Source organism: Triticum urartu, chromosome 5, assembly GCF_003073215.2.
Source record: "Triticum urartu cultivar G1812 chromosome 5, Tu2.1, whole genome shotgun sequence".
Taxonomy (NCBI): Eukaryota; Viridiplantae; Streptophyta; class Magnoliopsida; order Poales; family Poaceae; genus Triticum; species Triticum urartu.
This window is the reverse complement of record NC_053026.1, coordinates 533,360,813-533,420,642: the sequence shown is the minus strand read 5'-3', so window position 1 is coordinate 533,420,642 and position 59,830 is coordinate 533,360,813. Positions and strand designations below refer to the sequence as shown.

General features: G+C 49.9%; 2 pseudogenes; one reads left to right on the top strand and one right to left on the bottom strand.

Annotated features, from left to right (window-relative positions):
- Positions 1-7,755: 7,755 nt before the first annotated feature.
- Positions 7,756-16,175, top strand: LOC125507320 (annotated as a pseudogene).
- A 553-nt stretch (positions 16,176-16,728) lies between these two features.
- Positions 16,729-19,973, bottom strand: LOC125556619 (annotated as a pseudogene).
- Positions 19,974-59,830: the final 39,857 nt, after the last annotated feature.

Sequence of the window (59,830 nt, the reverse complement as noted above, 5' to 3'; positions counted from 1 at the left end):
CCAAGCCGTCCATCAAGCCATCTCCGAAATCCGATTCCATCTTCGTGCCGCCTGACCCCGATGCGGCCAGGTCCGGCTCGAAGAATCAAGTAGCCGACCCCAAGACCCCCGTAGCCAGCCCGGCGACTGCGGTAGCCGGCTCGGGGACTGCGGTAGCCGGCTCGGGGACTGCGGTAGCCGGCCCGGGGACCGCAGTAGCCGGCCCGGGGACTGCACCAGCACTACAGCCGGCGGCTGACTCCAGCACCTCACCGCCCAGCCCGCCCACCCTGGTGGCAGTAGCCACTTTGGTAGTAGAAGAAGTCGCGGCCCCGTCATGGGCTCAGTCCATCCTCAACTTCCTAGTAAACCAAGACCTGCCGGCTGACGAAACAGAAGCAAGACAAGTCCAGCGCCGAGCCGGAGCATACACAATCGTCAACATAGAACTACTCAAGCGCAGCGTCACCGGAGTCCTCCAGCGATGCGTCGAGCAAGAGAAGGGCATTGCAATCCTCGCAGACATTCACCAAGGAGAGTGCGGCCACCATGCGGCCTCAAGATCACTTGTCGCCAAAGCCTTCCGCCATGGTTTCTTCTAGCCGACTGCGTTGGACGACCCCAAAGAATTAGTCAAGCATTGCAAGGGATGCCAGCTCTTCAGCTCCAAGCAACACATGCCGGCTTCGGCACTCAAGACCATTCCCCTCACTTGGCCCTTTGCTGTTTGGGGACTGGACATGGTGGGCCCATTCAAGACGGCGTGCGGTGGCATGACGCATTTGCTCGTCGCCGTGGACAAATTCACCAAGTGAGTTGAGGCGAAGCTGATCAAGAAGCTGAATGGGCAGACTGCCGTGACGTTCATCGTGGACATAACAACTCGGTACGGCGTGGCGCACAGCATCATCACCGACAATGGCACGAATTTCGCCAAAGGAGCCTTGGCACGTTTCTGCGCAGCCCAAGGTATCCGGCTGGACTTAGCATCCGTCGCCCACCCGCAGTCAAACGGCCAGGTCGAGCGAGCCAACGGCCTCATCCTCTCCGGCATCAAGCCCCGACTGGTTGTACCTCTGGAGCGCTCAGCCGGCTGTTGGCTCGATGAGCTGCCGGCTGTCCTCTGGAGTCTGCGCACTACACCAAACAAGTCAACCGGCTTCACCTCCTTCTTCCTTGTGTATGGTGCCGAGGCGGTCATCCCAACTGACATCGAGTTCGACTCGCCTCGAGTAACCATGTACACTGAAGCGGAGGCCAAGGAAGCACGAGAAGACGGCGTCGACCTGCTGGAAGAAAGCCGGCTGTTAGCTCTCAGCCGGTCTGTAATTTACCAGCAGGGTTTGCGCCGCTACCACAGCCGGAAGGTCAGGCCAAGATCTTTCCAAGAGGGCGACCTTGTGCTCCGGCTGATTCAGCGAACAGCCGGCCAGCACAAGCTCTCAGCCCCTTGGGAAGGCCCTTTCGTCATCAGCAGAGCTCTAGGCAACGACTCCTACTACCTGATCGACGCACATAAGCCGAAGGCACGCAAGAGAGACGACTCCGGCAAGGAGTCGGAACGGCCATGGAACGCCAACCTCCTTCGGAGATTTTATAGTTGAAAGGCAGTATGTATCACGCTAACCTTTGTATTAAGTACAAGACAATAGGCTCCCCGAGGAGGGCTCGGGGACTGCCATCCCTTATTTATGAATGAAAATATCATGCTTGTCGTATCATTTACTTATTCCGTCCGGCACCGAGCCCGACTAGTCGGCTCGGGGACTGGCCGACTGAAGTTATATTAGAAGCCCTACCCGCAGTCAGACAAGTAGTGTGCGGCTCTCAAGCCTTCCCTTGCCAAAAGTCGCAGTTCGAAGAATCGGCTGTCCGGCTGGCAAGGGTTAAAGGTAGGAACGACCGCCCACACGAAAAACGGCTAGGGACTAACGGACTAATATAACAAAGCCGGTTTTTCCCACACCGCCGACCGGCTACCAGAGTAGCCGGCCGGCCGGTTTCCATTCACTTTACTTTAAATCCAAGAAAGCTTAAGTACTTGCCTCCCCAAAGAGGGAAGGCGGCAAAGGAAAAAGCCTAAGGATAAACAAGCATACGCGAATGGAAACCAAACATGCACATGATAATATTTACACAAAAAGACCTCCTAGAGGCCAGCATTCAACATAGTTTGGATACACCCCCAGTGGGTGGAACTGCGAAACTTAACAAAAGATTGTTCAAAGACAACAAAGCAGGAAAGATAAAGACGGCAGGTCAAGCTGGCGGAGCGGCCGACTGGTTGGCGGAGACGGTCGCGCCGGCTGAAGGAGCGGCCGGCTGACGAACTTCGGCCTGGTCGCCGCCTCCCACAGAGGGCGCGCTTCCACGCGCCTCGTTGCTGGAGGCACGGTCGGCCTGAGGTCGGCTGGTTGTTCCACCAGCCGGCTCGACGTCTCCGCCGTCGTCGTCTTCGTCTTCTTCGCCCTCGTCGCTAGAGGCGATCTCCTCCGCCGAGTCCTCGCCCACCGCCGGGTTCAGCCCGAACCACTCCTCCGGCTGCGCGACACCGTCATCGTCGATTTCGGGTGCGAAAACGCTGATGTCGGTGCACTCGGCGATCGTTGAAGCCCGCTGGGCGATAGCCGGCCTCACCGCCTCCAGCTCCGCGTCGGCCTCCATCCGCCAAGTGCGCAGCTGGTCCAGGCTCAGCCCTGGGTACCAAGCCCGGACGAACTCCAACGCCCGCCCGGCTCCGAGGCGGGCCGCTGACGCTTTTCAAGCTTCGAAGCGACCAACTGCGACTTCCAGCCAGTCGGTAGTTCGGCTCGGAAGTGCGAGGATGTCTCACCCGGGCAGAGGGCGGCCAGCACTTGCGCCCCGGCACGTTGGAGCCGGCGAAGCATCCGATGAGCCGGCTGCAACCTTGCCTGGACAGCCAGAGCTGCTCCTCAAGGGTCCGGTTTGCATCCGGCGCGATGTCGGCCCCCGCTTGCCGGCGCGCCTCGCGATGGGCCTCAATGCTATTGGGCGGCGAAAGGCGGAGTAGCCTGGGAAGTAATCTGCAAGAAACAACAAGCAAAGAGCTCAGATAAGTCAAAAAACCCAAGCGGCAAGTGGCAGGAGAGGGCCGAGGAAGGCAGCTTACCGTCGATCAGTCTTCGATCCGGCCGAAGCCTTCGTCCAGGCCTCGCCGGGTCTCAGACCAAGGTCGCCCGCCGCCATCTCATACTCCGCCATCAAAGCGTCTTCGCTTCCCGCGCCGCCTGCAGGGCCGCTTTGTGGCTTTCCTCTTGATCGGCCAGCTTCTTGGCCAGGCGATCCCGTTCCTGGGCCAAGGCAGTGCACTCCGGCCTCTTTGGCGTAAGGGCGGCCTCGCTTCGCCAAGCTCCTTCCTCAAGTCGGCGTTGGCCCTGAAGGACAAAGAAAGAAAAAGAAGAATAAGAAAGAGTCGTCAAGAAAGATTCGACCCGACTGCGCAGCAGTCGGCCCGAATCTCGGGGACTACACCCAGTGGGTGCGCTGACGCGCCCCCCACAGGAGATAAACCAAACCAAGTACTTACTTCGGCTGTCGGCCAGGTCGTCGGTCCGCCGGCTCAACTCTCGAGCCTGGGAGTCGAGGCGGTAGCACGAAGGTTGTGGTATTCCTGAAAGTTTAGAAAGAAAGCAAAGTAAGGTGGCCGTCGAGAAAGATCCGACCTGACTGTGCAGCAGTCGGCCCGGATCTCGGGGACTACACCCAGTGGGTGCGCTGACGCGCCCCCACGGAAGAAATCAAGAAAACAAAGCAGCTAAGAGCGAAGGACTCACCCGGATAGTGGTTCGCGTCGACAAGAACTCTTGGTTGAGCTGTTGCAGCAAAGCGGCTTGAGCTGTAGCCGGCTCCGGACCCCTTGAGCCACCGCATCCAGCTCGCTGGTCCCCCCGCTGGGAGTCCACTCGGACACGGCGGTGCTGGCCGCCTCCAGATCTCCAGCCGGCTGGCCTGCGCCCGCGGCTCGGCGCAACTCCGGCGGAGCAGCGCCTCCTCCAGCACGCCGGCCCGTCGCCAGCTGCACCTTGAGGCCGGCCCTGCTCTCTGGCTCACCTCCGGCCGACTCCTCCGACGCCGCTGACGATTGACCGCCTTGGCCCGCTCCGGTTGGCGCCGCAGGCGGCGCTCTCCCGGCCAAGGCCACAGGCTCCTCCTCCCTCTCCAACAGCAGCGGGTCCTGGATGATCTCCTCCGCCAAGGGCAACGGGGTGTCGGGGGCCACGGCTCGAAGAGGAACGGCGAGCAGCGGAGGCTGGCTGCGCGAGCTTTCCGCCTCCGTCTCTGCGGGAGCCGCCTCCCTCTGGGCCTTGGCTACCGCTTCAGCCTGCCCCTTTGCCGCCTGGGCGGCCGCCTTCTCCGCCGCCTCGCGCTCTCCCGCGCTTCGCGGGCGTTCCGCTCTGTGGCCTCCCTAAGATCGGCGCGGGGGTCCACGCGGCGGGAGCTCGAAGACCCTCCAGCCGGCCCCACGACGGAGCCGCCCGGGCCCCGCTCAAGAGAAAGCGGCGCCCTGTCCAGCAAGCGAAGGAAAGTTAAGAAGACATTCGAAGAAAAGAGAACAACGACGAGACTGCGGCAAGCAATTAAAGACTTACGCCGAGACCGCCTGGGGCTGTTTCACGCCTTGCGGAAGCGGGCCGCCTTCGCGGCCGCCTCTTCTCGCTTCGTCGCCGGCGGAGGTTTGGACTTCTTCGGCCGACTGCCGAAGAGGCCTAGAGCGGCCCGACGCTTCTGCGCGCCGCCGGCAGCCGGCGCGACGGACGAGCCCGCGCCCTGTTGGTCGGCCGCCGGCTGGCGACGCGGAGCGACTTCGGCTTCAATCGTCCGGCCAGTCCTCGAAGCTCGCGGTGAACCTTGAGCCTCCGGGCTCGGCACTGTCCCCCACGACGGCGTCTTCCATGGCAGCCGCCCCCAAGTCCGGGTCGTCAACATCATCCACCGTGCGGTCGGGGGCGTACTGGCGTTCGATCCCTGCCGCCCCGGCCGGCGGCGGAAGAAGAGGGTTCTGCACAGAGAACCGGCTGGTCAGAAGCCGGCCGTCACGAAGCCGGCTGACGACGAAAAAGAAGATAAAGAGAGAAACTTACCACGGGTGGAGGATTTGCGCGAGAATACGGCGCCTTGCCGTACTGCCAGTCCCCGCTGAGCTTGCAATTGGCGATGTAGTTGACCATAAGCGCCACCTCCGCGTGGGGCATCTCCCATGTGCTCAGCCGGCTTGGGTCGAACGCGGCCGCTCATCTGACACATCATGTGGGGCCGGCTCTGGAGAGGAAGGATCCGGCGCTCCACGAAGGCGGCCACCAAGTCGGCCCCGCGCAGGCCTTCCGACTGAATGAGCACCCGAAGCTGGGAGATGGCGGCGTTCCCGGTCGGAGACAACGACCGGGATCGGAAGCTCCACGAGGGCTGCCTCCCAGCCGGCGGGCCGGCTACGTAAGCCGGCAAGTTGATGTAGTCTTCTTGCTCGGCGACGTTCTTCACATAGAAGTAAGATCTCTGCCAGACCTTCACCGACTGGATCAGGGGGATGGGCGGGAATGGATTGCTCTCGCTCGCCCTCCTCATGGCGATGAAGGCTCCGCAGGGGGCGGGCACGCCGCGATGACCGTGCCGAGCTTGCTCTGGAAGAATTCTCCCCAGAGCTCCAGCGTGGGGAGCAGCCCCAAGAAGCCTTCGCAGAAGGAGACGAAGGCCGACAGCAGCATCACCGCATTGGGCGTGAGGTGATGCGGCTGGAGGTTGTAGGAGTCGAGGAAGGAACGAAGAAACCCGCTCGCCGGGAGGCCGAAGCCGCGCAGGCAGTGCGAGCGGAAGACGACCTGCTCGCCCTCCTCCGGCGCTGGCGAGATCTCCCTCTCGGGCGCCAGACGGACCTGAACGCAGTCGGCGCCGGGCAGGCGCCGGGTCTAGCGAAGGAACTCCACGTGATCCTCGTGGACGTTGGAGCCGTCCCAGGAGCTTGACAGTGTCATGGCGACGAGGTGGCGTGGAGACGCGACGGCGTTGAGAAGGAGGCTGCGGCGGCAGCGAGAGAAAGGAGACGAGGGCTAGGAGGGACGGAGTGGGAGGGAGCGCGCGAACCTCTGTCGCTCCCTCTCCTCCCCCTACTTATAGGCTCACGTGACGGAGTCGAGGAGGCGTGGCGTGGGGAAAAGTGGGGGTCGATCGTGCCCACTTCCCACGCCCCACGATTACCGATCCTTAATGACGAGGTGAAACTGCCTTGAGAAGGCGAGCGGCCCTGTGGGCCACGGGAGATCCGCGCCCGGAACGAGGCTCGCGAGTGGCGGGCCCGGGCCTGCGGCGGCGTCCCATCGCGCGCGTGCGCTCGCAGGATCCTGCTGCCACGTGGCCGCGAGAGGGCCCGGGGTCGGCACGCAGGCCCCCTCTCCTCCCGCCTACGCGGGGTCATCTGAAGTTGGCGTACGCCCGCAAAGCCAGCTCTTCAGGATAGGAAGCTGACCAAGCTTCTCGCCCCCTTGTTCGCCTCGGAGCTCGATCAGCTCGGGGACTACTGTCGGAGTAAATGGCCATGGGTAGCCTAGCGGCTTCCCCTGGCACTTCTGCAAAAACTATGAGCCAGCCCAGCTCTCAAGAATCCAAGACATAGGGCCACCTTCCCCCCGCCGGCTGCGATCCAGGCCGGCTTTGGGAAGGCGGTCCGACTTTAACCCTCATGGAGGGCCGACTCCAAGACGCCGGCTACGGAGAAGGCCGACTCCTTCGAGCCGGCTCCCCGCAAAGTAGTCAACACCGTACCCACAAAGTTTGCACCCACCTAACGGTGGTACGACGGGGCATGGCTATAGAAGAGCCTGCCACCCTCGAATCCCGGGCACGCCTGGCACAGTGCGCCGTACGGGGTAGGCATGACCCGTCCGGCGCAGCACTGTTGCCATGTTGACCCTGGCTCACCCACGACGGGCCGCCAGTGGCCCACAGGCGGTGGGCCCCTTTAGAGCAGAGAGACGGCCGAAGGCGGCCACGCATCCAACCAGCCGGCCCAAGACGGAGCCGGCTCCCCGCAGCCGGCCGCCGCTTCCCTCGAAAGGAGGACGCCCCATTAAGGAGACAAGACGCGGTAAGGCTACAGCGATCGTCCGACAGGCGGCGGTACTGTAACCGCGCTTACCACGATGAAGCTCACGTCAACAAGATGAAGCCACAGTGACCAGCCGCTGACCAGGATTGGGGCCCGCTTGCTGACCAAGGAGCTGGCAGCCGGCGGGACCCACCAGTCGGCGGGCCCCAGCAGCCGGTGCAGGAGCCGGCGAGCAGTCACAGACGGCTGGGCCCCGCGCCAGCCGGATTACCATTGTACCCCCGGGGTGTAGGCCTATATAAACCCCCCGGAGCACCCATGCAAAGGGTTGGACCCCCTGCTAGTTCTAGATACCATACAAGGAGAAGAAGCAGGCTAGCCGTGCCCTTTCTTCCTCCCCCCCCCAAAAGCAGCTCAAGGAGCGTTGTGTAGCTACGTGATTCATCTAGTGAGCATGCGGAGACCCCGCAGAGCAGCAGTAGGGGTGTTATCTCCTTGGAGAGCCCCGAAGCTGGGTAGATCCTCCGGCGTGCACTGTCTCGCCTCATCCCGCTTCCAGGCACCGGCGACGTCTTACTGGTCCCACAAAGATAGCCACCTGTTGGCATATGTCGCACCTACCACCTGACAGACGGCCAGAGGGTGCGGGAGCCACCGGGGAGGTGCGGGGAGGCGTGGAACGGGTGGATCCGGTCGTGAGGGCCCCAGATCCGGTCATGGCGCGGGCGGAGGAGGTCGGCGGGGGCCATGGCAGGTGCGGCGGCGCGCTCGCCGGCCGGAGCGGCCTGCCGGCGTCGAGGGGCGGCGAGCCCGAGCCGGTAGCAGGGCTTCGCGCGGGGAGGCGCGGTGGTGGCGGCGATTGGCGGTGGAGCGCGGCGCGCAGGGCGGCGCGAGCGGGCGGCTTGCCGGCGGAAGACACAGTCGCCGGCGAGGAACGGCGGAGGCGGCGGCCGGCGACGGAGGCATGTGGCGGCGGGGCGACGGAGCAGGTGCGGGCCGGGCGGCACGCAGATCTGGGCCCGCGCGGGCCCCGGATGGGCTCCCCGGGCCGGCGCGGTGGGGAGGAGTGAGAGAAGGCGGCGCGGGGTGACGTGTCGCGCCCGGATTGGTTGGCCACGGCGGCGGGGCTAATGTGGCATGATGTGATTCGCCGGAGTGAGGTGGAACGGTGGATATGTCCAGCCGGTGAGGATGCGTCCGGTGGCGCGCGGAGGAGGAGGTTAGGGTTTCATCTGCGCGAATTTTGGAGGGGATCACATATATATAGGTAGAGGGAGCTAGGAGAGTCCAAATGAGGTGTGGTTTGCGTCCACGCGATCGTGATCGAACGGCCTAGGTGATGGAAGGGGTTTAGGTGGATTTTGGGCCACTTCAGAGGGGTGTTAGGCTGCAACACACACAAGGCCTTTTCGTCCCTCGGTTAACCGTTGGAGTATCAAACGAAGTCCAAATGGCACGAAACTTGACAGGCGGTCTACCGGTAGTAAACCAAGGCCGCATGACAAGTCTCGGTTCAATCCGAAAACGTTTAACACCCGCACACGAAAAGAGGTAGAGAGGGACACTGGAGGACATAGGAGCGCCGGAATGCAAAACGGACAACGGGGAAAATGCTCGGATGCATGAGACAAACATGTATGCAAATGAAATGCACATGATGACATGATATGTGATGCATGACACGCAAGCAAAGATAAGGAAACAACAGCGAATAACTGGAAGACACCTGGCACATCGGTCTCGTGGCGTTACACGCCACCCCAGGGACATCACCGCACGGACATCACCGGCCTCGCCCTGTTTCAAGAAATGTTCAGAACAAATTTGTTAGACTCGATCAATTCTGAAGAAACCACTTCGTCGTCAGACACATACATACATACATACAGGATGCAAAAGAAGAAGAAACAGAGCAGGGACCTGGTCGATCATAAGATAGTGTTCATATCGTTAGGAAGAAATAGGCCATTGTATAGCTCACATAAACAGATCTGCTACTATGCACAACACGAGCACCCACTTGCACTTGGTATATTTCTGTATCTAGGACACCCAGCACTTAGAACACTTGGGCTAGCCTAATGTATAGACGTGTTTGCAATAGGAGGCAATGGAACTGAAACACAAGTAGCACATGAACAAATAGCGAAAGAAATAGAAGGACGACCTTGTGTGGTGGCCGGGGTGGACGAGGGTGTCCTCCTGGTCAGCTCAGGCATCCTCTTGCACCAAATCAAACAGAAAAATGTTGAAGCATGTCGAATAACTAAGCGCACATGTATATATATAATATAGAAGCACCAGAAGCACATATATATCCTATTTCTTCCACAAAGTGTGTATATAGATAGGTCAGATTTTTGAATGCATTGTTGTTGTAAAAAACAAATATGTTGTTGAGGAATTTGACTAGATTTTAGATATGTTAAGCAGAGGCAAGAGTATTCCCTCAATCAATCAACCTGCTACAATAGTACTAACTATACTAGACAGGGACGAATTTGACAAGAGAAAGCATTGTGGTATCAAACTGAAACACGATTCAGTCGCAAAACAACCACCAACCTTACTTAGTACGTGAGCATCAAGGACACACACATCATACAGGTGCAAATATGATATGAGCTTTTAAGGGCCACAACAGAAACTAGGCTACAACATAGCAGTGATAGAAAAAACCTCACAGTAAAGTCGAGAGGGATCAACCTTGTGTGGGGAGACAATTTCCTCCTCCTCATGCATGTCGACCAAAGAGGGTTCCTGCTCCATCCAAATAGAACAAAGAAATAAAGATGGGTCACAGAAAGAGCTAGCAACTATTCTTACAGAACAAACTGCAGCTGTAATGCAGCTGTAATATTCAGATATAAGCAGCTTCACATGTAAACCTATATTTCAATTCATAGCCTTTTCGGATAATTGTTGGTGGGTTTTGGTCAAGGAAACTTTGGACTTGGAGATGAAGTACCTGAACATAGTTTTTTCTTCTCAACCGTCAAGCTGCGAAGCAGTCTAATTTTGTGAGCGCTGAAGGAGAGATCATCCAAAACAGTCGCATCGTCGTTGGCTCGTATGAGCCTGAACTTTTCCTGGAAGCATGACACATGAAAAAATCATCTTCTGTGAATGACAAATGTGACTGGCGTCAGCTGATATCACAGGAGACCTACACTTTATGATGTTCTAGATGGACAATTGCACTAAAAAACTGCCTATACCAGACTCTAGATTGACCCTCAAGGCCTTAAGTAGTCAACAATTACATGTCTGAAGAAATAATGCTCGTGCTTGGGGTCATTGTTTAGAGGAGATCCCTTCAGACTCCAGGGCGTCTGACAAAGACCAATATGGTTTTTCTGCAGACTCCAGGAAGAAATAAGGCACTGTACTAGCGCGACATCAAAACAGTAGTGATTTTGCTTCTCTGCTACAAACTGGATTTTCAATTAGCAGGCGCATCTGAATTCGTGGACCTCCTGACGGGCTAGCATCGACACCTGTATGAAAGTTACAGCTTCACAAATCACCCCGAGCAGAGCATGCTTGCCAGTGCAGTACGTGTAGCATTATACTGTACTAGCAGCACCTACCGAGCTAGGACGTTGCAAAGTCGTAAGGAAGGAGGAACATGGAGCTCAGCAAGGCGAGCAAGGGAAGCAGTAAGTAGGACATGAACCAACCTGCGAGGGGTGGGGCGTGAGGGCGGTGCGGAGGAGGGTCTGCTCCAGCGCGATGTGGACGAAGCTCCACTGGCTGCTCCTTGAGGACGTCCCAGTCCACGGCCCGGCCTCGGCGCAAGGCGGCGACCCAGAGCACGATGTACCACCAGCGGCCGTCGGTGCTCATGTCACCCTTGTGGACGTTGAGGGCCGAAGAGGACGACGAGGTGGCAGAGGTCGCAGCCCAGGAGCGCCTGGTGGGAGAGCGGTGGGAGATCCATCGTCGGGCGGGCGGCCAACCGGAGAGCCGGCGCGGAGCTGACCAAACGGAACCCTAGCGCGTCGGCCGACCTGCTCGACTCGATCTGGGGCATAGGGTAGGGAGAGATGGTGAGGGAAGGGAGGGACGAGGTCGGCGGCGGTGGTGAGGAGGGCTGCGAGGTCGGCGGTGGCTGGGAGCGGCAGGGCGAGGACTGGATCGGGGAAAGGAGGCCGGGGAGAGGACTGGATCGAGGGAGGAGGTGGCGGCGGCTGCGAGGAGAGGAGGGGTGCGATGGGGGGAGTGGATGGGATCTGACCTAGGGTTTGGGCTGCGGGTGGGGGTATCTCTTTTTCATTTTTTTTTTCTTTTTTTCTGTAGATAGATGGATGGATGGATGTGGGATGGAGAGATGGATGGATGGATGGATGGGCGCCATGTCATCGATCCGTGGGAAGAGTCCTGATTGGTTCGAAAAACCAGTGATTTAAAAAAGTGTCTTAGTACTAAAAATAGAGGAATTTTGTGAAGTAGCTATCAAAAATATTTTGCAAAATGGCACCACACAAATTTTCACTAGAGTTAGACCACATTTTATGGATAAGGACAATTTCTATGCATTTCTGATCTTTCTAGCTATTTTTAATCATTTTCCGAGTGCCCAAATTGACTTTTTTTTCTAAAGGACCTACCATATATTTGTTGCAAAATTGTACCAAATCAATTTTCTAAAATACTAGGACATATTTAATGCACAATTGACCATATGATTGAGTATCAAAAATTTGATCCACCTCTCATAAAAAAGACAAATTTCCGCTCATTCAGCAGGAAGCGGGTCAAATTTGAATTGTAGCTGCCTTGTAGTTTGCTCAAGCGGGTCAAATTTGAATTGTAGCTGCCTTGTAGTTTGCTCTTTATTTTTTCCAAAAATCTTTTCTAGGTACATAAGTATCTATTTTATCAGAGAAACACCAAAAAAATTCCAAGATTCGACCACTAGCTAGGAACGGTCATTCCCGCCGTTTTGACCGCATTTTGAACGGGTATAAAAAATTCAAAAAAATCAAAAAATTGGAAAACCTTCGCATTGTGTCATTATATGTGACCATGTTACCAGGAAAAATAGTAAACTTGTAATACGGCAATTCTTTTAAAAAACTGTTCTCAGAAACGAGCTATCATGTGTGGAGATCAATGACTTTCAAGCCAAATGATCAATCTTATGGCCACATTCATGGCATAGTTTGTTCAAATGATCTCATATTGTGCACAAGGGTGCACATTGGAATGGCAAACAATATTGACTAAGGAAGTTTTAATTTTCTTTGGACGAAAAACCATTTTCCATTTTTTGAGTGCCCAAAAGGAGGTTTTTTTGTGAAGGACCTCCAAAATAATTGTTGCAAAATTGGACCAAATCATTTTGATAGAATACTAGGACATATTTAATGCACAATTGACAAAATGGTTGGGTGTAAAAAGTTATGATCCAACTCTCGTGAAAAAGACAAATTTCCGTCGATTCAGTTGGAAGCGGGTCAAATTTGAACTGCAGGTGCCTCATAGTTTGCTCTTTATTTTTTCCAAAATTCATTTCTAGGTACATAAGTATCAATTTAATCAGAGAAACACCAAAAAATTCCAAGATTCAACCACTAGCTAGGAACAGTCATTCCCGCCATTTTGACCGCATTTTGAAACGGGCATAAAAAATTCAAAAAAATCAAAAAATTGGGAAACCTTCACATTGTGTCATTATATGTGGCCAAGTTCCTAGGAAAAATAACAAACTTGTAATACGGCAATTATTTAAAAAAATATTCTCAGAAACGAGCTATCACGTGTGGAGATCAATGGCTTTCAAGCCAAATGATCAATCTTATGGCCACATTCATGGCATAATTTGTTCAAATGATCCCATATTGTGCACAAGGGTGCATATTGGAATGACAAACAATGTTGCCTAAGGAAGTTTTCATTTTTTTTGGACGAAAAAACCATTTTCCATTTTTCGAGTGCCCAAATGGAGATTTTTTTGTGAAGGACCTCCAAAATAATTGTTGCAAAATTGGACCAAACCATTTTTCTAAAATACTAGGACATATTTAATGCACAGTTGACAAAATGGTTGGGTGTAAAAAGTTTTGATCCAACTCTCGTGAAAAAGACAAATTTCCGTCGATTCAGTTGGAAGCGGGTCAAATTTGAACTGCAGGTGCCTCATAGTTTGCTATTTATTTTGCCAAAAATCATTTCTAGTTACGCAAGTACCTATTTAATCAGAAATACATGGTTTGGTGGCGATACGTCGAGGTTTGGGCAGTGGCCGAGGGCCCCAACTCTAGAGCGCCTAAACTCGCATGCCCGCCGCGTGGTCACCGCGTGACCGTGGCGTTGCCATGTGTTCTAGGTGGCCTAGGCATGTCTAGTGGGTTGGGAACTCCCCAGGTAGGTGCTAGGAAGAAAATTACAACATAAGATTCTCACGAGGAGACCGATCGATGCTCAAACATGAATTAGCAGCCAAGTGTTTGATTAGCGGTAAAGGAAATGTACATGGCTAATGGGCGTGTGTTTTGGCTGAGGTTGATCAGTTACTAAGAAGACCGTCTTCAAAAAATTTCAGCTCAAAAGGAGGAGCCTAGGTGGTACTTGCTTTGCAAAATACCACACTAGACATAAATACGAATGTTGAAGCTGGGCTCAAAATAATGAATGAATTGAGCTGGCATTTGGTGGAGGATGGTTATTTGGGCATAGGAAAGCACTGTAGAAAATGGATACTATTTGGACATGCCAAAGTGGTACTTCCTTCACAAACTATTGTTCTGAACAGAATAGGAAAATGAATATTTTTGAATTATTTTTAAACTAGGCAAGGAAGGTTTTTTTACATATTTGACGAATATATGACCCAAAGAATTTATGAGATTGTTTGGGGAATTTTGGGAATGACAGAAATATAGGTTGCTTCACAACCTAGGTCAAAAACTGCCACATGGACATGACACATAGGCAAAACTGATGAGGTGGCGCCTAGTCATAGCAATCCACCACAATTTACAAGGCTATGACCATCTATATTGGTCGTTAACAACTAGAAATAAGGCAGCGGACTAGCGTTGTTTGCTTTATGACCATTTCGTGTAAGGAAATTACGACCTTTCTGACCAAAATGGTCGCAATGGTTTAGGGTTTGGAGCCCCCCGAACAGCTTTTGACCAATTGGTCTCAAATGGTCATAGATCTATGACCAATTCTTCCAGGGTCACTAACAGAAGGTCAACAGTTGACATATTTCTTGTAGTGGCTGAGATTGGTTTGGGCGGCGCTGGAGGAAGACATGGCTTGGGACTATCGAGCAGCTAGGGTTTGGAAGAGGAGGCTCTGATACAATGTGCGAATAGGCGAAAGCGTCTTACCCTCGATGTGAGGGGGCGCATTACGTGTTATAGGCTGCAGGGGCGCACCTCCCTGACAATAGCGCATACAAGTTTGTTGGAGAAGATTACAACTTGGAGAGGAAGAGATAAAGAGATAAGAGGTTTTACAAGATATTGAATGACTTGTCTAACAACCTAGTCTATCTCTTGTACGTCTCCTGTGCGCCAACTCTGAAGGCCAATGTAACATGTATATGTGTTTAACAGCCGCAAGTCCTTTAAAGGTGAGCAACTCTCTGCAACTTCGGGAGGATTTCCTTAGTTTTGCCTTTTCAAATAATGACAACAACAGCTAGTAATTCAATAATGGTCATTCTGAAAAGATACTACTCCCTTCGTCTAGAATTACTTGTCGTAGAAATGGATAAAAATCGATGTATGTAGGACTAAAATACCATCTAGATAAATCCATTTCCGCAACAAGTAATTTTGGACGGAGGGAGTATCTCACAACAGTATGGTGTATTTGCATTCTCATCATTAAAGTGCTACACAAATATATTTTCTTTCATTTCTTAGCATGTGGGGTTTATCCAAGGCATTATTCTGCCATGGTAATATTAATATCATATGTTTCAGCAGACACATGTCATTGTAGGAGTTGCGAGTGGGACGGCTCTCATACTTATGGTTTTCGTTGGATTATTCATTTTCTCCAAATAAAATGTCGAAGGGCGCAAATGTTGAAACGTAAGTTCTTCGAGCAGAATCGTGGGCAACTACTGCAACAATTGGTGTCTCAGAGAGCTGATATTGCAGAAAAAATGATCATAACCTTGGAAGAGCTAGAGAAGGCAACAAATAATTTTGATAAATCTCGTGAGCTTGGTGGTGGAGGGCATGGTACTGTCTATAAGGGGATTTTATCATACCTCCATGTTGTCGCCATCAAGAAACCAAAGAAGGTAGTTCAAAAGGAGATTGATGAGTTCATTAATGAGGTTGCCATACTATCATAGGTCAATCACCGAAATGTCATAAAACTCTATAGTTGTTGTCTTGAAACTAAAGTACCGATATTGATATATGAGTTCATATCCAACGGAACCCTTTATGATCATCTTCATGTTGAAGGACCAAGATCATTGTCATGGGACAATAGGCTGCGGATAGCAGTTGAAACAGCCAGATCCCTCGCATATCTTCACTCAACAGCTTCGGTACCTATCATCCATAGAGACATCAAGTCTGTTAATATACTATTGGATAATACTCTAACATCGAAGGTAGCAGATTTTGGAGCTTCAAGGTATATTTCCGTGGGGAAATGGGGTTTAACAACAATGGTGCAAGGTACAGTTGGATATTTAGATCCTATGTACTTCTACACCGGACGGCTTACCGAGAAAAATGATGTTTATAGCATTGCAGTCATGCTAATCGAGTTGTTGACAAGAAAGAAGCCATTTCCATATGTGTCTTTAGAAGGAGATGGCCTTGTTGTATACTTTGTTTCCTTGTTTGCAAAAGGCAATCTGTTGGAGATACTAGATCCACAAGTTATGGAAGAAGGAGGAAAGGATGTTAATGAAGTAGCTATACTTGCCGTAGCATGTGTAAAACTAAGAGGAGAGGATCGTCCAACCATGCGTCAAGTGGAGTTGACACTGGAAAACTTCCATTCACCCAAGCAATATGTCATGGATGATGTGGTGGTTGATAAATCCAAGAAGAATAGAACTTGAAAAATATCCTTACCAACTAATGATGGAAGAAGCAGCAACGAAGAGTCGACGAGGCAGTATAGCATGAAAGAAGAGTACATGCTTTAGGTCCAGATCTCAACAATATATGTTTAGTAGAGAGGCAAGATTCCCGTGCAACTAGATCGGCCGGGATCAGCTTCTTTGAAGCAATGCAACTGGATGCAACAGCAACAATATACTATTTTATTTCAGAACACAAAAAATACTATTTTTATTTCTGAGTTCACATCTCACCAAACACGTACGCCTGCTGTACGTGCAACACTTACGAGATTCAGAAGATTACTTAATTAATTAGTTACTCTACTATACATCTCTCATCGATCTGCTTTTTCTCCCGGAATCATGGAATATTTTGAACGTCTAGTGTGATCCGCACTACTTAATTTGGTTCAACAACTTCGTGTTGTGTCAGTGCGAAATAATATCCTTTCGACCTAGCTTTACACACAGGTGTGAAGTGTGGTGTCCTTTTGCTGATACAATATTGTGAAACAGCATCTAGCTAGCTGGCTGGCTTCCTCGACCAATGCCGGGAAAGTTCATGAGAGAATTCCCGCAAGCCTGGAAGAGTAAGCTGCATTGTTCGGTAAGAATGGAAATTCCTTAAAAAAAAAAACAAGCATGAAATTGGGAAGACAACGCAACTATTTTACTAGTAAGTTCACAAATACACGTAGTATTTGACACGTACTAAGACAAATGGTCCGAAATAGCATCTAAAAAACACTCTAGATTAACTCAATCAAATGTAACTTTATCGCCAAAAAGAATGTAAACAAGCTTAACGAGGGTATGTCGCAGACAATATGAACTCTTCTTCTTGACTGTGTCTTCTGCTACTACCTTCCTCGAAGCTTGTAATTCTTCTAGTTGATGGATAACTCGCTACAGCATAGTTCTCCCCATTCCGTTGCCCTCGCAGGTCGTATGTGGCACTCTCATTATTGGTTGCTAGGAGGCCTTCGAGTGCCATCTCCACTTGCCTCATGGTTGGTCTCTCTTCTCCTCTCATTTTGATGCATGACGCGGCTAGATCAGACACTTCTTGCACCTCACTACCTCCTTCCTCCATCACTTGTGGATCTACTATTTCACTTAGATTGCCTTCAGCATGCATTTCACCAAATTTAAGAACCAGCCCTTCGCCTTCGGCAGATAGATACATGTTTGGCCTCTTTCTAGTGAGCAGTTCAATGAGAAGCACTCCAAAGCTATAGACATCACTATTTTCTGATAGCCGTCCTGTGTAATAGTACATAGGATCTAAATATCCTCGAGTCCCCTGCACTGCTGTTGCTGTTGCCTCTGTCTGATCAATTGGTATGTACCTTGAAGTTCCAAAGTCTGAGACCTTTGATGTGAAGGCATCATCTAGCAGTATGTTGGAAGATTTGATATCCCTATGTATTATTGGAAATGAAACAGCAGAATGCAGGTAAGAGATAGCTTTGCCTACTTCACTTGCGATCTTCAGTCTGGCTTCCCATGGTATGGATCTTGGTGATTCTCGATGAAGGTGGTCACTAAGTGTTCCATTAGAAATGAACTCGTATGCGAGCAAAGGGACTTCTTTCTCTAGACAACATCCATAAAGCTTGACAATATTCTTATGGTTGATCTGTGAAAGGATGGCAACCTCGTTTATGAACTCATCAATTTCTCTCTGGACCATAATCTTGGACTTCTTGATGGCCACGACATGTAAATCTGATAACATTCCTTTGTAGACAACACCATGGCCACCATCTCCGAGCTTACGAGTCTGATCAAAATTGTTTGTTGCTTTCTCTAGCTCTTCCAGTGGAATGATCATCTTCTCAGCAATGCCAGTTCTATGAGATACCAGCTGTTCCAACAGTTGTCCATGGTTTTGGATGAAGAACTTCCTTTTCAACATTTTCTTCTTGCGGTGCCTAAGATGACGTCTCATTATGATTATGCTCAAAACCAAAAGTAGAAGGCCTGGGCCAACAACTAGGGATAGACCAATGATTAATCCTGAAAAATACTCCCTCCATTCCAAAATATAGTGCGTCCACGCTTTCCGAAGTCTAATTTTGATCATAAATTTAACCAACGAGACCAACTGCGGCGGGAGAAAAAATTATATAATTGAAAACTTCTTTCGAATACGAATTCATTGATATAATTTTTGCACCCGCCGCAATCGGTCTTGGTAGTTAAATTTACGGTCAAAGTTGAAGCACGTGAATAGAGGAAGCACTACATTGTGGAATGGAGGGAATAGTACGTAGTCCTCAATTATTATCTTTTGAAGCATGTATACACATGATGCCAAATCTAGAAGGAATGAGGATGTTAGCACTACTGCTCACCTATATTGATGGTTCTGACACAGCCACCGGGTCTCCTTGGGTCCCCATGGCTTCCTCGGGGACAACTACAGTTGAAGGATCCGTAGGTATTGTTGCAATCGCCATAACACACAGTTTCCTCTCCTTGGAATTTGCACTCGTCCACATCTACATTCATATGTATAGCCAACCAAATTACGCATGCACTTGCTATTAAATTCATATGTTTGTCATAAACCAAAGTTTATACATCAATTGAGGAAGTCTTGTTTCTAAGTTAAATATTTCCAACTCAACAATTCCATGGTAGTGATCAGTCAGTAGACCCTTTAATCCAACATATATATTTTTTGGCGTCTATGAAATTATTTGCAACTTTGTCGATATTGAAATAACAATCATTTCCCAGGAGTAGTAGTTAGGCTAGAAGATCCATGTACAGTAGTTGCAGTAGTGATGGTGCAGTATAAAAAGCAAAGAAATATTGGGTGTATATGAAGGCTAACCTTGGCATCCGTCGGTGACATAAGGAGTGCCGTCGTAACCGACCTCGCAGGCGCAGAGGTAGCCTTTGGGGCCTGGAGAGCATTCGCTGTGTTTGCTCTTGCAGATACTCCTGGCTGCGTCTACCGTGCACTCGCTGGACCACTTCCCACCGGCGGTACCATCACGCCGGAGGACCTCCCACCCCAGGACAAGTGGGACTTCCACGGAAGAAAATGCCGACGGCGGAGGTCGGCTGCCGTCTGTACTTTCCAGCCAGTTATGCAAGGAGTAGTTATCGTCGAACCACCCCTCCATGGCGACGAACACGAGCCCGGGCATCACTTTATCCTTCGTATGGTTCCTGCCGAACCATGTCATCTGCACGTCATAGGAGACGCGGCCTAGGATATTGTCCACCGTCGTCTTACGGATGTCAGTGGTAAGGGGGTCCTGGCAGCAGTACAATCCGGAGCAGTACTTCCCAGGACCGCCGCCGGCAGCGGCAAGCCGGTGAACCAGCTGGCGCCGGGGCAGAAGGAGGAGCAGCTGCCAATGCTGAGATTGCTGGTTTTATCCCGTAGAGTCGCCTCCACGTTGCAGCCAGTCACTACTAGCTCGTTACGGCCCACTGCCAGAGCGTAAGGTCCGTCGGCGTCGAGGCTGCCGCTAAGGAATGCGCCATGCCCGTCGCTGGCAGCGCCGATCGTCACGGTGCCGGTGTGGATGACCGTGACCGTGGCGCTCGAGATGGATATGTTGATGACTTGCAGAGTGCCGTCAATGCCGAGTAGCAGCCGCGGCGGGCTTGCGCCGTCGACGCAGGTGAGGTTGAACCCCGGCGAGTAGCAGCCGTGGCCGATGCCGAACGGGTACGGCACGCTCACGTTGCCGCAGGTAGTCCTGCAGCCCTGCTTCCCTATCATCGGCGGTGCCGCACTCGCGGCAGCCACCAGCAGCACTCTGGCGATGGATGAAACCACCCAGGTAAGCTGCATGTACGAACACGGACGCATGAATGATACTGTGATGGTCTGGTGGATGCTCTCCCTCTCGGCCCGTACGATTCAGACAGCTACACATATATGTGCAACCGTCACACACACTCGTGAGACTTGTGCAAATAAATTGCATTCCAACGCGGAAGCAACACGTACTGTACCGCGGGAGTTGTTGGTTGGGGTGGTGAACATTGTTCTTTGGTTACAATAATCTATTGTGCCCAGCATGCATGCATGCCATATAAAAGTTCTGAAATGAGATTCGACAAGATTACCTTGCATCCATCGCCTTCTGTATTGAGGAGTATAGGATAAACATCTAATTTAGTCACGGCACCAAAAGAATCCTTGTGCTGCCAGCTACAACAAACTATATACGAAGAATCCTCCTCTACACTTTGCTGCTCAAACTAGTTTAACTAAGAGCATCTCCAACAGACGCGCGGTCGCGCGGCGCGTTAAAAATCTTTTACAGCGTCGAAATAGATTTCACGCCACAGGTACCGCTCTAGCAGACGTACTAAAATTATAGCGCGCACACAACACAAGCAACATTTCTCACTCAACATAGAACTAAGAAGATCAAACACACAAAAAAATCAACAATAAATAGTTTAATTATTTATTACAACTCAAACAAATAGTTTATCTTTCAATACAATAAATAGTACAACAATACAACATCAAACATACCACAAGAAACTAGTTTTGGCGCCCATTTCATGCCCATCACTCCTCGATTAGATCCTTTTGAAGATCATCATGCGTTTCAGCATGTCGAATGGCATGCTAGGACACAATAAATCGGGCCACCCTTGCAGCCCTCCTCCGCACTCGCACGGGACATCCCAACAACTCATACCGAGAATAGTCTAAATCTTGCTCACGCTCATTTCTGATGATCATTTTATGCAGGATCACATAACCATAAATGATGTACCAAATGATCTTTTGATCCCAAAATCTAGCCGGTTCTATAACAATAGCAAATTGGTCTTGCAAAATCCCAAAAGCTCTCTCCACATCTTTCCTAACCGTTGCCTGGGCATTGTGGAAATTAAGATTTTTCCTTACCTTGCAGTGCCGTCAATAGCTTCACAAATGTTTGCCACCTTGGGTAGACGCCATCCACAATATAGTAGTCATAGTTGTATGTATGACCATTTGCTACAAACTCCACCTATGTAGTTTCACCATTTTCAATCTTATTCATGAGTGGTGACCGATTAAGAATGTTGATGTCATTCAAAGATCCAAGCTTTCTGAAAAAAGCATGCCAAATCCAAGTCTCCTGATCGGCTACTGCTTCAATGATTATAGTGGAGCCCTTTTTCTGGCCGTGGAATTGTCCATGAAATGCCTTATGACAGTTCTTCCAATTCTAATGCATGCAATCTATTGAGCCAAGCATACCTGGAAATCTGCAAGCTTTGTTCATCTCCAAAAGCCTTGCAGTGTCTTCAGCATTGGGAGCTCTCGAATATTCCGGACCAAACACACTTACACAATTCTGACTACGAAGCGCTTGACACATCATGGCTTGAATCTCACCCATGGCCAAGTGGTCATCAACAAGATCCGCCGGAATACGTATGGCAACATACGCAAAGCGGCGTCACCTTTTGAAAGGTGCTAGGCCCGAGTTCTCCGGCGGCATTCCCCCTTTGCTGAAAAACCCGATCATGGCTAGCCAGTTTCTCTACAATGCGTCTGAACAACTCGGTGCTGATCCTAAAACGGCGCCGGAAATACGACTCAGGGTATATGGGATTATCCGCAAAATAGTGCATCATCAATCTGTTGTCGGCATCGATCTTATCCCTCCAAATTTTCTGCCGATCCATAACCGAACCAACATGCCATTCCTCCTTTGCTGAAAAACCGATCATGTCTCGCTAGTTTCTCCGTAATGCGTTTGAATAACTCGTTGCTCATCCTAAAATGGCGCCGAAAGTAGGACTTGGGGTTGTGGAATTCTCTGCAAAATAGTTCCTTATCAATCTGTTGTGGGAATCGATCCTATCCCTCCATAATTTCTGACGACCGATAACCGAACCACCGTGCTTCGGCTTTTTATTGCCGTGCATAGCTAGAATCATTGCGAGGTCCTCCTCCTCTTGAATACCAAATTCTTCGTCGGAAGAATCGTAGGATGAACTCATCTACAATATTGAATTTAAACTAGTTTAAAACTACAAACAACACGCACAAAATTCATCTATAAAATATAAAGTTAAAGTAATGGATACCTTGCAACCGTTTTGCCAAACACCTTGTGAGCGCTGAGTTGCAAACGGCCGTCGGGCGTTGTTTGTCGGAGGAATGGTGCGCTCAAGGGGCAGAGGCGAGGAGAGAAGGGGGAGGAAGCAGCGGCGGAGCGCAGGGATAGGCGGGGGAAGTGTCGATGGGTCACCGGAGCGAATGGGGAAGGTGCTGATGGAGGCGGCGCCGCCTGAAGATTCAGATCTGGCGGTTGGTGAGAGTCGCATGCCCAATTGCAATGTCCAGTATGCGGGAGCGGGCGCAGCAAATACACCGTGCGTGATGTCGATTTTCTCCACGCACTGAACCAAGTTTACCGCGCACGTGATTTTTGTGTGGCTGCTGGAAGGCCCGTTTCGGCCCCGCGCGCACAATGAACCGGTTTTTTCAGCACGCGGCTAAGATAGCGCACCTATTGGAGATGCTCTAAGAGTCAACTATTCCAAGTCTGTCAATGTGCGTGAAAGAAAATGCAGTTTTTTCTCAAATGTTAATATGTCATCTTGACACTTTCTCCTTCACTTATCTCGGGCAACCCCTCATCATCAAGCAAAAGATAGAGGGTTTCATCCCAGTGAATTGGAGATTAAAATAAGATGAAATGGTCGCTCCACACTTGGAATTCGGCTTATATGGGGGAACGCTCTGCCTGGTTAAACTAGTTCTCTACTCCCTGCTAAGTTTTCACACGGGCACTTTCCTCTTGCCCGCGTCCATAATTGTTCATATCCATAGATATACACAGTCTTTAGAGAAAATATATGGCATGAATGATATGGCACCCTCTTACTAAAGTATGCAAACCAAATATTTCTGATTGGACACACCCCAAAAACACAAGGCGGACGAGATTAGCCCAAACTGCATCATAAAAAAAAGGCGTGTCAAAAGTCGTCGTCCGCCCATTCTCAATGTTACACGCCCGTCTTCAATGGTATGCGGGTGTGTGCCTACAATACTTACACACGAACCACCAATACGTGCGTCACCTCACGTCGTGTCGCATCATGTGTCCGATCGAGTGGGCAACCGGCCAGCGGGTCGCACCGCACCGCAGGCGCTCATCGCATTCTATGGGACCGGCGTAGTTGTTGTAGAACGTGTACGCCTCCGCTTGTGAATCAAAAGTCATAAGCATTATCTTCCAATGCCTATCCAGCGATCTCTTGCTGGTATATTCAACATGCCCAATGTCCATGTCTAATTCACCATCATCATCATGGCTATCATGCCCAGTAGGACCATCGACCTCCTCCTACAAAATTACAAATAAACGCATGGTAGTTGCCATCACTTAGGTCATATGGTTGCATGCCATAGAAAATATTCAACGTACCTGGCTCACTTATCGGCATAAGATTCCTGAAAATCATTGTGCTCATTATGAACATCGAAATCTTTGTGTAGATTTAAAAAAAAACATGTAAGTTGCCATGCGGTTGTTTTCCATAAAAAAACACAAATCAACGTACATGCCACTTATGTTTTGACTCCCTGCACTACCCTCATTAATTTGAAAGTCATCAGCTGGTAAGTTTTCATAGGACGACCATGATTCATCTTCGTTATTATATCCATTCTCGCTAATGGAGCCATTACCACTTCCGAATTCATCATCGGGATATCCAGTTTCTTGCTCCATTTAAACACCTTGAGGTAGAGTCCACAATCACTACGTGTACTGCAGAACATCAACAAAGAAATCATCTCTCAGTTCAAATGCAAACTCGGTAACATTGTGTGATGCACAATGAAATATTTAGAGAAGCAACATCGTTGCGAATCATTTTGCACCATTTCAATGTGCAGATAAGAATACAGATGACAAACCTTTGATTTCTAAGGTGGCGGGGGTCGATGTCAGGCGAAAAGTTTGTCTGCGAGCGGGCGGTGAGGGGGGCATGCTGGAGGGGGCGCCTAGGCGGTGGGGGGTGGTGGTGGGGGGGGGGGGGGGGACGAGGACGATGTCCAACAAGGGGCGGTGGATGCCATCGAATATAGGAAGTAGCGGCGGTCGACGACACGTGCATGGGTCGTGGGCGGGCGGGGGAGGCTGCAGTTTGGGACAGGCCGGCGGATCGGGTGGGAAAACTTCTACGTGTACGTACAACTCATACATCCTAGAAGGACAGCTTACAGAGGTGGGTATATGTTTTTTGTCGAATGACCATACTGCCCTTATACATTAGGAGGGGGGTACCGAAGCGGAGCTCCAAACAAAAACGGCACGGTGGACTTGGAGTGCTCGGTGTGGCCACGCATAATAAATCCCTTTTGATCAAGAACAGTACAAGTTCGTCAACCAAGCTAATGCCTTAGGTAAAGCTTATTTGGGAGACACTATTCGAATGGCCTTCCCTCAGGAAAAATCGGAGGATCCTTTTGGTGGAAATCTCAGCTCAAACTTTTCCCACATTGCAAGGCAATGGCTAAACCCACTATTTCACAAGGTAATTATATCCTCTCATGGAAATATATCTAGGATGACCGGCTCTCTGTGAGAAATTTCCTGAACATTACTCTTTCTCCCACAACAAAAAAAATTGTCTTCATAACATAATACACTCTGATTATTTAGCTAAACATTTGCATGCACTACTCCCAATTCAAGCATTCCAGCAGTTTGAAAGTTTGCAAAACCTGCTAGCTCTGGCTAACCAGAATGACAAATCATGATAAGTGGGTCTACAAATGGGGTACTAATTCTACCCTACATGGCTATGAGATTTTGAGAGTAACTTGCGATGCTCATATCCTCTTGAAAGTACTATGGTAATATGATAGTCAGTTGGGACACAAAATTTTCCTTTAGCCTTTGCTCTATGATGGGGTCAAGACGAATAATCTACTTGAGAAAAAAGACTTATATAGGCCAGCGTATACTTGTTTTCTATTTCAAGAATATCTTAAGGAGACTTCTCTACAATTGTATTGGGACTATCCGTTCCTCGTGGTTGCAGGCACCCATTAACACTACAAAATTCAAGGGTGTCTCCTTTTATGTTACGTGTCTATTCACTTGCAAGATACGGCCAAAAGGAATTTCTATGGACATTATAACCATGCACTACTAAAGAAAATCCTAGTAGTAGCGCGGGTTTAATGCCCTCTAGTAGCGCAGGCAGCCGCGCTACTAATAAGGCGCTACAACTATTACTTAGCAGTAGCGTGTGCGACAACCGCAGCGCTTGTCCACTACCGTGCTGCTGCTAATCTAGCTAGTAGCAGCGTGTTTACTATCCATCGCTACAAGTATTTTTTAGTGTATTTATACGTCGTTATACAAATTTTGGTACAATACCAATTACGAGGTTTATAACATTATGTCCATAACAGTGTGTCAAATGAAGGTGGATTAGGTTCAAGTGGGGATAATATATGGTGCATGTCAAAAGTATACTACTAATCCAAACTTGATCTAGTTTGGACTAGTAATACTTTCGATGTGCATCACATGTTGCCTTCACTTGAATCTAATCTGCCAGCACAAGCTATTTAATCATCATCATAGTCATTACCACCAACAGTATTTATTTAATCATCATAGTCACAGTGTAGCACATCAGCATCTTCAAACTCATTCTAGCTAGCTAATCACCACTAACACTAGCTGCGGTAGCTATCTAATCACCACCAACACTAACTAATAATAATCATCATAGTCATTACCACCAACACGAGCTATTTAATCATCATAGTCATAGTGTAGCACATCATCATCTTCAAACTCATTTCTAGCTAGCTAATCACTCCTGCTGCTCTCTCTCAGGTAAAATAACATAAAACATGTGTAGCACTCCTCCTTCATCAAGTTGAAGCATGCAGATGAACCTGTCTCCTAATCATGGGCTGCGCTTCAGATTGCTGCCCCCTAGTACTTCTCTGTGATCGTTCACAATTTTGCTCCAGTCTGTTACTATTAAGCATTCCTTGCTATTAGAAATCATGAATGCACTAAAGTGCATTGTAGGATATCTTGGTCGTAAGCTAACAATATTCATGGTACCTTTAGTATCGATCAAATGAGGCACAACATTCATCGGGAGTCCATGTTGAAGAACATCATATAGTAAATACTTAGCAATGAAGTTTAACTTAAAAAATAATGTATGCAAAAGATGCACCGAGGACAAATAGTAAAAATCTTAACATCTTTCCTAAATAGATGTGACCGTAGTTCAGTACGAACACTATTGGTCGCACGTTTTGAGTACTAACATTTTTAAGTGCAGGAAGAAAATTTGTCTTGACAGTATGAAGATCCTCAAGGCATGAAACATAATGACTTAGATCCTCGCAGTTTAGTTCAGCCCCGGGACAGTAGTAGGTCCTGTATACCAAGGGCTGGACATGTTTGCTTGAACGGAAATAAGCTGACAATAGAAATTAGTTGTCAACTATTTTTGAATAAACAATATCAAAGACATAAATATGGTTGAGAAACTCACATAATGGTATAACTGGAGGCGTCTGCACATCGACCCAGATGTCGATATTACCTTCAATATCATCTTCTGAACAAATATCAAAGGTGATAACCATATTAGGCTCAAATGCATAAGTCTTGCATAGTGCTTGCCAAGTTTTGCATCCAAAATAGCTGTAGTCATCTGCGTTCTATAATTTTGCGTGGAAAATACAACCATGCTCGGTCTTCAAGTAAACTCTCTTTACCTCCATAGTACGACTGAAACCTATCTTATTCAAGACAAAAACTCTTGCATGACAGGGGATACGCTAATAGAATAGTAAAACAAATTATAAGTTGAAGCAAATGAAGCAGATGTCATGCTTAATTACGAAAAAAAACTTGTCGTTGTGACTTACTGTATCAACTTCGAAGTTCTCGTCCAGCTTGATGCTGAAGCGCCTATCATCATCTAGGAAGATTCCGTCGCACAGGCCGCGCTCGTCTTTGCAGTATTTGCAAATACCGAAATCCTTTTCGTCGCCAGACATTTCCTATGTTCATAGTTGAAACATTAATTAAAAGTCGATCGAAGACAACTACCAGGATACTCAACACACAAATCCGGGGCACTCGAAATTTCCTACATATTCTGGCACAAGTCATGCCAAAATTCACGGAAAAATCCGGCATGACCTTTGCTAAAATAGGACATATCGAGCGCCTGAAATTTGCCAAAAAGGAAATGAATCAACACTCCGGCGAAACATAGGCCACTTGGAGGTGTAACCTGCAAACATGACCGGCCACTTGGGCAAGCACATATCCTATTTGAGCAACACAAGATATACATTTCAAAATATCTTATAGGACTCATATTGACATGAGCATTCAATAAGCAAAACCAAATCGTAAAATAAATAAGTATTCAAATTAGCATGCATTCAATAAGAAAAAGTAAATCATCTCATGCGTCCGTACATCGTCAAATATTATCAGCAATACATCCCGAATAGTATCATACATATAACATTACTAATACAACTAAAACCCTAGCGCACGGCGGGTATCGGCGCGGGCGGTGGACACCCAAAGAGAAGGAACCATCACATGATCATAGCTCCAGTGAGATCCCTCGAGAACCTGTCAGGTATTGGAGAACATGTGCTCTAACGCAAACAAGTAGCGACGGACGTGCGCGTCCTCCTCGCTCACACGGTGACGTACCACCTCCGCGGGGTCCTCAAGCCTCTGCACCGTCACTGGCCCACACGACCGTCACCAAAGAAGGTTTGGGTCAACGATGGGCTGGCTCCTCACCAAGTTGCGCCCCCCGGTAGGTAGCGCCTCCCAGTACCAGCCCGGCAGAGCCCAGTCCCGGACATGGCCCATCTGGTCAAGCAGGTGTCCTCCGCCGAGTCGACGACGAGGATGCGGGATAGGCATCGTCGATGTCGATGCGGAAAAAATTGCTTTAACTAAAAAAATAACAACAAGTTCTAACTAGTTCTATTAATTCAACTAGTTCTTACTAATTTGATGCAACTAAAATTTGAAGAACCCTAGCTAGGAAGAGGTAGGGGAGGGGAAGGAGCAGGTGTGCTCACCTCGGGTGCCTGCGGCGAGGGAGGGGCAGGCGGCGTCGAGGTCGGGGTCGGGGCTCGGGTGCGCGGCGGAGGCTGCGTCGAGGGTGTGCGGAGAGCGACGGGAGAGCGCGCGGAAGCCGACGGCCGGCGACAGCGGAGGAGTTGGATTTGGGGGAAGTGGCCGTGGGGAAAAACGACCGCGCGGTTAAGTCAGAAGTAGCAGTAGCGCGTTCCAGGAAGTGCGCTACTGCTAAGCTAGCTACAACATTTTCCTCGATACGCGCTACTGCTATTCCTTTCTCTTTTTTCCCTTTTTCATTTATTTTTCTTCACATTTTATTTTTTTCTTTTACCTTTTTCTATTTCTTTCATTTTCATTTACTTTTCTATTTGCTTTTCATTTAATTTTATTTCCTTTAGCAGTAGCACATATCATCGTAAACGTGCTGGTACAAAGCAAGTAGCGGTAGCGCGGTTTTACGTAGATTGCTACTACTATGTGTACCCTATCAGCTAAGCCGTGGGAATTTTAGTAGTATCGCTTTTATCTTCAGGTGCGCTACTGCTAAAATTGTATCTATAGCGCCGTTTACAGCAGCGCGCTACTGCTACTTAGCACCAGCGTGCTTTTTTAACACACATTATAGCTAAAGTTCTGTGTATAAGGCTTTTCTTAGTAGTGATGTGTTGTTGGAATCTCTGGATCCCAAGGAATAGCAAAATCTTCAAGAATGCACCTAATTGTATCCAATCCGCATGGAACAAATTAAAGGTTGGACTTCTGTTAGTCAGGCCTGGATGGAGTCCCAACCTTGAGTTGTTCCTCTATAGCCTTTCCTTTTTCTTCTTTCTTATTTTATTCTGTTTCGTGTAATAATATGCTAGTGCCTCTTTGGCCTAGAGACGTGTATTGGTGGATGTGATTTTGGAATGACACCTCATCAAGATGTCGATTACAACACCGTGTCATGTTCCAAAGTGAAAACTCTTTTCCTGTCCTTTAATGGTCGGGTTCAACAACGATGAAATTGCGTTTGTTGTTGTGTTGGTGTTCACTGGCCTACCTCGGTAATCAGGATGAAAATCCTTGTCTATGCCATCTTCAATTGGACGTGGCGATGATTGCACGTGCACGTTTATTCCTTCTTGATGGCATTTTGTGGAAGCAATCAACTTAGTCATAGGTGTTAATTACATATCTTATAATGGTTCGTCCATTGTTGCCTTTGTTATGTACCCTGCTTAATAATTAATAAAAAAATATGTACAATGCAATGATGTAGTGGCTGGGGGTTTCAACCTCCTTTAAAAAATGTAACTATTTAATTTGTTATGTTTCAATAAAGTTATTGTCTTTCCCCTAAAAAAGATAATCTACAACTTCACATGGTTTACCACCACTAGATCCATATTTCCTTTTCCTATATATCATTTTGAATCTTCAAGTTGTGGTGCCTATAAACAAGTTGAGCACACAAACACTTCTAATAAAGCAAATTTTTAAATTTTTTTAGAAAAGGAGGATGTACCCCCGGTCTCTGCATCTGGACGATGCATGCAGCCGTATTAGTAATTATTTATAAAGAAAATACAAGGTGATACATCAGTAAGCCTGAAGCCACCATCTTGGCAACACCGTTGCTAATCCTATTCCCTTGATGAAGGTGTGACGAATGTCCGGGTCTAATACCAAACAGACATCGCAGCAAAGCCTAACATCTAAAACCGGGTGTCCCATCCAAGCCACTACCTGGATTGGGTCCCATACCGATCTGTCACACTCCCAGTGAGCACCACACGCTGCAAGGGCCGTCACCTCCATCATTCCTCGGTCCATCCTCAGAGCAGAACTGAAGCACCGACCTTGCCAGGCCTCTCTGCCATCAATGCCACCATGACGCCAGACAGCTTCCTCCTCCTATGCGAGTCCATCTCCGCGCATCAGACGCCGAATCTCCACCGCGTCACGCCACCGAGATCCGCCACCATCGATGTGTAAGATGAAGCACCGCTCCACCAAAGACGCCGTCCTCTGGTCCCTCGAGCATGTGTGCACCTCCAAAAATGACGCCCCCAAGGGGGAAATGACAGTAGAGAGCCGCCATCATCCGATCTACTGATCTAGGGTTTTCCCCGAAGGTAGCAGAGAGTGTCCTTGAACTTCTCCTCGGCGATGCCTTCAGGAAGGGAACAACGTGGACAGCGTCGCCATCGTCGGCCTTGGCAATAGCCAATAGCAGGTTTTCACCCAGATCTGATCGAAAACCTCCATCTCTCGTGCACGGGCTGCCGCCATCCTTGCCGGGATGTGGATGATCCAGGCCGCCGCTGCCAGATCTCAGCAAGGAGAAGTCCCCCCACCGAGACTCGCCGGCCGAGCAGGGGAGGCAAGACCGCGCCCGCAGGACCAGATCCACGATGGATCTGTGACCGCGCCGCCGCCCTGAAGCCAACCCCTCGTGCAGCTGCCACAGCCTGGCCACCCGCTCACGCCGCCGTCTGGCCGCCGCGCCGCACGACGCGCCCTCGCCGCATCAGGCAAGACTCCGCCGCGCCGCCGCATCTCGCGCTACAGCCGCACACCGGGAAGAGAAGAAGGGCCCCGCCGCCGCCGACGCGCATCCGGGTCTTCGCTCGGCGGCTCCTTCGGGTGGCGGCGAGGGGAGGGGATGGTGTAGGAGGCGGGCGCGGGGTGGGGGCTAGGGTTCCCCCGCCACCGCCCGCTAGAGCGACGCGAGGGACGAGGGTTGGGGAGGTACGCCTCGTGAGATAAAAATTACTTTGAATTATGCCTAAAAAGGCAGTATTTTGCAGTACTTTCAGGAGCTACTGAAACTATTGGTAAAATTCAATTCCCTGGCATTTGTGCCAAATGCTCAAGTTTCTTTATTGATCAACTATAACCGCCACATTGTCAATGCATAGGCATGTATAATTTCCAAAGAAGAAAGCAAGAGTTAAAGCATAGCATCAGAGTTTTCGTATTCCATGCTTTTGGGAAAGCAGCGCAGTTGGTGCCTTCCTTTGTTTAAAGAAAAAAACATCGTCCCTTCGAAGAAGCACCCTGTTTGGTAGTGGTAGTAGTATATTTTAGTTGGCACTGGCATGATTGGAAGCAAGCATCAAGCTGCCTGCTGCTGTAGGATTGTTTATATAGTTTCTTATTTCTCTACCTATTTCTTTTGTATGGGTGGCTATCGATGATTGATCATCTGTAATATGATATGTTAAACCTCCGGATTGTTGGTTATATGCTTGGTTTCTATTAACAGAAATCAGGGGGAAACCCTCTCTTAAAAAAAAAGTTTAGAACAGAACATGCCACTTGCATGGCCTATATAATTGAATTCGGAAACCGGTCGCGGCCGTCTATCTCATTCTCAGAGATCATGGCAATCATAGCGGCAGGGGCAGCTGCACTGGTAGTAGAAGCGGTGTTTCCACTCACCGTCCATGGAGCAGCACCTTATTCACCGGAGGTGCCTTTGGCGACTGCTGGGGGACATCTACTAAGCTCCCTAGAAATAACCTCCTGTGGTGAATCGAGGTGTGTGAACGTTGCATGGGCCCAGATGATGCGGAGGACGTGTTGTGCTTGCAGCTTGATTATGTGTATGCCTATTTTTCTTGTATACGTGGTGGGTTTGCTTCTTTGTTTGTCCAGTCAAGAAAAAAAACTCTATTATCACATCCGACAAATTAAAGACTCACTATGGGTATCGACCCACAAACCTCTCGCATATTTTTGGACCGTGCTGTTCGGACAGCGAAAGCCATCCAACGTATCGGTTCGTAAGGCGGTCCGGATGCGATTCCTACCGCAAACCAGAGACAAACATAGGGCGTTTTGTGGGAGTCCGGATCGCTTCTAAACCCGCTTCTAACCGTCTGGCCCACCAAAAACCCATCCTCCCTTCCGCGCGTGCTTCCCGCCCGAAACGGTCAGCACCGCTCTTGAGCGTCAGTGGCTGCATTCATGTCCGGCCAGAGCAGACACGACCGCTCATTGGCACTAGCATTGAAGCGGCGCGCCGGCCGAGAGAACACCATCTCCGCTGCTTCCAGGTGCAGATGATTGCAGCGTGTTCATACGACAAGACTGCCGTCCGTCCGTCTGCCGCCCACATTGATGGCACACGTTGCTGAGGCGTCTCCTTCGGCGTCACCTATCCATTCCTCTACCGCCCGCCATTGCTATATAAACCGCTGCCCCGGGCATAGCCGCATTCATCTCGCCTCCGATCCCTCTGTGCACCACTCCCGCCAAGGATTCCTCCCCGGCCAAAACTCTCTTGGACGGGCTGACGCCGGACCAAAAGAAGGAAATGACCGCCATTCCTGCCGGTTGGATGGCCGATAGGCAATCGGAGGATGACGACGTCCGAGTGGAGGACGCTGCCGACGACGAGCAAGCGACAACCTCCTCCTCCGCGCCACCCTCGCGGGTGCATTACATGGTTGCTGAGTACATTTAAAAAATATAAACATTTTCTAAAATACCTTCTGAAATTATTACACATTTAGTTGTTTTTAGAACTTAAGAAAAAAAAGCAACATAAATACTCCCTCCTTTCCAAATTACTTGTGGCGGACTATCCATTTCTGCGACAAGCAAATCAGGACAGGGGGAGTAAAAAAAAAGAAACCAAAGCAGGTCAACCTATATTAATGGGTCGGCCCAATATATGAATTAGCAGACGGGGAAGTGCTATTGGACTCTATAAGAATCGAAAAGCAACGTTGGTACACTATGCGCCGCCGAGGTGGGGAATGGAGGGGGTGGATGGGACGGCATGGTCAATTATCTTGGGGGTCGACCTTTGTGTGAATTTCATTGAAATTGTGTGTCGTCTCGCGTTCAAACTGTAACTCCAACAAAAACCATTGCAAGAAGAAACACCAAGCCTAGCATAACTAATGTCTGCAACCCAGCGACCAGTTTTACATCCACCGATAATTAGACCCAGCAAGAGAGGAACGGCGCGGCAAAGCGCGCGATAGCTTCTAGTACGTGATCATGCTGTTAGAGATTGGGAATGCTGGGGGACATACAATGGATGTGGTTTCCGGAGATTGGATTGGCTCCATAATATTATTTGTTCTGTTTGCTACACAAATATAAAATATATGTTCCTAACGAATATGATTAAAAATATTTACATGTACATAATTAATCGACCTCAACCAAAGAATCCCAAATAATATTGTCTAGTATATTCATCTTAGTATCAAAATTATACTAATCATATTTTTTTGGAAACGAAAATATTGTAGATAAAAGTATTATATTTTGAACCTCAACGCGAAAACTAGGAAACCTTGTCCCTCGACTGTTAAAATTGAATACTTTTGGTTTTCTGGATTCATTCCCTGTTGGTAGCTTCATGAACATTCATCATCAACACTTATGATTCATATATGAGTATGAGAATATATGCAATGGGGTCTTAGGGTTATATTGGCGATAGAAGCTAAACCTTTCTCCTTGATCATACCGGTGTAAAGAGAGACCTTTTGTTCTTTGCTACATCTGTAGTGCAACTCTTAATCGCCATCCCACACCAGCACACCAGCATAATATTAGGTGTGTGGTGGGCATGCGAGGGAAAAGCTTATATTTTTCTGGTGGCAGCAAAATTCACGAAGGTGTGTTCTCGTGGTGTTCCATAATAAAAACGCAAAGTAAATAGATAGAGGTGGTCGCTGGTGGGGGTGAAACCCTTTTCGAAAGCTTCTTGTAGAATTTTCGAAAAAATAGAGTTTACATGTTTATGTTTACAATACACTAATAGAAAAAGGGTCTTTTGTCCAGGTTATAGATGGCCTTTAGTCCTGGTTCTGGAACCGGGACTAAAAGCGTCCTTACTAAAGCCTCCCCTTTAGTCCTGATTCTTCAATTTAATCTCTAATCACCCCTCATCACTGCTCAATTTAACCTCTAATCTTTAATCACCCCTCATCATTTTAAATCATCTAACTTATTGGCAGGTCACCCATTGTCGGTGTCAAAACCGGCGGATCTCGGGTAGGGGGTCCCGAACTATGCATCTAAGGCGGATGGTAACAGGAGGCAGGGGACACGATGTTTTACCCAGGTTCGGGCCCTCTTGATGGAGGTAAAACCCTACGTCCTACTTGATTATTCTTGATAGTATGAGTAGTATAAGAGTTGATCTACCACAAGATTAAAGAGGCTAAACCCTAGAAGTTAGCCTATGGTATGATTGTATGTTGGTCCTACGGACTAAACCCTCCGGTTTATATAGACACCGGAGGGGGCTAGGGTTACACAGAGTCGGTTACAAGGAAGGAGATCTGCATATCCGTATTGTCAAGCTTGCCTTCCACGCCAAGGAGAGTTCCATCCGGACACGGGACGAAGTCTTCAATCTTGTATCTTCATAGTCCAACAGTCCGACCAAAGGATGTAGTCCGGCTGTCCGGATGCCCCCTAATCCAGGACTCCCTCAGTAGCCCCTGAACCAGACTTCAATGACGATGAGTGCGGCGCGCAGATTGTCTTCGGCATTGCAAGGCGGGTTCCTCCTTCGAATACTTCATAGGAGATTTTGAACACGAGGATCGTGTCTGGCTCTGCAAAACAAGTTCCACATACCACCCTAGAAAGAATAATATTTCCACAAATCTGATCTACTGACATACCCCGTAGCGTGGCATCACACCACAGCCAGGTCTTTATTCGAATCGTTTTTCATAACCTATCTCGGCGTGTTTCGCGCGGCGGTTTCCTTGACACGTCTTGTTGAAGTAGAGATCGTGTCCCCTTATTACGGGATTTCCATCAATACGGACATGGGTAACCCAACCGCGCCATCAATTACGGCGCTTGGGGGATAAGCGAGTTTTACAAGGCTGGTGAGGGCGCATAGTTTCGTCCGCCCTTATAAAGGGATAAGGTTTCACCTTTTTCTACCCACGCCTTCTTCCTCCTTGCTCATCCATTTTCGCGCACTCGAGCTCCAGTGCCCAAGTCCACATCCTTCTCCTCAACTCTTCCCAAACATGTCCGGAGCGGGAGGCAAGTGGCACATCAAAAAACTACGTGGGGCCGGATACTTAGCCGCGGATTTCACGCACCGGCTGCCAGCCGCGGGGCAGATCTTCCCTACCCCAGAACCTCACGAAAGGGTGGTTTTCCTCCCCCACTTCGTCCGCGGACTGGGGTTTCCTCTTCATCCATTCGTCCGCGACCTTATGTTCTATCATGGGCTGAACTTTCATGATCTGGCCCCAAATTTCATCCTCAACATCTCGGCGTTCATCGTTGTGTGTGAGGCTTTCCTCCGCATTCGGCCCCACTTCGGCCTGTGGCTGAAGACCTTCAATATCAAGCCGAAGGTGGTTGGCGGCCAGCAAAAGGAATGCAGCGGAGCCATGGTGGGCAAAATGCCCAACGTTACATGGCTCAAGGGCTCCTTCGTGGAGACCATAAAGGGGTGGCAATCGGGGTGGTTTTACATCACCGAGCCGCGCGACACCAACTGGGTGGCGGCCCCCGAGTTTCGATCCGGAATCCCCATGCAGCTCACTTCCTGGAAGGAGAAGGGCCTGTCCTGGGGCTCATCGGTGGAGCTGGACAGACTCCAGAAGTGTATCCGGAACATGATAAGCAAGAAACTTAAGCTTGTCAACATAGTCCAGGTCATGCTCTTCCGCCGGATCCTCCCGTGTCAACAACGGGCTTTCAACTTATGGGAGTTCGACCCCGCCCAGCACCAGACTCTGTGCGAGCTCTTCGACACGAGGCATAAGGACGTCTGGAAGGTGCTGTTCAAAGGCGCGAAGCTCCTTGCGAATCCGGTAAGCTCTGTACACCGGGTAGGGTATTTATTTCTCATAGCTTAACCATGTGCGGGGTCTGAGCTCGCATGCCTTTGACAGGACTGGGTGGAGACATCGGAGCAGATTAACTGTCCGGCCCCTCTGCCCGAAGACCCTGCAGATGCTCTCCTGACAGAGATGCGGACTTCGGCTCCTTATGAGGTGCCGGAGAAGACCAATAAGAAGGCCACGGGAACCCGAAAGAGTTCCCGGCGCCAGGTGGTATCGGACACATCGTCTGATAACTCCGAGACGCATTCCTCCCGTGAAAACGAGGACAAGGAAGATGAAGATTCTCCCCCTCCAGCCGGGGGAGACAAGAAAAGGAAGCCCGCCCCACCCGGGGAGGCCGAAGGGTCCAAGAAGGGAAGGACTCTCCTTCCAGACTGCTCCACCACCGCCGTTGATGGCGAATACGAGTGGCTGCTCAGGGCCAAGCCCCTGGCGAAGTCGTAAGTATTCAGATACTAGAGTAACTCATAGCATACTTTTGTTGCACTGCTTCTCCTAACATCGAATATGATTATGCAGTCCGCCCCGAGCCCGTATCGACGTATCCTCGTCGGACGGCTCCTTGGACTCGTCGGATATGAAGAGTGATACACTTCCAACTGCTGCCTCTCCTTGCCCTACGGACAATGCCGAGGTATTGTCTCAAGGGGCACCGAGCCGGGGGGAGGTAGTCCCGGAGGCGCCTCAAGACGAACTTCCGGACTCCAGGCGCGAAAGGAGCAAGACTCCCAAGGGCTCCAAGTTCGGCCCCCAGCTGAACGCCGCGCCGGGACCTTCGATGGTTCCGGACTCCGACTAGTGGCCCCCTTCCAAGAGGGGCAAGCCGCTCGTGCCGGTGACCTCTGTCCATCCAGAGGCACCGGACAACCTGCTGGGAGCGCTTCGCGGCGCTTCCATCGATGAAGAGCACCACACTATTATGAGTGCAGTGATCAAGAAGGTTCAGTCCACCAAGAGCGGACTGACTGAAGCCTGTGCCAGCCTTCTAACAGGCTTTGAGGTAAGTATTTAAAATATAGGAAAATATTACCGCATAGACAGTAGCCCCTGATGCTCTGTTTGGTGTTCACAAAGAAAAGCCAAATAGAGGATCAAATAATATCTGCAGGAGTCTAATATAAGTATGTCTGTATGCGTATGCAGGCTTTGCTGCTGACCTCTGCCGTACTGACTGCGGAGGTCGCCGCACTGAAGTAGGACCTCGAGCGGTCCGAAAAAGAGCTCGGCCTTGCTAAGAGGCAAATCGAGGAGAACAAAGGTAAGTAATACCTTGTCTATATAAAAAAGAAAATGTGGTTGCGAAATGACAGGGTCATCATAATGTGCCAGGGGCGACGACCGAAGTGGTGACCCTGAAGCAAGCGTTGTCCGAGGCCGAAAACAAAGAGGCCAAGGAGCGCACCGAGCGGGAGAAACAAGAGGCACGGGTGGGCGAGGTGCAGCAAGAGCTCCAGGCTCTCGTGAAGAAACACTAGACTTTGGAGCTTGACTCGAAGACGCGAGAGACCGAGCTTGCTGTGGCCCTTGAGAGCACAAAGCATGCCAAGGCTGAAGCCCAAAAGGCCCTCCAGGAAATTGAGGCGATGAGGAAGATAGCGGCGGGTAAGGCATTCAATATGCAAAGCAAGCATTTGAAAGTAAATTACTTGTTACTTACCCGAGTCAAGAGCTCTCCAGGAGCATTCGCAGATTTGCCCCGCAGCGTGTCGGATGCCGTGAAATATTACCAGGCCGAGGAGGGGAGCACGACGGAGAAGTTGTTCTGGTCTCAGTATACTAGGACCAAACACCCGATGCCTGTGAGCGACCAGCTGAAGTAACTGGTCGAGCTGCACAAGGCGGCCGAACAGGCCATGAGGGGCCTTAATAGTCCGGATGTGGCCTGACAGCTCCCTTCCCAACAGGTACTTCGGCCTGGTGAGGCGGCTTGTGGACGCCTGCCCCCGGCTGGAAGTCATCAAGCGGTCCGTCTGCATCGAAGGTGCCCACCGGGCTTTTGCCCGTGCGAAGGTGCACTGGGCCAAGATGGACGCCGAGAAGCTGGTGAAGGAGGGCGCAGGGCAAGGAGCATCGCCACCCTGAGATGTATTATGAGGGTGTCCTGAAGGGTGCCCGTCTTGTGGAGGACGAGTGTGCGAAGGATGTAATTTTTGAATGAACTTGCTCGTGTGATCCTGTATTATGAAAACTTGTTCATATGCGCTATGCAACGCTTGTTTGAATTTAAAATATTACCTTATGTGCGGCTGTTTATTAAATCTGAGAGATGGCCAGTCGTCGGCTTCTGCCCCCGTGCCCCACGCCTTAAGCCGGACAAAGCCGACTCCTCGCTCTAAGCGGCATAAGTCTTTAGGGACTCGAGACTTCTCGAACATCGACCAGCTCTCGCCTTATTATGACAGTCAGTTTTTGCTTTCTCTACTGAGGTGCTTGCCCAGATGAACGGGGCACATCGCAGTAGTTCTCCAATGGCTACCTTAGCCGGATATAGCGGAACGAAGGTACCAAAGCATGGGAGCCGGGCAAACCCAACTATTGACCCAAGACATGATTTGGAGCTGATGCATATAATACTATAAGTTCGGGGTGCCGCACTGTTGAAAGTGTTCGGACTTCTCACGCCGTATTATGGGGTACGCTTAAGCCCCTGGCGTATTGGCCATACCAGAGTGTAGGGGTGTTGAATGTCATGAATGAACATATATATAAAAAAGAATAGAGAATGCGATAATAGTCTAGTGCTATGCATTGTTTATTCAAAAAGGTGCGTCGAAGCAGAATGATACAAGTAGTGCGATAAGCAAAAAGTAGGACTATTTGACATGTCCCCTTCAAGGGCAACCTGTGGAATGATATTTGAAGCAAGTATTTCATCGTTATCAGAGACCACCTGGTAGTTCCGTGGTGCGACGTAGCTTTCTGCCTCCTTGGTTGTTGCATCGTGTGTCCGGCAATCGTACTGCCGGACGGGGCTTCCAGAGATTAAAGTCCTGAAAGAGAGAAAAATAACAAAGCGGGAAGCCCCTAGTGCGGTTGAGCCGCGTCTTGGGGCGTGTCGTAGTCGTGCCCCCCTCCCCACCTGTGCCCATGGTATTTTCAATGCGTAATTATGTACGCGTGGCACGGATTTCGCCGTTTGGCTGGGACTGGGGTGGGGGCCGCATTGCTATGCGAGCTCGGAACGTGCCAGGCGGTCTTGTTGCCGATTACTCCGGGCGCGCTTGAAGGTGTCCGGGTCTTTAATCGCCGAACTGGTGGATTGCCTTAAGAGGCTGCTTTGCGCTTCTGCTGCGAGGGCCGCAGTGTGCTCCTCCGTGCGGAGAGAGCGCTCTGTGTTTCCATTGACTGTGATGACCCCCCGAGGTCCTGGCATCTTGAGCTTGAGATATGCATAGTGCGGTACCGCGTTGAATCTCGCAAATGTGGTTCGCCCGAGCAGTGCATGATAGCCACTACGGAACGGGACTATATCGAAGATTAACTCCTCGCTCCGGAAGTTATTCAGGGATCCAAAGACCACTTCCAGTGTGACTGAGCCTGTGCAATGGGCCTCTACACCTGGTATGACGCCTCTGAAGGTCGTTTTTGTGGGTTTGATCCTTGAGGGGTCTATACCCATTTTGCGCACTGTGTTCTGATAAAGCAGGTTCAGGCTGCTGCCGCCGTCCATAAGGACTCGAGTGAGGTGAAATCCGTTGATGATTGGGTCTCAGACTAGTGCGGCGAATCCACCATGACAGATAATAGTGGGATGGTCTCTGCGATTGAAGGTGATCGGACAGGAGGACCATGGGTTGAACTTTGGGGCGACTGGCTCCAACGCATATACATCCCTTAACGCATGCTTCCACTCCCTCTTGGAGACGTGGGTTGCGTATATCATGTTCACCGTCCGCACTTGTGGGGGGGAAACTCTTCTATCCTCCGGTGTTCGGCTGCCGGGGCTCTGCCTCGTCATCGCTATGTAGCCCCTTATCTTTGTTTTCGGCGTTTAACTTGCCGACCTGCTTGAACACCCAACATTCCCTGTTGGTGTGGTTGGCTGGCTTGTCGGGGGTGCCATGTATTTGGCACGAGCGATCGAGTATACGGTCCAAACTGGACAAGCCCAGAGTGCTTCTTTTGAATGGCTTTTTCTGCTGATCGGGTTTAGAGCCTCTGAATCCGGCATTGACTGCCGTATCCTCGGTATTGTCGCTATTGACGAAGTACCATGGTTCTTTCATATATTATTGCTGCGATCCAGCTAGCTGTCCTCTCCCGTGCAAAAGCGGGTCATCAGTGTCGTGAGGGCTACCATAGATTTCGGCTTTTCCTGGCCAAGGTGCCAGGCGAGCCACTCGTCGCGGATGTTGTGCTTAAAAGCTAATAGGGCCTCTGCATTCAGACAGTCGATGATTTGATTTTTCTTTGTCAGGAACCGTGTCCAGAATTGCCTGGCTGATTCCTCTGGCTGCTGAATTATGTGGCTCAAGTCATCGGCATCTGGTGGTCGCCCATAAGTGCCCCGGAAGGTGTCGAGGAATGCGGCTTCCAGATCTTCCCAACAGCCGATGGATTCTGCTGGCAGGCTGTTGAGCCAATGCCGAACTGGTCCTTTGAGCTTGACTGGGAGGTATTTGATGGCGTGTAGATCGTCATCACGGGCCATGTGGATGTGCAGGAGAAAGTCTTCGATCCATACCGCAGGATCTGTTGTGCCGTCGTATGATTCGATATTTATGGGTTTGAAACCCTCTGGGATTTGGTGATCCATCATTTCCTCTGTGAAGCATATGGGGTGTGCGGCGCCTCTGTAGTGGGCTATGTCGCGACGTGGCTCGAATGAGTCTTGTCCGCTGTGTTCGGCCCGACCGGATTTACTTTTACTGTATCCGGTGTGACGGTTGTCGTCTAGCGTAGTAGCGCGCCCTCGTGATCCGTAGATCGATCTTGCGTGTTTTGCTTTGTCCTTCAATACGCCTCGCAGGTCTAGCGTGTTTCTCCGTGCCTTGTCATTTTTATTTGAGTGGCGTCAGGGTGCGGGCTGAGTTTTTGGCTGAAATGCCTCTCTGTCGCGGCCACGAGGTGGCCGATTAGCCGCGTCATATGCTGGAGATGTAGGTTTTAATGCTTCCTCCTCCAGTCGGGGTAGCAACCTGCGCTTTGGGTAACTCTTGGAGGGGCGTTCGAGTTCATATTCCTCGGTCCCAAGGACTTCAGTTCATCTGTCAGCTAGCAAATCTTGATCAGCTTGAAACTGCTGCTGCTTTTTCTTAAGGCTATTTGCCGTGGCTATAAGCCGGCGCTTGTAGCGCTCTTGCTCGGTGGGATCCTCCAGCACGACAAATTCGTCATCGTCGAGGCTTGCCTCGTCTTCAGAGGGAGGCATGTAATTATCGTCCTCCGCCTCTCCATCTGCCGCTCTCTCGGGAGGGCTGGCTTCTCCATCCTCCTGCTCTCAATCTTGCTGGAGGGGATTGTTGTCGCTTTCGGCACTGTCCGGAGTGCTATTATCTCCTGTGCCGGTGTCACCGCTTTTGCTTTGGCGAGACTTAGAGCGGCGCCGCTGACGTCGGCGCTTGGGTTGCTTCTTGGAGGGGTCATCCTCCGCTGTCCCGTCGCCATTGCCTTCTTTGGGTGTGTCCACCATGTATATATCATATGATGAGGTGGTTGTCCAAGTGCCCTGTGGGCAGTGGTTCCTCTTCGTCTCCCGCATCGTCGTCCATACCGTCGATGTCTTCGGAGTCGAAGTCGAGCATGTCGGTCAAATTGTCGACAGTGGCTACTAAGTGGGTGGTGGGTGGGCGGCGAATTTCTTCGTCATCGGCATCCCAATCCTGCCGAACATAATTCGGCCAGGACTCTCCTGACAGGGAGAGATACCTTAATGAGTTCAGCATGTCGCCGAAAGGCGAGTGCCGAAAAATATCCATGGAGGTGAACTCCATAATCGGAGCCCAGTCGGATTCGATAGGCACCGGCGGAGGCGGTTCGGAGTCGGTGGCCAGGGAAGAATCCGGCAATTTGGCGTCACGACTCTCGTGAAGGGTAAGGTCGATACTTGGCTCGATCGCCGTTGAGAATGCAGCCTCTGTGGCGGGGTCTATCCCCTCGTCCATGGATGGCGCAATCGGCTCCGAATTGAGGGTCAGGGCGGTTGCCGGTGCGATCTCCTGCACACTATCCGATGGTAGAGCTAAATCATGCTCATCGTGACCGTGTGGCGTACTCGGTAGGGGCTTGAATCCATCGAAGATCAAGTCTCCGCGGATGTCGGCCGTGTAATTTAAGCTTCCAAACCTAACCTGGTGGCCAGGGGCATAACTGTCGATCTGCTCCAGATGTCCAAGCGAGTTGGCCCGCAGTGCGAAGCCGCCGAATACAAAGATCTGTCCGGGGAGGAAAGTCTCACCCTGGACTACATCGCTATCGATGATCGAAGGAGCCATCAAGCATAACGATGACGACACAAAGGAACTCTCAATGAAAGCACCAATGTCGGTGTCAAAACCGGCGGATCTCGGGTAGGGGGTCCCAAACTGTGCGTCTAAGGGGGATGGTAACAGGAGGCAGGGGACACGATGTTTTACCCAGGTTCGGGCCCTCTTGATGGAGGTAAAACCCTACGCCCTGCTTGATTATTCTTGATAGTATGAGTAGTACAAGAGTTGATCTACCACGAGATCAAAGAGGCTAAACCCTAGAAGTTAGCTTATGGTATGATTGTATGTTGGTCCTACGGACTAAACCCTCCGGTTTATATAGACACTGGAGGGGGCTAGGGTTACACAGAGTCGGTTACAAGGAAGGAGATCTGCATATCCGTATTGCCAAGCTTGCCTTCCATGCCAAGGAGAGTCCCATCCGGACACGGGACAAAGTCTTCAATCTTATATCTTCATAGTCCAACAGTCCGGCCAAAGGATATAGTCCGGCTATCCGGATACCCCCTAATCCAGGACTCCCTCACCCATCCTCTCACTACTCCAGCCTGAGCACACTTATCTTCCAGGTTCTATCCCCCCTCGTTTCCAATTCTGCATTTGTTGTTCTCCTGAGAATAGTAAGATGTCAATCCTATTAACCCTCATAAGTTTAGCTAGAGCATGAAGTCACACGTTTCACTGTTTGAGTTTGAAACTATTATTATAAAAAACAATAATTATTTAGTAACACTAGTATTTCTCAAATGAGTAGTTTGACCATAGTTTGACCAGATTTGACCAAAATGGAAATAATTATTTAGTAACACTAATATTCTTGAATATTTATGTAGTAACACGAATATATCTTGAATAAGTAGTTTGACCACAGTTTGACCTGATTTGACCAAAATTCTAAAAAACTGTCATAATTATTTAGTAACACTAATATTCTTGAATAATTATTTAGTAACACTAATATTCTTGAATAATTATTTAGTAACACTAATACTTCTTGAATAAGTAGTTTGAACAAAGTTTGACCTAATTTAACCAAAATTCAAAAAAATTGAAATTTGAGCATAACTTTTTTCTCTTTTAGAATTTGAGGATTCTAAAAATTTGCAAACAGGCCATAGGCTGTCAAAATCGGATGCGGATTTTCGTGCTGAACATTTTGATATATTATACATTTTTTTGACATCGTATGCAAAAGTTATAGCCGATCGAAGGGGGGTAGAGTTTGAAAATGGGACCTTTAGCAATGCACCCTTTAGTCCCGGTTAGTGTCTCAAACCGGGACTAAAGGACTCATTTGAATCGGGACTAATGCGTTTAGCTGCACGAACCGGGACCAACCGATTCCATCAGGGTGGGCCCCTCCTTCCCCTTATCTCCAATCAAACCATGCCAACTGGTGTAGCCCTGTAAAATGCCCATTGATGTAGCGTTGCCCTTATATTTAATCAATGGCTAAGTATTAAAAATCTAATGTCGGATTTTAAACATGGTAAATCAGCTCTGTGTGAGAAATTTCCTGACCTTTACTCTTTCTCCCCCAATGAAAAAAATTGTCTTCATAACATACTACACTTTGGTTATTTAGCTAAACATTTGTGTGCACTACTCTCAATTCAAGCATTCCAGCAGTTTGAAAGTTTGCAAAACTTGCTAGCTCTGACTAACCAGAATGACAAATCACTATAAATGGGTCTACAAATGGGGTACTAATTCCTATCCTACATGTTATGAGATTCTGAGAGTAACTTATGATGCTCATATTCCTCTTGAAAGTACTATTATAATATGCTAGTCAGTTGAGACACAAAATTTTCATATAGCCTTTGCTCGATGATGGGGTCAAGACGAATTATCTACTTCAGAAAAGAGACTTCTATAGGCCAGCAAATACATGTTTTCTCCGTCAAGAATATGTTAAGGAGACTTCTCTGCAATTTTATTGGTGATATATGTTCTTCATGATTGCAGGCACCCATTACCTCTAGGAAATTCAAGGGTACCTCCTTTTATGATGAATGTCTATTCACTTGCAAGATACGACCAAAAGGTATCATGGTAGACATTACAATCATGTGTTGTTGGAATCTCTAGATCCCAAGGAATGGCAAAATCTTCGAGAATGCACCTAATTCAATCCAAGCCCCACAAAACAAATTAAAGGTTGGACTTCTGTTAGTCAAGCCTAGAGCTAAATGCAAGAATTGTGATATTTCATGGCATGGATGGAATCCCAACCTTGAGTTGCTCCTTTGCAGCCCTTCCTTTTTCTTATTTCTTATTATATTCTCTTTCATGCAATATGCTAGTGCCTCTTTGGTGGATGTGATTATGGAATGACACCTCATCTAGATGCCTATTACAACACCACTTCATTATCCGAAGTGAAAACTCTTCTACTGCCCTTTAATGGTCAGTTTCAGCGACGATGAACTTGTGTTTGTTGTTGTGTTGGTCTTCACTTGCTTACCTCGGTAATCAGGATGAAAATCCTTGTCCATGCCATCTTAAATTGGACGTAGCGAAGATGGCGCGAGCATGTTTATTCCTTCTTAAAGGCATTTTGCGGAAGAAGTCAACTTAGTCATATGTGTTAATTTCATATCTTGTAATGGTTTGACCATTGTTACCTTTGTTATGTACCCTGTTTAATAGTAATTAATAAAAATGTGTACTTCGCAATGATGCAGAGGCCGGGGGTTTCAACCTCCTTTTACAAAAATGTAAGTATTTAATTTGTTATGTTTTAATAGAATTATTGTCTTTCCCCTAAAAAGATAGTCTACAATTTCACATGGTTTACCACCACTAGATTCATCTCTTCTTTTCCTATAAATCATTTTGCAATTTCAACTTGCGGTGCCTACAAATAGGTTGAACACATAAACACTTACAAAAATGCAATTTTGAAATAATAGTTACTTTGAAATTTTATTTTTTTCTTTTAAATTATGCCTAAAAAGGTAGTATCTTGTAATACTTTCGGGAGCAACTGAAACTATTACTAAAATCCAATTCCCTGGCATTCGCAGCAAATGCTCAAGTTTCATTTGGGTTTCTTTCTTGATCAACTATAACCGCCACATTGCCATTGCATAGGCATGTATAATTTCCAAAGAAGAAACCAAGAGTTAAACAACAGATAGGAATGCATGTTTTCTGCACACATAGCATCCGAGTTTTGATATTCCATGCTTTTGGGAAAGCAGCACGGTTGGCATGGTATGTGCGAGACGCACGGCAAATTTACTAATATCCAATTCGTCCCTTTGAGAAAGCACCGTGTTTGGTACTGGTAGTTATATTATTAAAGTTGGCAGTGGCACGATCGAAAGTAGGCATCAAGCTGCCTGCTACAGTAGGATTGGTTAGATATTTTCTTATTGCTCTGCCAATTTCTTTTGTATGGGTGGTTATCGATGATTGGTTGTCTGTAATGTGATATGTTAACCCTCTGGATTGTTGGTTGTATGCTTGGTTTCTATTAAAAGAAATCAGGGGGAAACACAAGTGAAACTATTAAATTGCATGAACCCAATGTTTCAATTGTATGCTTGGATTGTATGGGTAGCATGTTTCTACTAAAAAAAGCTTAGATCAGAACATGCTACTTGCATCGCCTAATAATTGAATTCGGAGACCGGTCACGACCGGCCATCTCATACTTGGAGGAGATCATGGCAATCATAGCGGCAGGGGCCGCCGCATTGGTCGTAGAAGCAGTGTTTCCACTCACCGCCCATGGAGCAGCACCTTATTCACCGGAGGTGCCCTTGGCGACAGCTGGGGACATACATGATCATTCTGTTAGAGATTGGGAATGTTGGGGACATATAGTGGATGTGGTTTCTGAAGATTGGATTCGCTCCATGATATTATTTGCTCTGTTTGCTACACAAATATAAAAAATATGTTCCTAACGAATATGATCAAAATTATTTAGATAATTAACCGACGTCAACCAAAGACTCCCAAATAATATTTTCTAGGATATTCATCTGATTATCAAAATTATACTAGTCATACTTTTTTTGGAAACGAAAATATTGTAGATAAAAGTATAATATTTTGGACCTCCAGTCGAAAGCCGGGAAACCTAGTCCCTCGACTGTTAAAGCCGAATACTTCTGGTTTTGGGGACTTATTCCCTGTTGGTAGCTTCATGAACATTCATCGTCAACACTTAGGGCATCTCCAGCCGTTGGCCCCCCAGGAGGGGCAAAAAATTGCCTCCTGGAGGCGCATCGGCGCTAAACCGCACACTGGGGGCGTGATGTCCCCCAGTCGCGGCCCCCCACGGGTTTTTAAAATGATTAAATTCGGCGCAAACACAACGCAAACACGGGCGAGTTCGGTCAAATTTAAACATATTTACAAAAAAAAGAAAAAAAAAATACGCGGGCTACCCCCGCCATCTCCCTCGCCGCCCGCCTCGCCGCCCGCCCACGCGGTTCTACTGCTGAGGAGCTGTAGAACCGCGTGTAGTCACCGCTGTCGGTGTCAAAACCGGCGGATCTCGGGTAGGGGGTCCCGAACTGTGCGTCTAGGTCGGATGGTAACAGGAGGCAGGGAACACTTTGTTTTACCCAGGTTCGGGCCCTCTCGATGGAGGTAAAACCCTACTCCTGCTTGATTAATATTGATGATATGGGTAGTACAAGAGTAGATCTACCACGAGATCAAGGAGGCTAAACCCTAGAAGCTAGCCTATGGTATGATTGTTGTGTATGGAGTTGATTCTGTCCTACGGACTACAACCCTCCGGTTTATATAGACACCGGATAGGGTTAGGGTTACACAGAGTCGGTTACAATGGTAGGAGATCTTGAATATCGCATCGCCAAGCTTGCCTTCCACGCCAAGGAAAGTCCCATCCGGACACGGGACGAAGTCTTCAATCTTGTATCTTCATAGTCCTGGAGTCCGGCTGAAGGTATAGTCCGGCTACCCGAACACCCCCTAATCCAGGACTCCCTCAGTAGCCCCCGAACCAGGCTTCAATGACGACGAGTCCGGCGCGTAGATTGTTCGGCATTGCAAGGCGGGTTCTTCTCCAAATCTTGTGTACCTGTAGGAATAATGTCCGATTTTTGTAATGTAGTGCTCCTCGGCTTCCACGCCCAATAATGGCCGTCTTCCACGTGTCAAACGAATGCGAAAAGCCAGGGCGTTTTTTACACCCACACCCCTAGCCGTATAAACGAGCCGCCTATTTAACGGGATGGGGATTTAGGTCCAAACCACATCTTCTCCTTTCCGCGAGTTATCATCAGAGCGCTTCCAGCAAAGGTCCATTCCAACATGGCCAGCCGTCCCAGCTCCTCCTCTCGCCCTTCCAGTCCTAAACCTAGAGACTGGGAGAGGTGCTCCATCCCGCACAGCGAGCCTTCAGGCCAAGGGATTTCTCCCTCAGGCCTATATGGTCCCGGTCCGAGCCGGACTCGCCACCTATAATGGTGGAGAGCAAGCGGAGAGCACCCCCAATCCTCTAAAGGAGAGCGGGTGTGCCTCGTCCCCTATCTAATAAGGGGACTGGGATTTCCAATTCATCCATTTCTCCGCGGGCTTCTGGAGTTCTACGGCCTCCAGCTGCACAATCTCACGCCCGCCTCCGTATTGCATATTGCGGGTTTCGTCGCCCTTTGCGAGCTATTTTTAGGCGTTGAGGCTCATTTCGCGCTGTGGAAGAGGTTATTCTGCCTGGTGCCCCGTTCTCAAAAGGGGTCTATATACCAAGTGGGCGGAGCCGAAGTATGGCGCATCGCCGGGACCGGATACCTATCCGGAACCCCAAAGAAGGCATCCGAGGACTGGCCTTCGGAATGGTTTTACATAGATGACGTCCCGCTACCGGACCCTATCCGGGTCGGTCTCCCTGAGTTCAACAGTGCTCCATTGAAGAAACGCTTGAGCTGGCGTTGCGGAGCTCTCAGAGAGAAAGCGACAGAGACGTCCTTTACCTGATGGGCCGGATAAGATGTTGGCTCATTCCGGACTAACCATGATTGGAGTCATGGCCGCATGCATTATGCGGGGGGTGCAGCCGCTTCAATATAGAGGCCACCCAATGTGGGAATTCAACGGGGAGGATGACGCCACCCGTTACGGTCGTAAAGGGCCGGACTCAGCCGCTGCCTCTAGAAAAGATCTTATCCTCTCTGTACAAGGGAGAAAAGGAGGAATTCCTCCGCGTCAACCCGCAGGCCGGATTCAGTATGTACGATCCTCCAAGTTGGGTAAGTGAACAATTGCGCTTGCCCGTTTGTTTGATACTCCCGTGGTTAGATAGGTAGTCTAACGACTTACTGCAGGAACTGCGACAGGAGGTAAAGAATATAAGCAGCCGCCCTCCACAGCCCGAGGACCCAGAACGGTCCCTCGATCCGGACTTCGAAGAGGATCCGGACATATCGGTGGAGCTTATCGACGGGGTGTTTTATCAGCTAAGCAAGGACAATACCTTGGTAGCCATCACGGCTGATTACCCAGGGTTAATCCCGGCCTCCCAGGTGACGGAAACCGGAGTCTCATTCCCTTGAGAGGGATTCCACTCTCGCGTATTTCGGTGTTTCTGACGTCAACCGTGTTTTGCAGGGGAGATTTCCGAGGCAGGAGGCCGAACCTACGGCGACCAGCCAACGAGGGGCCGCAGAGCCCCGTAGGGCAAAAAGGAATGAAGTCCGGACTGAAATGCCGGCGCAAAGGTATAGTGCACCCTCTGTTTCCCTGGAGTTATTCTATCAGGGCATATTAACGCTCGTGCTATCTTCAGGACGAAGAGACCTCGCCGGACTACATCCGGAGAGGTTGCCAATCGCGCCTCCACCAGCCAGGCTCCAACGTCTGGCCAGGAAGCGGAGGCGAGTCAAGGCGCGCACCGGACGTCCTCCGACAGAGGATGCGGACAGGCTGTCCGCCACAAATTCAGAAGTGGAGAGTGCCATGAACCACAGGCGTCGCCGGACAATTCTACGCGACGCTTGTTTCTCCCAAGAGGCTTTAGATGCCTTTAATTCGGGAGATGCGTACCTCCGTGCCGCTCAAAATGGTTTAGCCAGAGCCACGGAGCAGTATGTGAAAAGACATACGGGTAAGAAAATTTTGGTTAATATATATATATATGCCAGTAGCCCCCGAGACTTGAAACAGTTAGAGCAACTGATTTAAGGATCATTTAATATGCAGGTTCTTACAGAGAAGAATACTGTACTGTCCCAGGAGCTGGAAAAGTGCAAGGCCCAACTAGAGGCCGCACTAGCCGCAGCAGGGGAGCCCAAAGGGACCCCCTCAGGTAAAATACACTTCGAAAGATTAGTATTGTGCGGTGTGGGTGTAAATCTGACAAATCAAATTGCAGATGGCGCCGGACTCGATCCGGACAAGCAACAACTCTTACGCCAGCTAAAGGCCGGTGAGAGTATGTTGACGAGGGTGAGGCGAGAGAGAATGATCTTCAGGATGCCAACACCAAGCTGGACGTCGAACTTAAAGATGTTCGTGGCCAGCTGTCGGACTCCACGAAGGAGAATCAGCGGCTTCGACGCGGCATTTTTAGTAAGTGCTTGAACGAACTTTGAAAAAAGAGTTCGGCGAGGAAGTCGACTAACAGAGTAATGTCTGTAGGTATGCTCACAGGTCGTCCTGCAGAGGAGATGCCCGGTTCTACGGGTGACCTTCTTCCCGAACTCATGCAACTGCACGAGCGAATTCGGCAGGCGATGCGAGGCGTTGCCCAAGCCTTATGGCCTGCCCACTCCATGCCCGAGGGCCTTGGAGAGCTTGCGGAGAAGCTGAAGGGAGCTCGGCGGCGCTTCCGGTTGTGGAAGATATCGGCCTGCCGACAAGGCGCTAGGGAAGCCTGGGCCATGGTGAAGACCCGTTTTACGAAGTCTGACCCAAACCACATGGCCGAGGTCGGACCAGTGGGGCCTGACGGGAAGGAGATCCCTGTGAGCTTAGTATACGGCCAAGTAGAGTTGGCCGCGAAGTATTCCCAGCAGGACTGTAAATTAGACAGCCTGTTAGATGGTATAGAAGAGGAATACAATCAGTCAGAATGACTATGTAATTTTGAATTGACATGTGTAATGCCTTCTAGCCGGATTGTAGATCGTTTGTCGTTGCCGACCTTTTCGCTTCAACCTCGGGACCTGACGGTCCGGAGTGTGTCCGAATACCATAGCGGTTATATAAGAACCATGGTATGCGTGGAGACCAGGCGTAGGGGTCATTAGTGCTTTATCAGACAAGTGCCCAACTAGTTATGTTATATTACATGGTTAGTAAGAAACATCTTCCAGAGAGAATAGTTCCGTTAGGGGTTCCTTTCGCTGGGAGGCATGCCCTAAAGTGCATGTCCGGACTGCGTAAAAAGACGCAGAAAAAAGCATCTGGGGGCGCATAAAATGAGTAAAAAGATCATCTTTTATTCTCACCGACCGAATATTCCCTTAAGAACGCTAGCTTTCGGCTTCACCCAGTCTGAGGTACACATCCGGCTGACCCGGCAGTAACAATCGCAGAGGTGCTCCCTTTACCTCCTAGCCGAACAATCGGGAACGTAGGGGTAAGCACAGGAGCCAGGCAACCCAGCTTGGCCAAAACTTAAGTCATATCGATGCATATAATGGTGAAGAAAAAGGTACATGCGGAAGTTTGACGCATGTGTTGGGCATGAAGCCCGTATAAATAAGCTTCTGTTAAAGAAGCCCCCAGGTTTAATGAGCGCGAGTGGCGCGTCACTAGATAAGCCTTTAAGGGCTATAAAAGAAAAGAGGGGAAGGAGAGAAATGTAAGACAGAAAAATGCAAAAAATGGACAGAGGAAGGAGACGAACACAGAGTCCGGCGCTAGGCATAGAATCTTCGGAGACGGGTGGCGTTCCACGGGTTCGGCTCGAGTCGGTTATCCGACGCATCTCGCAGGCGGTACGCCCCGCCAGTCAGGACTTGGTCGATTATGAATGGACCTTCCCACTTGGGCTTGAGTTTGTCCTTTTTCTTATCCGGCAGGCGTAGAACTAGTTCGCCAACATTGTAATTTTTGGCCCGTACTTCTCTGCTTTGATATCTTCGGGCCTGCTGTTGATAAAATGCGGAACGGGCTTTTGCCACGTCACGCTCCTCCTCCAAGGCGTCCAAGTTGTCCTGCCGATCGAGCTCGGCTTCTCTTTCTTCGTACATGCGCACTCTAGGTGAGTCATGAATTATATCGCAGGGCAGAACTGCCTCTGCGCCGTACACCATAAAAAATGGTGTGTATCCGGTGGTGCGATTTGGCGTGGTCCGCAGCCCCCAGAGTACGGAGTCGAGCTCCTCTACCCAGTGCGTATTAGATTCCTTAAGGGACCGCACTAATCTGGGTTTGATGCCGCTCATAATAAGACCATTTGCACGTTCGACCTGGCCGTTGGTTTGTGGGTGATAGACGGAAGCATAATCGAGCTTGATGCCCATGTTTTTGCACCAGAGTTTTACCTCGTCTGCGGTAAAGTTTGTGCCGTTATCAGTTATGATGCTGTGGGGGACGCCATAACGGTGTACAACCCCGGATATGAAGTCTATCACAGGTCCGGATTCGGCCGTTTTAACAGGCTTGGCTTCTATCCATTTGGTGAATTTATCCACCATGACCAGTAAGTATTTCTTTCTATCGGTCCCGCCTTTAAGGGGTCCGACCATGTCAAGCCCCCAGACCGCAAAAGGCCAGGTGATTGGTATAGTTTGGAGTGCGGTGGGTGGCATATGGCTTTGGTTGGCAAAAAGTTGGCAACCAGCGCATCGTTGGACTAAGTCCTGAGCGTCTGCCCGGGCCGTCGGCCAATAAAAGCCTGTACGGAAAGCCTTGCTAACAAGGGACCGAGCAGCGGCGTGGTGACCACCGAGTCCGGCATGAATTTCAGCCAGAAGGTTCCGCCCTTCCTCTTCGGAGATGCACCTTTGAAGGACTCCGGTAGTGCTTTTCTTATAAAGCTCTCCCTCATGGACTCTGTAGGCTTTAGATCGCCGCACTATGCAGCGGGCCTCGTTTTGATCCTCTGGGAGTTCCTGCCTAGTAAGGTAGGCTAGGAATGGTTCTGTCCACGGGGCGATGACCGCCATTATTACGTGGGCTGAAGGTGTAATTTCATTGGCAGAGCCTCCAATTGTGTCAGATTGTTCGGCGTCGAGTGGTGCGGCTGGGTCGGGCTGTTATTTGCGGGTTCCCCCTCCCATGCTACGGATGGCTTGAACAATCTTTCCAAAAAGATGTTGGGGGGACTGCATCACGTTTTGCTCCGATGCGTGCCAGGACGTCCGCTGCTTGATTGTTTTCTCGGGCTATATGGTGAAACTCCAGCCCTTCGAAACCGAGCTGACATTTTTAGGACGGCGTTGCGGTAAGCTGCCATTTTTGGGTCCTTGGCGTCGAAGTCTCCATTTATTTGGGATATCGCGAGGTTCGAATCCCCGCGTACCTCTAGGCTTGAATGCCCATGGATACTGCCATCCGGAGACCATGTAGGAAAGGGCCTCATATTCGGCTGCATTGTTGGAGTCCGTGTACATAATCTGGAGTACGTATTGGACTGTGTCTCCTGTGGGGGACGTCAAAACGCCAGCCCCCAGTCCGGCCAACATTTGGAGCCGTCGAAATGCATGATCCAGTTTGAAGTATGTGCCGTACTCTTTAGGGAGTTCGGCCTCCGTCCATTCTGCGACGAAGTCGGCCAAAACTTGCGATTTGATAGCTCGCCGTGGCTTATAGGTTATATCGAACGGGAGGAGCTCGATGGCCCATTTTGCGATCCGGCCCGTTGCATCGCGGTTGTTGATAATATCGTTAAGTGGTACTTCCGAGGCTACTGTTATGGAACACTCTTGAAAGTAGTGTCGTAGCTTTCGGGATGCCATGAATACCGCATATGCAATTTTTTAATGCGGGTACCGTGATTTGCATGGAGTGAGGACAGTGGACATAGTAGACCGGCCTTTGAAGGGGGAATTTGTGTCCGTCCGTTTCCCGCTCGACAACGAGCACTGCGCTGACAACTTGATGTGTTGCTGCAATGTACAATAGCATTGGTTCGCCGGTGTTAGGCGCGGCCAGGACTGGGTTTGTTGCCAATATGGCTTTTATTTCATCGAGTCCGGCCGTGGCGGCATCCGTCCACTCGAAGTGTTCGGTGCGCCGGAGTAGGCGATAAAGGGGCAGTGCCTTTTCTCCCAAGCGGGAGATGAAGCGGCTTAGAGCCGCCACGCATCCGGTTAATTTTTGTATTTGTTTGAGGTCCTTTGGGATATCCAATTGTGACAAAGCTCGGATCTTGGCTGGATTTGCTTCAATTCCTCTACCGGATACAATGAAGCCCAAGAGCTTTCCGGCTGGAACGCCGAAGACGCATTTTTCCGGGTTGAGCTTGATGTCATATTTTCGGAGGTTATCGAATGTAGCCTCAAGTCGTCTACTAGAGATTCGACATGTCTTGATTTGACGACCACATCATCCACTATGCCTCCACTGTTTTGCCGATCTGATTTGCCAGACATGTCTGGATCATGCGCTGATATGTTGCGCCGGCGTTTTTCAGCCCGAAGGGCATTGTGTTGAAGCAGAATGGGCCGTATGGTGTGATGAATGCTGTTGCAGCTTGGTCTGATTCTGCCATCTTGATTTGATGGTAACCGGAGTATGCGTCGAGGAAACACAACGAGTCGTGTCCTGCGGTGGCATCGATAATTTGATCGATACGGGGGAGGGGGAAGGGATCCTTTGGGCAAGCCTTGTTAAGGTCTTTAAAAGTCGACACACAGGCGCCAGGATTTGTCCTTCTTTGGTACCATCACCAGGTTTGCTAGCCAGTCCGGATGTTTTATGTCTCTAATGAATCCGGCCTCCAATAGCTTGGCTAGCTCCTCTCCCATAGCCTGTCTCTTGGGTTCGGAAAAACGCCGAAGGGCTTGTTTGACAGGTTTGAATCCTTTTAGGATATTTAAGCTGTGTTCGGCCAGCCTGCGTGGGATCCCTGGCATGTCTGAAGGGTGCCAGGCGAAAATGTCCCAGTTCTCTCGTAGGAACTCTCGCAGTGCGGCGTCTACATCAGGGTTCAGTCGTGCCCCGATGGAAGCTGTTTTATTGGGGTCCGTTGGATGGACCTGGAATTTGACTATTTCGTTCAGCTGGCTTGAAGGATGTGGATTTGGATCTCTTTGTCGAGTATCACATCATCCCTGTTAACCGTGGAGCGCAGCGCAGTCAGTTCCTCGGCCGCTAAGGCTTCGGATAGTGCCTCAAGGGCTAATGCGGCCGTCTTGTTTTCGGCGCGGAGTGCTATGTCCGGATCACTAGCTAGAGTGATAATTCCATTCGGCCCGGGCATCTTAAGCTTCATGTACCCGTAATGGGGTATTGCTTGGAAGATTGTGAATGCTTCCCGCCCTAGTAAAGCGTGATGTCCGCTCTTAAACGGGGCCACCTGAAACGTGACTTCTTCGGACCTGTAATTATCCGGCGTGCCGAACACCACATCTAGTGTGATTTTTCCTGTGCAGCGCGCTTCCCGACTGGGGATTATTCCTCTAAAGGTTGTGCTGCTTCGCTCGACGCGGTTCCAGTCTATTTCCATTTTTTGAAGGGTTTCCTCATAAATGAGGTTCAGTCCGCTGCCTCCATCCATGAGCACCTTGGTGAGGCGAAAGCCGTCCACTATGGGACTGAGGACCAATGCGGCTGGTGCTCGGGCTGTTCGGAATCTAGGTTCATCACTTGCGTTGAAGGTAATGGCAGTGTCGCTCCATGGATTTATTGTTGCAACTTGATAGACTTCGGCGAGGCTGCGGAGTGTTCTTTTTCGCATATTGTTTGATGCGAAAGTCTCGAAGACTGTGAGAACGGTACTGGTGTCCTCGGGCTGGCTTTCTGCGGCCTCCCGATTTAAGAGGTCCTCGCCAATTTTGGCTACCTGCCGGAGTATCCAACATGCTCTAAGGCTGTGAGTTGGTGTGGCGTCCTCTGTACTGTGAATTCTACAGGGTCCATCAAGCCACCTTTCCAGTACGGTTCCATGCCCTGTAAAGGGTTTTGGCTTTTTGCTATTTATCCCGGGTGTCTTATGATGATGCACCCTCTTAGTTCGGACGGGATTACTATTCAAGGCCGGATTATCCCAAAATTTTCGGTTTTCCAGGCACTTTCCATCGCACAGTACTTTTGTACTATGGACGCCAAGTCAGCGAAGCGTGTAATATCACGACGACTTATGGCGTTAAGGATTCCCTCGTCCGTGCAATTACTGTAGAAAATTGATATTGTGTCTCCCTCGCGGAATCCTTTATCCTGTTCATAACCAGGAGGAATCTGGCCCAGTAATGATGTACTGTTTCGTCGGGCCTCTGCCTGACTTGGGAGAGATCGCTTATGTTCGGGTGGGCGGGTGTCGTTGAATCTGAAACCTCACCCAATCCAAGATTCGGAGGCCGAAGAGTTTCCGAACTCTGAAGTTCGGATTCTTGGATGTTGTCCAACGAATCTAGCCCGTTGCCTGATCCTAAGCTCAGGTCTTGAGTTACATCCTCCCCTCCGCGGGTATCCGGCTTGGAGGAGTCGGGAATTCGGACGTAGCTAGTCCTTAAAATAGATGAAGGGTCGCCGCACTGCGCCTCTACCACGGCAACGTGGTGGGTGACTTGGGGAGAGTTAATTTCTCTTAGATCGGGTTTAAGCCCAACCTGGTCGTAATCCGTAGCGACCCCCAGGGCGGCGATGCGATCCAAGAGCTGTTTACGGAAGAGAGCTCCATTGGATCTAGCTGCTCGACGAGCTCCGAGCTGACGTGTAGGTTGCTTTTGATGACCCGAGAGGTCACCGTCGGCGCAACAGCCGAACAGGCGGTCATGAGGAAACCACCTAGCCGGAGGGTTTGGCCGACAGCCAAGGCTCCCTTAGCAACGGCGCCGTCTTTGAAGACGGGAGAAGGCATCCTTCCTGATTGTGACGGCACAGAGGAACTCTCAATGAAAGCACCAATGTCGGTGTCAAAACCGGCGGATCTCGGGTAGGGGGTCCCGAACTGTGCGTCTAGGCCGGATGGTACAGGAGGCAGGGAACACTTTGTTTTACCCAGGTTCGGGCCCTCTCGATGGAGGTAAAACCCTACTCCTGCTTGATTAATATTGATGATATGGTAGTACAAGAGTAGATCTACCACGAGATCAAGGAGGCTAAACCCTAGAAGCTAGCCTATGGTATGATTGTTGTGTATGGAGTTGATTCTGTCCTACGGACTACAACCCTCCGGTTTATATAGACACCGGATAGGGTTAGGGTTACACAGAGTCGGTTACAATGGTAGGAGATCTTGAATATCGCATCGCCAAGCTTGCCTTCCACGCCAAGGAAAGTCCCATCGGACACGGGACGAAGTCTTCAATCTTGTATCTTCATAGTCCTGGAGTCCGGCTGAAGGTATAGTCCGGCTACCCGAACACCCCCTAATCCAGGACTCCCTCACCGCCGTCGTCGTCGTCGTCGTCGCCGCCGCCCCCACCTACGCCTCCGCCGTCCCTGCTGCATCCCTCCCCCGTTTGGCGCGGCGGGTTGGACGGTCCGGGGGCGTCGTCGTCGCTGTCGAGGACCACGACGCCGTGCTCGTCCTCGCGCCCACGCTTGCGGGCGGCGATCTCCTCCAGGGCCCGGCGCTGCCGGACCATCTCGTCGCGGAGGTAGTCGTCCCGCGCCCACCGCAGGGCGTCCTCGTCGTAGAAGCCGCGCCGGGCTATCTCCTCGTACTCCGCGGGGAGGCCGGGCTCCGGCTTGGGCTCGATGAGGACGAAGCGGCCGGTGGGTGGGGAGGCGTTGGCGCCGATGCGGACGCCGGAGCTGCAGGTGCGCGCGCTGACCGGCGTGCCCTGGGGCTCCGGCTTGACGGGGAGGAGGCAGGGCGAGCCGCCAGACAAGGAGGAGGACCCCCCGGTCTCCATGCGCCTCGGGGTCCAGGAGCTTCCCCGGCGGCGTGAGAAGGAAGGGGGGCGGGGTACTCGAGGCGCGGCGTGTTGCCGCCCTCGATGTACTCGAGGACGGCCTCCAACGTGCGCCCGGGCATGCCCCACCACCGACGCCGGCCGACGGCGTTGAGCCTGCCGGAGGGCTCGACGCCGTTGGTGGCCTCGAGCTGCTCGGCATGACGGCGGCGGAAGTAGGGCTCCCAGAGCGGGCTGTCGGGGACGTACCGTGGCCCCTCCCTCGCCGCACGCGGCAGGGACGAGCGGATGCGTGCGATCTCCGCACGCCGCGCCGCGCCGGTGGGTATCGGGGGCACCGGCACGCCGCCGGCGCTGATCCTCCACACCTGGGGTACCCGCATGTCCGGCGGGACCGGGTACTCGGCCTCGAAAAGGAGGCGAGCCTCGCTCTCGTGAAGATGGCGGCGGCCGAATCCGTTCGCCGTCGCCTGGGAAGCGCTCGGCCATGGGGGTGATGAACTGGAGACGACGAGAGAGAGGAGAGAGAGGAGAGGGAGGAACGACGACGGCGAGAGAGTACGAGTCGCCGAGTGCGCTGGGCGCGTCTTATATAGGCCGAGGCGCCGCCCGTGCGCGAGCCGCCGTGAGTACGCGTGGCGGGCGAGGGAGGGCGAGGGACGCGCGTCATCGGTCTTCACTGCGCCGCCCGTGAGGCATCAATGGCGCAGGCTGACCGGCGCGGCAGCTTTGGCATTGATTCGCCGCGGGAAACGAGGCGATGAGGACGACGAAGGGCCGAGAAGAGGGTAGAGTCGCTGACGCGGTGGCCCGCGGCTGTTTTCGCGCCAAAACAGTTCGTCCCGGCGCCCCCGGGTGCCCCCCAGCGTGCCGGGTTCGGCCTGGGTCCGCCGGCGCTGTTTTCGGCCCAAGCCGGCGAAAATCGGACTCCTGGGGCGCGACTGGACCGATTTTTCGGCGCCGGCGCAAAAAAAACGCCTGGGGAGGCCTTCCTGCGGGCGCGGCTGGAGATGCCCTTAGGATTCATATATGAGTATATGCAATGGGAACTTAGGGTTATAGTGGCGATAGACGCTAAACCTTTCTCCTTGATCATAATCTCTGGGGTGTAAAGGGAGACCTAATTGTTCTTTGATACGTCCGTAGTGAAACCCTTAATCACGCTCCTACACCAGCACACCAGCATAATATATATTAGGTGTGTGGTAGCGGTGTTAAGGGCATGAGAGGGAAAAACTTTTTTTTCTGGTGGCAGCAAAATTCACGAAGGTGCATTCGCTTGGTGTTCCTAAAAATGCAAAGTAAATAGATAGAGGTGGTCGCGGGTCGAGGCGAAACCCTTTTGAAACATCTTGTGGATTTTTTGAGAAGTTGAGTTTACATGTTTATGTTTAAAATAGTCCTACACCTACAAAGTTGTTATGTAACTTTCCACTTAACCTCCCCCTCCAACCCCCTCCCCCCCCTGGATTCCATCAGGGTTGTCCCCTCCATCCCCCTTACCTCCAATGAAAACATGGCAACTGATCAAGCCCCATAATGCCCATGGATGTAGCAGTGCTCTTATGTTTAATCAATTGTAATGTTAAACATAATGGCAAATCAAACTTTCTTTAGCAAGCATGACATATCCTGGCAAAAAAGAAAAAGAAATTTACCATCCTGTCCACAACTATAATTGTCATGAAAAACATTAGATTTGTCATGGTCAAAAATCAGACGTTCGATTTCTAGAGAAATCCTTGTTCAAAAGATTTTGAGAATAATTAATGACCGAGCATGGATGTTAGCTTGTGAACGAAGAAACCAGGAAACATGATGCAGGTTTCCTGCATGCATGCGTTGCTTATGTGATGCATGAGACGAAAGATAAACCTGCATGCATGCGTTGCTCATGTGATGCATGAGAGTAAAGATAGATATTCCATGCTTTTGGGAAAGCAGCGTGTTAGGTGTATGTGGTGTGTATTAATTGACGCATGTGTTCACTAACGCCCGCGTCAATCATATGCACTAGGTGAGTTATGATGGTTGAGCTAGACGACGGTGGTAGGTGAACTGTAGCTAGCGTGTTAGGTATGCGGTGTGTACTAGTTGACTCATGTATTCACTAAAGTCCGCGTCGATGTCGTTGAAATGATTCCGCGGTATGCAGTAGGTGAGTTATGATTGAGCAAACCATATAAGCCATGGTTGTAGGAGACTGGTTTTTCTACCGTGCACGGTAGACACCGTGCATGCATCCACCACACCCTTGTTTCGTCGGGATATGTGCCATCACAGGATGAAAGGTGATTAAATATTGTATCCCTGACATCACACATTGTTTTCTCTCACCTAATGTGTGGTAACGTGATATTTCATAGTCAGTTCCATCTAGTTGAGTTTTATTAAAAATTAAATGTTTCATATTTTTTATCACAAAAT